This window comes from Magnolia sinica, chromosome 2 (assembly GCF_029962835.1).
Source record: "Magnolia sinica isolate HGM2019 chromosome 2, MsV1, whole genome shotgun sequence".
Taxonomy (NCBI): domain Eukaryota; kingdom Viridiplantae; phylum Streptophyta; class Magnoliopsida; order Magnoliales; family Magnoliaceae; genus Magnolia; species Magnolia sinica.
In genome coordinates, this window is record NC_080574.1 from 129,812,829 (window position 1) to 129,884,917 (window position 72,089).

Genomic DNA, 72,089 nt, shown 5'->3' on the forward strand with positions numbered 1-72,089 from the left:
AAGACACCACCATAACCAACGAACTTACAACCAATTGCATTTATAACTCCTAGAGAGATTAGATCATTCTTCAAGTCCGGAACGTGTCTCACATTTGTTAGAGTACCCTCTACTGAATCAAACATCCTGATGTGAACTTGAGTGAACTAATTCCAATAATCTTACATGCATGATCATTGCCCATAAGAATTAGCTCACCATTATACTTGATATATTTGGTAAACCAACTCCGATGAGGACAAATATGCTACAATGCCTACACATCCAAGATCCATTATTGATAGAAATTAATTATGGTCTTAGTTATTGATAATACATAACAACCATCTGAGCCTTAACTAAATTCATTTGAATTAGCTTCATTCGGCGAATCATCTGACTTTTCATCCATTTGGGCATTAAAAAACTGATAGTCCTTTTTTAAATGTCCAATTCTTTAATAATTCCAACACTTCAATTTTCCTTTACCTCTTGACTTGGACTTAGATTAGGTTTTCCATTCTCTCACTCAGACAATCTTCCTCGAGTAAACAATGCATCCATAGAGGTACATTCACCGCCGCTTTGTTGTCACAATTGCTTTGACTGAAGGGCTTCTATAACGGTATCGATGTCCAAAATATCTCTACTATGACAAAGAGTATCAAACAGATACTCAAACGACTTTGGGAGAGATGTTAAAAAAATAAATAAATAAATATTAGAAATTTATCTTCCTCCTCGATATTCACATCAACATTCTTTAATTTGTAAACCAATTTATTAAATGTGTTAATATGTTCAGATAGATTCGACCATTTTGCCATTTTTAGAGTATAAAATTAACTCTTCAGAAATAGACGATTGGTGAGAGATTTCATCATGTAAATACTCTCCAACTTTTCCTATAAGCCTACAATAGTCGTCTGATTTATGACATTGTAAAGGACTTCATCGGCCAAACGTAATTGAATTGTACTAATTGTCCTTTGATCAAGTTCATCTAAATATTCTTCCTTCACAGATTTCGGGCGATGCATTTTCCTAAGGAGTGCATACTACAACCCTTAGTGAAGTAGGAGGGCTTTTATTTTCAATCTCTGTATTTCAAAGTTGTTTTTACCTATGAGTTTATTTGTCTTGAACTTCATACTCAATCCCATTGACCCCATATCTCAAATCAAAACCAATCTCTCTTTGATACCACATGTTCTAAAATCGGCCCTGCCAAAGCACCTTAATCTGTATTGAAATAAATAAGAGAAAATGAAAATCCAAGCAACCACACAGAGAACACACACTACAAGAAAATTGGCGTTTACCGGCTGTCAAAACCGCCAACAAAGGCCCAGAAATCAACCATCAAATCCTTTGCCCGCGGTTAGCTAACAGCCGGTAAAGCCTCGGTCGGTAAAGGCTTTACCAGTGGTCAGGGCCTTTACTGACGGTTGTGCTGGACGCCGCTAAATCGTCACTTTTTTGCTACACTACCAGAAAATTGGTCAAAAGCTACAGATTAAATCCGTAGCTATAGAGCAGCCACCGACAATCCATAGCCATAGAGAAAATCTTTCTTAAAGAAAAAAAAGAAAAAAAAAAAAGAAAGAAAGAAAATGTGACCCACATGTATCCTAATTGTCTAAGCAGCTAACATACCTTGGTTAATGTCAATGATCTCCTTGTTGCCAATGATTGCCATTATTTCCAAGGGACTGGTTTCTTCTGTCGATCTTTGGTGAGCTGTGTATCTGTAAAAGGCATTAGCACCAGTATTTCAGAGTCCTTCAGCAGGTTCAGGCCCTCAATGATATTGAGGTTCACCACCTGTGAGCAGAGGTTCTCTATTTTGTCTACTAGAAGCTCAATCTTCTCACCATAGTCTAGAACCTGCACAAAGGGAGATTACAATGGGTTTATGTTGTTCGGCACATCACAAGATTTAAATAATTTGGGGGCTTCGAAAGACAGGGCTGCATGGAGGACACTAATCTTGGCATTTGGGTGGCCCAAGGAAAAAGATTTTCCTAACTGCACATTGAAATATTACAGGCAACCATCTACACATTGAATGTTATACATACACTAACTGCACATTGAAATATTACCATCTCTAAAGAGTTACATTCCAACAGAGAAGCACAAAGATAGAAGCAGAATTGCCAAATCAGGTAACCATACTTGACATACTTGACCTGACCAATTCCAACCAGAGGGTCAGCCCAAGCCCAATCTAGCTTAAAGAGGACCTAACTGTAATTTTATATTCATGAAGTAGCACACATTAGCAGTTAAAATTAGCTCACACTCCAAATCACCATTCATTGTGTTTCAGACCGCCAAACAATGATTGTTGATTTGTCGAGAAGTTGTCCCATGCGGTCCCACTTTGCAATGTGGTGAAAACAAGCTGGCTGGTTCCAGAATGTGATGAGACCTGTTCAGAGTCAGTTCATAGAACACAAGAGATACAAATATTCTTATAGAATTCTATAAATAAAAAGTATCTACTACATAGCTTGTAATGATACACATATGATAAATTACAACTTTTAGCTGTTCAGAAATCCAGATTGTCCAAATTGCTGACCTAATTGTAGATGAAGCTATACATCACTGTCAGATCTTGTGGGTTTGGTGGTATCATAGGTCCCCACAAAATAAAAGAAAACTAAGGGAAAAGCGATATAGCTTTTGATTACTTGCTGTCACCAACAAAGTCAGTGAAAACCACATCATCTTCAATTAAAAAACAATCAGTCGGTGGCCAAGTATCAAGTTATGAGCTTACCAAGCAATATCAAGAGCAAATCTCAGAGCTTTAGAAGGCTATAGATGTCCTTTCTTTTGAAGGCAATTCGCCAAATATCCCTGAAATCCACCGAAGTACAAGAATCCATATGGTTTAATGACATACATAAATGTTACCTAGACAATGCAGTCTTCAAAATAATATTTTAAGTGATGCCATATGTATTATCAACATCGATGTAAACAAGTAAAATGTATGGGGAAACTACAATAGAATGGAATTATGGGACAACTCAAAGAAATAAAAAAATTTAGACACTAAAGAACACTACCAAGCGAACACACTTCTTGCTGTAATTAACGCAAGAAGATAGCCAAGGCATGTTGATAAAGCCTTTTATTCAAAATCTGCACAAAAAGCAAACAAATCACGAGCACAAATATTTCTAAAACAAATATGAATTGTTATAAATAGAGTTCTAGTAATAAAGCCTCTATTCTCTAAGTTGAAAGCAATCATCTGAAATTGAATAGAGAATAATTAAGAAAAAAAATAAAGATAAATAGATGTGCCTCTGATCATATTTTTTTTTGTAGTTATAACTCAAAACATTGGACAGTCGTTTTCAAGGCCATCTATTCTGCCTATTCCCGTGCAGCTAACCTGACAGTTGAATAGCTTGAGTTTCTAGCTAGATGATCTACACTGGTTCACATGTGATACACAGATAACATTTGCCAGGTTGGTATGTGGAGCCCCAAATAGAGGTGCATGTGAACCTGTGGAGGATACATGAGGGGTTAGCAAACCTCCAGTCTCAGGTATGCTGATGGAAATTGATTTCATCATGCATTGAGGACATAATGTTCTTACATGATTACTTGCTGATGACAGGAGATTCAACTTGGAATATAAAGATAATAGATACAAACATTGTCTGAGTCCTTGAAAAGCCCTCACGATGACAGTTATAAACAATAATGTAAAATTCAAAATCAAAGGGCACTTTCTACCAATTATCTTGAAACTAGCACTGATAGTTAACAACAGAATTAATCCAGTTCAATATCTGCACCATAAAATAAGAGTAACCCACCAAATTTGGCAAATGAATCATTGAAAGATAAATGATAAACAACAAGGAATTATTCCAACAAGAATGTTGTTAGTGAACTATAACTATTGATATGAATGTTGGACATTAGTATGAAACAACCAACAAGAATCCCTACACATTCTATTCAAATTTCAACCAATGGATGGTGGGTGAATTCAGTACACAATATTATTTGTATGGAAGTATCTCAATACTAACTCATGCAATGATGATGATGATACCAGTATCTCCAATGCTGTTGAGGTCCTTGCAAATACTTGAGAACTCAGCTGATGGCATCTTTACAATGGCATAATACTCTGCTTATGGAATTCCAAGATGCTTGTTGTCAATGTCCATGAGCTTCATCTCAAAATCAGCAATATTATCTTGACCTTTAAAAATGACAAAACCTAGATCAGTGATAAAATTCTGGGGAAAATGTAGAATTTCAATCATCCTTTTTTGGCAAGGCAGTAAAAAAGAGTTTACAAATAAACCAGAATGAAAATAGATTACATGAAAAATAAAAAAATCCAAAATGAACAGAAGGAATTTGCTAAATGACCGAATTTATCCATCCATTTCTTCTCTTCTCAACAATACAACAGTCGGCCTTTTTGTTTGTTTCAGCATCCCTCGGAAAAAAGAATACAAATTCCCTTAACCAAAACAACCCAAAATAAATATGTAAATGACAATTGTGCTGAGAGTAAACAAAATTTATTCTTGATAACCACCATAACCAGAACCAAACAAGGTTCTTCTCAAATCATAAATCAACACAAATTAACAAAAAGAGAGGTTAAAGAGTAATGCTCAAGGATCAAAGGGCCTTACCTATGAGCAATCAATGGTGAATCGGAATGCATTGCAAATACTGCATTGCATACATCCCTGAAAATTAATAGGACCTGCTTTTCCTCAAAATGCCCTCCTCCTCTGTTCTCTAGCAAATTAATACTGCTTAATTCGTTGAAGGACCCACTTCACGTGCAAGAAAAACACGAGAAATTAATTTTGAACAAAGAGCAAAGATAGCAGAAACTATCTAATTAATTTTGAAAAAGATAAACTTCCAGCATACCTCATTTGCCACAGGAGATGTCTAATCCTTTGTCAAATATAAATGCAAGAAGCACGTGCTTAAACTCTTCATATGATTCCTTAATAAAAAAAAAAAAAAAGAAGTCAGATTTTTTAAACCATGGAGCTACAAATTGGGATCACCTAATGAGTGACTTAGATCTTGCACAATCCCGTCTTTCTTCGCAAATTGTCACATATTGTTTCAGAGCTGTGCAGAAGGTGGGCCACACCATGAAGATTCCAAGGATTAGAATGGATGTTAGTTCACTCAACAGGTGGGTTGCCCATTCAATATAAATGGATAGCCCGTGATCTGACTCAATGTAATGGTGAACCCACCTAACAGATGGATAGGCGAATTTTCATGCCAGGTAATTGTCATGGTTTGGTCTCCATTTTCCATAGCTAGACATCTGATGCATGTGCTAAAATGATAGGGCTCCAAGTGAAAAGTTCACAAATGAGAATAATTACCCCATGTTTACTCTCTTTATAAACTACATGAGTTCTATGTACTTGGTTCCAAACTTGAAAACAAGCTAAGTAACTAAATTTCTATATAAATTGTATGAAGTTGTGATATGGACATAAATGTAAACCAACCTAAGCTTATCATGGATTAAACATAATTAAAGGAAAATTATCTTTTAAACCAATAAAGTTACGTCTTATGTGTAGTTTATCTGAATTTGTAATTGGAAAACATATATTAGTTAAAACAACCTTTTCAAAGACTAAATATTATTAAGGAAAAACTTAGCTTTCAAATATCTTATCAAACCCAAGTTGAAGACAAACAGGATTTCAACAAGTCCACACATGATAAGTGAGAGATATGTGCATGCCTAAATATAGACCAGGAGAACCCACCGATGCACGATAGATAGCCCTTTGAAGGCAGTTCTACCAAGTTCGCCACGAATTATCATTATCACATTGCAAAATCAATGCATTAACAAGTTCGATGACCTACACATGAAGTATAAAGCAAATTGAAAGAAGAACCATGCCATCCAGGCAACAATTTTCAACCACGTGAACTAGACCTTGATGTTTGATTGCCCAACATCATAAACTGCTAACACATTTTCCACATTGTCAGCATGCTCCGGAGGAACCTGATATACTTGTTTTCCACGTAGGTTGGAGAAGAGAGAGGTGACAGATTTAACAGTTTTTATAACTATTTTCTGGTGCACTCATTTACAGCTTAAAATTTGGAATTTTGAAAGGACAGCCAGATACAAAATGCTAGATATGAGCAAAATAAAAGAGTACTATCTAAGAACCTGAGACACTGTTTGTAAGTTTAGGAAGTAGGGCTTTCTAGTATACAAAGAAATGGCCCGACCAGACAAAAGTATCTACGCTGCCATACAGCTTCCCTATTTCCCACACCCTATAGAATAGTGGAAGATGGTTAGAGAACTCAAACCAACAATATATTTCTTTGAAAGGAAATGTGAAAAACAGACCTTCCATGCAAGAGCAAACAACAATCCCTCAAAATTAGCTTGATTCCAAGGTTTAGGAAAATCCGAGTTCTCACTGTCATCATTCTGAAAGATCTTTACAACTTGCAAGTCTTGTTGATGGGTAGAGAGGATATTTTGATCGAATCTATATGATAATGTTAAACATACAAGATTAGAGCCAGAGATTAAGATGTTGTCACCAAATAACAGTTTATGCAGAAAAGACCAGTGAAGCTGGCAATAAAATCAAACCAGAAGATGATAATCGAAACACCAAATTCAAAATTCAAAAAAATAAAAATAAATATGGTCCCTACTGGTACACAATAAAGACAGTAGCTAATTCATGGTTTGAAGACCACCAACAATTAAAAATCAACCAAACTGATGCAAAACCAAATGAAATAACCACAAGGAATACTTCCTATTTTCTAACATAGATTATCAAATCAATAAACAGTGTCAAAGGAAAATTCATTCAAAGTAAAGTGTTTTCTGGAATATTACCTATCAACAGTTTTCCCAATTTCACCACCCAGTGAATATACCTTATGTACCAGTTGAGATTTTGCAGGTCCTCCCACTGCAGGATTGCAAGGCTGGAATTTGATAGTTGTTGAGAGTTCTTATCTGAATCGAAGATAATATGAAGATGCCACTCAATCTACAACCAAAAATGTCGAAAATCATTCAGAAGATATCATTCAATTTAAACCCAATCACTTTCATCGGGAGAAAACCTCATCCTAAAACCCTAATTTCCAGCAGAAGTATGGGAAAAGAGCGTGAATTAGACCAAAAGCCCTAAACCTAGGAGGGGGAGAGAAAGGGAAGGGAAGGGAATAGAATCCAAAGCCCTAAACCGTAGAGGGGTTTAGATCTGTACCTGTTTGCAGTGAGTAAAAGGACCAGATATGGCCGGACCTGGTGCTCTGATCGTGCAGGATGGACAAGCAGTACAACAACTGCAGTCTTCGGTTTGTGCTGGAGGATGGAAGAGAGAGAGAGAGAGAGAGAGAGAGAGAGAGAGAGAGAGAGAGAGTGTGTGTGTGTGTGTGTGTGTGTGTGTCGGCGATGGGTTTGAGAGTGGAGAGGGAGAGACAAAGAGAAAGAGGTAGAGAGAGATTGAACAGAGATGGAGACGGAGAGGTGCAGAGAGAGAGAGAGAGAGAGAGAGAGAGAGAGAGAGAGAGCTTGAGGGAGTGGAGAGGGAGAGGGAGAGGCAGAGAGAGATCGAGTGGCGGAAATGAAATTAGGGTTGCGGAATTTTTTTTAATAGGGCCCTTTTCTAGCGGCCATTGGAACTGGCTGTGGGCAAAGGTTAGCTCCATCAGTCGGCTATGCCTGTTTTTCTTGTAGTAACATGAGTTCTATGTGGAAAACTGTTGCGGGAAAAAAAAATCATGGAACAAAACGATGGTTAATCTACTATTTAGAGAAAATTACAGGGATGGAGAGAACTTACAACAAAAAACTATAGCTCTCTCTCAGAGACTCTTAAAAAAATACCAAGCCTTAATCATATTAACGAGTATTTATACTCCCATAAGCAAAAGGACTAAATTATCCTTGTTGCAAAAGAAGAAGAATAATAATAATATTCAAGGCACCCAGTCAACACATACAACCATGCATGTGTTCATTTAAAGAAAAAAAAAAACTCGAAATAGAATTTTTGTTAATAAATAATGTTTTGGCTATATAAAAATGTCGATGATATTACCATTGATACACTAATGATAGAAGCGACACTTGAAATTATATAATTGAAAATATTGACAATATCGATACATTGACAACAAAAGAGACACCGAAATTTTACATGGTAAAAAATATTGGAGGATATATGATTGAAGGTCCATCAGCTTACTCCAAATCCAATTATGGGATACAATCATAGGTACACTGGATGTATCTACTTATTGTCTATTCATTTTGTTGAAGTTGTCGATTGGGTCAGGCTGGTAATAATGCCCCCAGCCATTAGAAACTATATGAGTAGGTTCAACCCAAGCTCAGCCCACCACTTAAACAAGTGGCATTTGTGGTTCAGGAATCATGCTAATCACATGATCTTTGGATGAGGTTAATTTATTACAACCGTGCATTGTTTACAAGCCACGTATAAGATCACGTGTCTAGAATAACCAAACCAAAGTACTACTTTAGAATCATAAGCAATATGCAATAGGATCTATTGAATATTGAATAGTAGTTATACGATGATGGTTGGACTTATTTTGTTCCTCCACTCAATCTTGGCTGTCCATTTTCACACTATTGATCATTGTTATGAATCATTAGAAGCTGCTTTCCTTGCCATCACCCCAACTCGTGGTGTGATTTTTGCACCATGGCTTGCTCCTAATTGTATGGATAAACCATACAAATGAACAGTTCGGATAGACAATAGGATATGTCGTGCGTCACTTAAAAGTCACACACAATGTTTGCTTGTTTGCTAATGTTGTGTTGAAAACTCGGGTGCATTCACACCTAGCAGATGTGGCAGTAGGCTTGTCCCACCATGTGGTTAGATGGCTTGAATATGAGGTTGACCTACTTAGCAGGTGAACCACAATGCACGAAGAAATTAAGTAATGGGAAGGAGATGGGGTACGTGTACATGTGACCCATTTGATTAAGTAATGAGAAGGGAGATGGGGTACCTAGGCATGTGATTCCATATGATGAGTGGAACAGTAGGATTGTACTGGACCTGGAGAGAGAGAGAGAGAGAGAGAGAGAGAGAGAGAGAGAGAGAGAAATCCACTCCGTCCATCATCTGAGCCAGTTCTTGTTAAGATGTGATCCAAAAAATAAGGTCTTTCGAAAGCTCAATTGAGCCACACCATAGAAAAATGTGGGGATGGGATGCCTACCGTTAAAACTCTATCGGGGCTCACTAAATCTTTGGATCAGGCAGATACTGTTTTTTTCTTCGTTCTAGTGAGACTGACCTTATGAACAGGTTAGATGGGATATAAACATCGCCATGGGACCAAGAAGTTTCTAACGGTGGGCGTCCCCATCGCACTCTTCATTGTGTTGAATCCCATTTGAATTTTGAGTTCAAATCCTATCGTGAGCTGGCACAAGCGATGGATGGAATGAATGTCACACACACATCACCGTGGGACCCATAGAGATTAAAAGCTGAAAAGGAAGAGATTTTGGTAGTAACATGAGATGTCATAAATCGCGTCCAAGCACTCCTCGGATTAAAGGTTGTTCGATGATCATATAGGTTTCAGTTGGGTTCCTTAAATTCAGTGTTATAGGGTGGGATCATGGCCACACAGTCCTCTGCAAGCTATCCCACCTGCACGGGAATCAAGCTCTTTTCTTTTCTTTTCTCTTCTTCTTCTTCTTTTTAAATTTTTTTGTAAAATTTTTTTAATTGGGATTTTTACCTGAAAATTCCTCTGAATATAACTGGAAAAATGCTTTAACGTTGGAAATTTATCAAAATAGTCCTCCAACAGTACGGACATAAGGTGAAAAGTCCAGCCTGCCGTAAAAGGAATTCCTGCGTAAATCCGAAAACCTAAGGAAGAAAAAAGAAAGTTACGTGGACCCACCATAATGTATTTCCCAATTTCACTCTAATCACCACCAGTTGTGTAATTCAATTTTAAGAGTAGCGATTAAAAATCATCTCCATCCGTGATTCAGGTGGATTACATGGTTGTTAAAGATGCACAGGGGATGCCCATGCACCCTCCAAACTGTTTTCATTGGTATGGCCCACTTAAATAATGATTTATTCTGATTTTTGGGCCTTGTGACTAAATATATGTATTGCATCTAATGGTTAAAGTGGATTCCACGTAATCATCACAGTGGGCCCTATAAAAATTAACGGTCAACATCTCTCTTTCAATTGTTTCCTTTGGTGTGGCCCATCTGATAATCATAGTAAATTTCACATTTGCAGCAGGGGTAGGCCCTGCCAAATATCATCAGGGGTGTTGGTACCCTGATGGGATTTTTGGATTTGGTAGCGTATCACATCGCACTTATGCCAGTCCCAGTACCGTGGGGTGTTGGAAAAGCTTTCTGGTTCGCACCATGATGTGTGTTTTATCGGTGCTGTACATCTATTTTTTCGAATTATTTTAAAGCATGAGCCCAAATCAAGCTAGATTAGAATCTCTGGTAAACCACACCATAGGAACCATTCCTTGTTTTACCTGATTTTGATTTCTTATGCAGGATACTCCTTACTCTTAACTTTACTTCAGGTGCCCATATGTGGTGATTGGTAACCTTGACCTAGAAGGTCCCACCAATGATGGGCCACTGCGAAAGCATGGTCCGGATTTTGGTACTAGGGCATGTTCATGGTGGGCTCAACCAAATGAATGGTTTGGATCTTGCACAAGTATGCCACGAAATTCTGCTAACCCTTGAAATCTACGTCCGAAATACAATGTTAGGATTAATCCTCCTACTTCTTGAAGTCCTATGTGGCTATGTCCATCTCCTCATTATTAAAAAGAGAAATTTAGGACTATGGACCCCACCTTTTATCCAGCTGTTTTTACGAAACAATACAAACTTTGTTTTGCGACTTGGACGTGCGCGGACGGGCAGCGAATTTGAGGACAAAAATACCCCTCCCTTTCGAAGACGAGCGCTAACGCTCCTCCAACCGAGAGTTGTATGAACGGCTCAAAAGAGATCAAAGTTACGTGGCCCCACAACTATGTATTTATTATATCCACAACGTTCATCCATATTTCGAGATCATTATGGAGCATTATCCAAAAAAAAAATCATATCCAAAGATCAACTGGACCATACCACAAAGAGCAGCGGGAAAACTGATTTTCACCGTTAAAAATTCTGTAGGGCCCACCACTTGATAGTAAAATCTGTCTTATTTTACGTCAGGAACCTGTAGCTACAGATTATAACCGTAGCTGTAACCGTAGCTTCCTGCTTCTTGGACATGTATCCAAGGTCTTCGATATATCGAAAAAGGTCCCGAACTGTCCAACAAGTTTGCCTCAAATTTCCTGCAGTTTTTCCGATGGCTACGGATTATAACTGTAGTCATAACTAGTCTGTTCAAATTTGCACTTTTTTTTTTTAATTTTTATATGGCGAACTTTATTTTACCTGCATTTTTCTCTAATACATATTTATATAAATATGTATATATAAGCATATAAATTTTTTTTTTCTCTCTTTTAATTCATTTCTTTGTCTATTTATTCAACAAGCATATGTCCTAAACTAAAATGATTTACTTAACATACCACATGATTTTGGGGTAGGAGAAGCTAATTTAGCCAACAAACCTAGTTATTTTCCAAGATTCGATTAGGTCGATGGTCGAAAATCCATTTCATTCACTTCATGATCAATTTCAATCACTTCGCGATCAAACTGGAAATTGAGCGAGACAAAAATAAAATTGAACGGGGCAAACATGAAATTGAGTGGGGCAAACAAAAAAAATGAGTGAGGCAAACATGAAATTGAGTGGGGCAAACTAGAAATTCAGCGAGGCAAACATTAATTTCAGTGGGGCAAACATGAAATTCAGCGGGGCAAACACGAAATTCAGCGGGACAAACTTGAAATTGACCACCATAACCAAAGATCAACTAGACCACACTACAAAGGGCAGCGGAAAAATTGATTTTCATCATTAAAAATTTTGTAGGGCCCACCATAACAGAAATTGAGAGGGGCAAATATGAAATTGAGTGGGGCAAACTAAAAATTGAGCGAGGCAAACATGAAATTGAACGGGGCAAACTAGAAATTGAGCGGGGCAAATGGAAAAATTGAGCGGGGCAAACTGAAAATTGGGCGGGGCAAACATGAAATTGAGCGGGGCAAGCATGAAATTGATTGCGAAGTAAATGAAATGAATGAAATTGACTGCGAAGTGAATGAAATGAATTTTCGACCATCGACCTGATGGAATCTTGAAAAATAACCGGGATAGTTGGCTAAAGTAGCTTCTCCTAACCCAAAATCATATAGGGTACGTCAAGTAACTAATTTTGGTTTAAAAGATATTCTTGCTAAATGAATAAAGAAAGAAATGAAAAAAAGAGAGAAAAATTTTATATGCTTATATATACATATTTATATAAATATGTATTAGAGAATATTATAGGTAAAATAAAGTTCTCCATGTAAAAAAATAAAAATAAAAAAATAAAATAAAAAACTAAAAATAGAATTTGCATAAATTGGCACAGACTACAGTTATGGCTACGGTTATAATCCGTAGCTATAGGTTATTCGATATATCGAAAGTCTTTCGATATTATCAAAAAAGTCCAGAATTGTCCAACGAGTTTGTCTAAAAAATTATAATTTTCGATACATTATGGCTACGGATTATACTTTTTTTCTCTTTTGTTTTTATTTTTATTTTTTCTTTTGGTTTTTATGTTACTTAGAAGGTGTTTGATAAAACACCTGTAAAACCATTGTAGTTCAGGTGTTTATGAAAATGCCTCATAGTAAGGGCTGCATCACTCTGGGTGAGGCTGGGGTGCACCTAATATACTCTTGAAAATTGGGTGGCTTTTCACTTATATAACAAGACGTAGCAAATCGTTTGCATTCTCTCTGCTTGTGTAATCGTTTGCATTCAGCGGGGCAAACTGCCATTATTAGCAAGGAATGAATGTTTAATTGACCTATAAGTGAGAGAATAGAACTTTACAGATATCATTTTCCGATAGTCAATGGAAGAACCAATTTTATGAACTAAACATCTCTCTTACGTTGAAAAGTTATCAGATGTGAGACAAACAAATTGTTTCCTTTTAGTGTTCAAATTGAAGGGAAAAAGTGAAATAGCATGGAGCTATAAGAAATCAAAGTAATAATAAAGAAACCTGAATTAACAAAGAGGAGATGGAGACCCTTAGGGCCATCTGTAAGGTCTTGACCTCGGCACAGGTTGTCGCAGCTACTTCCGGCTCCGCAGCTTAGGCCTAAATCTACTTCATTTTTTGAAGCATGCCTTAAAATGAGTCATCAATTTCATTTTAACAGGGTAAACATGAGCCATCAATTTGAAGCATGCCCCGTTCAATTTCATTTTTGCCCCGCTCAATTTCATTTTTGCCCCGCTCAATTTCATGTTTGCTCTGCTCAATTTCTAGTTTGCCCCGCTCAATTTTTAGTTTGTCCCGCTCAATTTTATGTTTGCCCCGCTCAATTTCTCGTTAGCCCCGTTCAATTTCATGTTTGCCCCGCTGAAATTCATGTTTGCCCCACTCAATTTCATGTTTGCCCCGTTCAATTTTCAGTTTGCCCCACTCAATTTCATGTTTGCCCCACTCAATTTCTCGTTGGCCCTGTTCAATTTCATGTTTGGCCCGCTCAATTTCATGTTTGCCCCGCTGAAATTCATGTTTGCCCCGCTCAATTTCTAGTTTGCCCCGCTCAATTTCATGTTTGACTTGCTGAATTTCTAGTTTGCCCCGCTCAATTTCTATTTGACCGTGAAATGAAGGGAATTGACCGTGAAATGCACGGAATTGATCGTGAAGTGAAGGGAATTGACCATGAAATGCATGGAATTGACCGTGAAGTGAAGGGGAATCGCTGGTATTGATCGTGAAATGCATGGAATTGATCACGAAGTAAATGAAATGAATGAAATTGATCGTGAAGTGAATGAAATGGATTTTCGACCATCGACTTGATGGAATCTTGAAAAATAACTAGGTTGGTTGACTAAAGTAGCTTCTCCTATCCCAAAATCATATAGGGTACGTTAAGTAACTAATTTTGGCTTAGAAGATATTCTTGTTAAATGAATAAAGAAAGAAATGAAAAAAAGAGAGAATTTTTTTTTTTTTCCATATGCTTATATATACATATTTATATAAATATGTATTAGAGAATATTGTAGGTAGAATAAAGTTCTCCATGTACAAAAAAATAAAATTAAAAATTAAAAAAATTTTAAAAAAATTGTATAGATTGGTACAGACTACAGTTATAACTACGGTTGTAATCCGTAGCTATAGGTAAAAATCACCTTCGATATATCTCGAAGGTCTTTCGATATTATCGAAAACGTTCATAACTGTCCAGCAAGTTAGCCTTAAAAATCTTGCAATATTCGATACACTATAGCTACGGATTATAACCATAGCCATAACCGTAGTAGACTGTTGTTTTTTTTTTTTTTTTTTTGCTATGTTGCTTTTATGGGTCCCATCATGAGGTCTGTATTATATCCAAACCGTCCATATATTTGGAGAGATCATATTAATTCTTAAGACAAAAAATAAGATAGATCTAATTATCAAGTGGACCACACTATAAAAGGTAGTGGGGAATTGAATGTCTACGTCTACCATTAAAACCCTTTTAGGGGTTACAGAAGTTTTGGATCATTATGAAATTTGTTTTTCCTCTTCATCCAGGTCTTTGTGACCCTATGAAGGAACTTAGATGGGGAGGATTTCTCACAAACATCATAGTGGGCCCCCTAAAAGTTTTTAATGGTCGACGCTCATTCAATACTATTTCCCGTAATGTGGTACATTTGAGATGTGGATATACCTCTTTTTGGTCTCATACCATAAAATGATCTGGAAAAATATATAGACGGCATGGATGAGAAGCATACATCATGATGGGGCCCACAGACCACTGACCCTCCGCCATTGGCTGGTGGCAGGCGGAGTACCCAATCCGTTTCCGTGAAAGGAGGGGTATTTTCGTCCTCAAATTCGCTGTCCGTACGAGCAGGTCTAAGTTGCAAAACAAAGTTTGTATTCTTTCGTAAAAACAGCTGGATAAAAGGTGGGTCCACGGTCCTAAATTTCTCTATTAAAAAAGGAGGTATCATACGATGCTCAGCGGTATCCTTCTGTGGTATGTCTTTCTATTTCAGTCCATACAAATGGAGCCCATGTTCTATTGTTGCAAACCGTTGATCTTATGGCCCTAACTACTGGATGGTTGCTGCACCAAAAATTTCCCAGGTGTAAAAATCATAACCCTTCAATAGGTATCCCAATATATAGATGGTTGACCACACTCGACTCAAAATAAGTCTAAATATTCTACCACTATGATTTACCAATCTAGTAGATTTATGATAGGACCATCGAGGGTGAGGCCCATCATATGCTTGGTATGGATCAGTGATCCAATGACCCTATTTGTACAAGCTGAAAACCTGATTGTAATGTACAAATTCATCCAAGCATCTCATCGTACTTTTGTTCCAAAAAAAAAAAAAAAAAAAACGCATATTCCTATTGAGATGCTTACGTAAATCTAATTATACTAGAATATCAAATGTCAACACGGTTACTTACCTTTCAATATCTCCAATTAAATACTACCAGGAGGTTTATTATAGGATGCATTGCACGTGGAGCGGTTCAATATATGGTGATATTTCAACGATCCTAACCGTTTATATGATGGACCTCAACATTTATGGGGATACGAAAGGAAAAAAGTCTCATTTTTGAATACTAACAAACCTTTGATGATGTAACTCCTTCCCTTTGAAAATCAAACGATTCTCTATAGCATTGAAAGTTTAGGATATTCCAATCTACGATATTTTCAAGGCATCCTGCCACTGCTTTGTATGTATCTCTTCAAATCAATGAGTTGGATAGCTAACATAAGTCTGGATCCTGAGTGTATAGCCTTGGCATATCTTACAACAATATGTACTAGAGTTGGACGCCAAGTCGAACCGAGTTGAGCTTGGCCTAGCTTGGCTCGGTTTGGTGATCAGCAGCCACCCCAGTTTGGCTCGGCGTGGTGAATGAGCTCGATAGACCAGGTTGACTCGGCTCGGTTAGCACCTCGGGTTAGATCGAGTTGAGTTCACGTTTGAACTTTCGAACCAAGTTTGAATTCGAGTTCGAGTTTTCGAGTTGAGTTTGAGTTCTAGGTCGAGCTTTTAAGTTTAAGGTTATATATATAACATAACATTCAATCAATAATACGGTAAAATTGAAAATTAAAAACAACTTACAATAACATTAGATATATTTCTTTTTTGTTGTGATTTACTACAGGAGAGGAAATTCGTTTGTCAAGCTCGAACTGCTATCCAATTCTTCATATAAATATTCGTTCACTTCTCCTGAATCAAAAGGTTGTGAGAGTTTTTCATCGTGCTCTTGTATAGTTTGAATCAGATTGTTTAAATTTTCTTTGTGAGTAGATCTATATGTATTTTGCTAATACATTGTAAAATACTATAAGATTAGAGAAAAACTTGAATGGTTTGTTACTCTTATTTTTTTTGTTTGTGCAGCTTGATCCTGCTTTGGTATCTTATTGTCTTGGAAGACATCATTAATGTTTAAAAGCCTCTTTCATACTACGTTTCAAGGTAAGTTATAATTTTTCTTCTTCCGATACTGATAATTTAACTTTTTTCTCTGCCTTGAAAAGTTTGGAGTAGGGAGAGTGTAAGGTTTTTTATTCGAATTAATAAACGCCTGAAAAAGAAGTTGGATCTCTTTTGAGACTTTAGGACACGGTTTTGCATCTCCACCCCCGACACGATAAGTATAACTTGAGCCAATTAGTTTTATTAACAAACTTGGTCCCCACACAAATGATATAAAATCTTCAATTTTCTAGACTTTGGAATGTGGACTAAGGAACCGTAATTCCAAACATCGGTCGATGATTCATTTGACAACATATCTATATTATATGTGTTGGAAAAATTAGCACTTTGACAATAATAAAATATGAAAAATAAAAGAAAAATGAAATATAATAAATAAAAGCAATAATGAAATATAAATTATAATATAAACAAAAACATAAACAAAAATGAAATAAAAGCCATTGCTTCATTACACTTATAACCCTCCCTCTCTCCCCCAACATTACATCCAAATACATATAACATATTACATCAGTTTCAAGCTTCAACAAAATAATAATAATTTTTAACATAACATCTTTTATGTTGTTGTTATTGCATGTGCAGTCTGTCTTGAGACTCGCTCTCCTCTTCATCTTCAATATCAAAACTATTACCTCCTCAAATCGGACGTAATTAATCTCGTGTACGAATTAACTCTTCAACAGTTTTTTTTTGTGAAAGAGAGCTTTGATACTTGCTCACGACCTTACTTCCCGTACTAAAAGTGAATTCTGATGTCATTATTGAAATTAGAATAAACAATATATTCCGTATCATCGTTAATAGTGTAAGGTATTTTATTTCACATCTTCCACCACTCCAAAACATCGAAGTCTGAGTCTTAATACCTTACGGTTGGATCTTTAAAATACATATTTAGCTTTGATTCATTTGTGTCATTATTTGTATTTTCCCGTGCTAATAAAAACATATTAATCATCGAGTATATTGTCATCGCTTGTAAAAACATTAGGAAGTCTAACTTTTTTACCATATGATGTGGTTGTGTGTAAAGTAAAATTCTTCGATTGTATCACAAACCTTGAAAGTTTCAGTTATCGCCATTTAATTAGAATAAATCTTTATAAAAATGAAATTAACATGGTTCATCTTCATTGGAGTTTTTTGTCGTTACCTAGAGACTATGGACTATGGCTATCCAACAACCAAATGTCGAAGAACTGTCGAAGCTTCGTGTGGTCTCAGGAAGTGAAACAAAGAAAAGAAAAGGAAGAAGACAAGGAAAATGAAATGACTAAATTAATGACCTCATGCGGCAAGGGCCTTACGTTTTGAACTCATCCACATCTAATGTGTGGCCCACTGAGTTTTCTTAAGGTAAATCTAACCCGCCCATAAGTAAGAGGTTTTAATTTCATGTCATCGGCTTAAGTTTAATTAAGGAGAAAACTCATCACATATAGATCACACTAAAGGAAACATTTTAGAATTAATACATAATGTTAGTGTAATTATGGACCTTAGACATCTTCAAACATAGAAGAGAAAAATACCCTTTTGCAAGTTAATGACTATCTGATTAAAATAAATATATCAAATCAGCCAAGGGTGGGTTGAATTTCAGTTTTGGATAGGGCCGTCTCTTTTTTTTTTAAAAAATTTCACTTTTCAATGCAAGAGCCCAATGTAGAAGGCACAACTATAGTAGAAAAGTACTTTTGTCATTCAAAAAGTAAATTCATTCCTTATTTTTTTAATTATTACATACTCCTACAATAACCACGTCACATCACGGGCCATGTGGACAAATAACCCATTATTAGGTGGGCCATGCTATAGGAAAAAGTGGTGATTGACCATTAATGAGCCACAAAAGCTTTGGATGAAGCTGATATTTACTTATTTTTCCCCTTCATCTATGCTTACGTTATCTTATCAACAAATTGGATGGCAAATAAACACCATCGAAACATAAAAGTGCACCTTGAGAAGTTTTTAATGGTAGGGTACTTAATCACCAGTGTTTTCCTATGGTATGGTCCACATCATGATCAGACCTGCTTCCATTTTTTGGATAATGCCCTAAATGATATGGAAAAACAGATGAATGGCGTAGATATGGAATACATCCATTAAGGTGGGCCGCAATTTCTTAGGTGAGGCTCGGAACTCACCTAATCCGCTCCCCGCAAATGGTGAGCCGTTTGCTGGTGGATATCCATTTTTACCCAATGGCAATCGAGGGATTGAAAATTTTGGTGTAAGATTAACCTACCATATCCTTATCTACTTTTATAAAATCGAACGCGGATTGCGTGCTACCCCCTCAGCTTTGATTTAATTGTCGGAGCTATGGACGGGCGGGGTAGTACGACAAATAATTGTCGGAGCGAGGGACGTGGATTGCGTACTACCCCACCCTGAAAATCTATGAGGTCTCAGTTTGATAGTTCTCAGGACCACCGAATTAATTGTCGTCTTATGCCCGCTATTTTAGTGGAAATACACCCCCAATGCGTCGCACGCATAAGACATCTCACTTATCCAAAGTGTGGGCCCCACTATGACAATAAACCTGTCTTAAAAATCAATCCATTCATTAGGTGGGCCACACCTATCCATTGAATTGACGGTGTGATCTGCCCGAAGAATATATGGACCATCCTTATTTTCGCATTAGATGATCTTAATATTGGGGCCATTGTTTATATCAATGGCTTGGATCATCGAACCACGGGCCCACTCGGACAAATGAAAAACCGGAACGTACAACGTTTCAACCCCAGCATATAAATATCGGTGGTAGGAGAAAGAATCAAGATAAAGAAGAGAGAAAGAGAGAGAGAGAGAGAGAGAGAGAGAGAGAGAGGACATGGGCTCCCATGTAGTATTCCTTCAAGTGCTTTTGATAGCTCTCAGTGCAACTCCATTCATAGATGGTTGGGGTAAGGAGGGCCATTCCATGGTCTGCAAGATAGCACAGGTGATTTTCTTCCATCTCGTTAGCTTTTTCATTATAAACTAGTGACTACCATAATCTTGACCGTCCAAATTGTTGGGGCCACTGTGTATTGATCAAAGCCCAAAATTCGCACTTATCAGAGTCAACTTTAATCGTTTATTTTGATGGGTAGGACATATCAATGGGCCCCATAAGTTGGATGGTCCAGATTGACGTACATATATGCTGCGATCATGCGGTTGATTAATCATCATTAGAAAAATTGTGAGGTAATGGTGCATGTGTATCATTATCTATGCAGCAACGACTGACGGTGGATGCATCGGCAGCGGTTCTCGATCTTCTTCCAGAGGCCGCAGGAGGCGAACTTTCAGAGGTGTGTTCATGGGCAGACGAGGTCCGGTTCCGGTACCGATGGTCAAGTCCGTTGCACTACATAAATACGCCAGGGGTCTGCACCTTTCAGTATAAGAGTACGTTTGATTTCTTCTGTTATTTAGATTTCTCCACCAGATAGCTTTTCTTTAACAGGAAGCTGCAACAAGAGAGTGAACTAGCCCACTCATCGGGTGGCTCCCAAATTGAATATTACCTAGATTTTTTTTTTTTTTAATTTTTTAATTTTTTATAAATTTTAAAGCAAGAGGATGCAACAAGAGAGTGAACTGGCCCACTCATCAGGTGGGTCTAGTGTAAAATTCAGGTCAGTCTGGCCAAGTGGCCATCAGGTGGGCTACACATGTATGTGGAATATCGAATGTTGGTGTGTCACAGAGGGACATCAGATGGGTCACATCTTGACCATTTCATTCTTAAAAAATCCATGAGGTCCGATCGTCAGGTGGGGCGGGCCCATACGTAGAATCTAGCCTGTGATTCATATCAACAAATCCTGATGTCTGATGTTTTAGACATGTGGTTTATTTCTTTTGGACCGTCATTTTTTTGCTGTTGGGATAAACCCTGCATCTTTTCTATTCAATAAAACCCCTGCATTTACTGTATATGTAAATAACCACCCAACATTTTGTGTAGTTTTGCACAGATGAAAACCATGGTTCGGTTCCGTCAGTTTGTGACGTTTAAGATATAGTTGTTAGCTTGTGTAAATGACTGTTTTGCCCCTACACACCTTGTACATAATATTTATGTCATTAGATAGATGCAATGTGGAGCCCATGTGGCATTTATGTATTGTAATTTTCTAGCCATTTGTTTGTTTATGATATGATACTGAGGGACGCAGTTTGGTTAGTGATGCCACCATTCCTCTATGGGTTCCACCATGATATGTGCTTTATCCATGCAATCCATTCATTTTTGCATATCATTTAAGGGCTTGATCTCAAAATGAGGTATATCCAAAACTCAATGGACTATGCCATAAGAAAACAATAGTGATTGATTGTAAGTTTTTTCCTTTTGTTTGATTTGCAATGGAATTATGAAAGTCCTCTCTTGTACAAGGCACAAAGTTATCCTCTTTCGGAGGAAGAATCCACTCTCTGATTATCGTCTTATCATTATAAACTTCTGCAAGTTACAAAGTAAGCGACCGATCATCTGAGAATCTAGTCATAAACTTCATCTTGGACATATGTGCTTATTTCGACACTTGGGGTCAAAGTTGATCGGTTTGAATCGAATTACAGTATTTAGGGGTGCACACAGGTCGGTTCGGTCCGATTCTGGGGTAAAACCATAACCGAATCGTTCCTAAAGTTCTGGGATTTTCGAAACCGGAACCAGACCGTTGGCACACTAGAACCGGACTGTGAAAACCGGTTCGATTCCAGATCGGTTCCACGATTCTAGGTTTTTAGAAAATTCAACAAAAGAAAAAAAGGTGAAAAAAAAAATCCAGACCTTAGGTTCCATGTTATTTAGGTAGCACAAATGATGGGTGGTTGAGCTAATGACTTCTGGGTCTGACCAGATGGTTGGGATTGCAACGGTTGCAGTGATATTTCTGGTTGTGGCTGCTGCAAGAGGGGTAGATGATGCCTTAGCTGATCAAATAGTGCTAACGAATGCAATGGATTCTGCAAATGCTGAGGAGTGGACTATGAAGAGGGCAACTGTAAATTGCACAACATGCTCGAGTGAATGTGATTTTGAGGCACATCAGCAGAAGAACCTTGAGCAATTTTAATGTGTGGTACTTGGTTTAGCTATCCTGCAAGTTGAGAAGATCTTTCACCTGGTTGAGGTAACGACTGAGCTGGTGGGTGATTGTGGTCACCTAAACCTTGGGAATGTTGATGCCGATGGAGTGTTGATGATGAAGGTGAGAGGGAACGTCGTCTTGTGATGACCAGAGAGAGAGCCGCACATGAGTTGCAAGGTGACAGACGGAGAGAGAGAGGGAGACGGTGAGAGAATGAGAAAGAGATAGGGTTTTTTTTTGTTTTAATCTTTTAAGTTGGGATCAACGGTTCGGATCCAAGGTTCAGATCCACGATTCTGGGCCATGGTTTAACGGATCGGTTCCACAGTTCGGGTCCATGGTTCGGTTAACGGTTCAGTTCGATTCTACATGCCCCTAAACCGGAACCGAACTATATCCAACAGTTCTTGCAATTTTGGAACCGGAACCGGTGCTGTCTAGAACCGGACCAAACCGAACCGATCCAACGGTTCTGGTCCGATTCCACGGTTCTACCGGTTAAATGTGCACCCCTAATCAATATCGATTTTGGCACGCCCGTACAATAGAAAACAAACCAAGTGACTAACATGGACCATCTCATATATTCCAAGCAAACTTTGCTGATAAAACACCACCCCCATTTGCTATCCAAACATCTCGATGACACCATGGTCCATCTGCATTGGGGCTGCACTCAGCTCTGGCCCAATTCAGACAACAGATAGGATTTACAGCAGAAGCGCAGCCACTGAAGAAGACAGATATCTAAATTGAGAGCAAAAAGGATTGATTTGAGAGAGCCACGCACAGGCCAGCTGAAGATGCTGAGACATGATTGTTTAGTTATTTTGCCAATTCAACAAAATTTTAAGTGGTAGCTAGGCTCCCACCTTTATCCCAAAAGAAAATAAAATCACAAAAAGCCTATTGGTAGTGTTTTTGGTACAAATATGTAAAAGCAGGGGGTTATTTATAAATATAGTGAGTATCAAGGATTTATATGACAAAACGGGAGCGGTTTTTAAGTGGGCCATTCTCATTACCGTTCCACCTTTTATACGAATAGTAATTCTAACTTTCCCAAGTCCAGAAAGAGCAGCAACGAGGACGGCTACGATTTACCCTGGAAGAAAAAGTTAGGGCTGAGGACTTGTTTGGTTGGTGCGTTGGAAAACTCATGTCATTCATTACACTTTATCATTGAACAGAGCCCGTTGTCAAGTCATAATAATCGTTCAGGTCAGCCCTGCCTCACCCCAGACATACATAGCTTACCGTGGGGTTACCATGGGCCTACGTTTATGTCTATGTCATGTATCCATGTCATCAATCTGTTTTTCGGATCATTTCAGGGCATTATCCCAAAAATAAGCAGATCCAATTATCAAGTGGACCGAGAAAACAAATATCAGCCTGATCCAACTTTTGTGGCCCATTAATGGCCAATCATCATTGTTTTGTTTTTTTTTTTAAAAAAGAACCGGCTAAAATCTAGCCTGTGATTCATATCAACAAAAGAACATTATAGGGACTGTTATTTGGGTTGCCCAAGGAGCATCGAAAAAATAACTCGGGCAACCTATCATAAAGAAAACTATACATGATCCACCTCGCGGATGGTTCCTAGCACGACTTTATCTAAAACTACCATCCCCCGAATTACATGAGTGAGGTCCCGCATGGCATTGTAGAGCCGATTACCTTGAAGCTTGCTGCCCTCCCGAGCTAGGGCATCACCTAGACCGTTCCCCTCTCTCTTGATATGGGTAAAACGAAAAGAGCCCCTCGTGTCGAGGCTAGAGATGTAGGCCGTCCAGTCCACCCATTTCCATCCCACCTGAGAGACTCGGTTAAGCAAATTCACCACCAACTTGGAGTCCGATTTGACTATGACCTTCCATAAACCCATGTTAACGCAGATGGACAGGCCCTCATAAACCGTTGTGAATTCCGCACTGCTGTTAGTGCCTAGCCCGTATCCATTTGAAAAGGCGAAAACCAGATTTTCGTCAGCCCTCCTACAGATTCCGCCGCCTCCAGACATCCCAGGATTATGCATTTCTGACCTGTCAACATTGAGCTTGACCCAGTCACTCTCTAGTCTGCCCCATTTCACCACTTCGACACGCTTGGCTGGCATGGGGGCCGTAGGGATACCGAGGGTACTGAGTTGAAGGTGGGCCAACCAAGAGGAAGAGTTGGCTTGAGGGGCCCCTTTGTATACCTTACCCAGCCACCAATTAATGTGAGATATGACAGCCCCAACATAGAGAGTCTTATTGTCAAATTTGACAGAATTTCTCACCTTCCAAATTTCCCAAAGCAGGAAAATAGGGGTTAAACCACGGACCTGGAATAAGGTGGTGCCACGGGACAACGCTCCCCACCATTGAGCCCGTCTATCAAAAGACGAGCTGTGGGTGGCCAGGTTGATGCCGAAAACAATGCTGAAATGACGCCACATGATAGTAGCAAGATGTCCCGAAATGAATAGATGTTCCAGCGTTTCTGTGTTTGGATGCCAATCGTCATTGTTTCTTATGGTATAGTTCACCCAATAATTGGATCCACTTCATTTTTTTTTGCATAATGCCTACATTAATGATATGGAAAAATGGATGAACGGCATAGATACATATTACGTACATCAAGATGGGCCCCACGGTAACTCCACAGTAAGGGCTGCACCATCTTGGGAGAGGCTAGGGTCTCACGTAATCTGCTCGTCTTAAAGAGGTATAGTTCTGCATGTACCACCTGTTAGAAATGTAAGAGTTTCTTGTACACAACGGAGGATAGAAGAAAACAATAATGAAACGATCAGATCTATCGGGTTCAAGGCTTGACTTGAATAGTCAATTTCTCAAGACAGATTTGCTGTCCTTTTTCTAAAATTTCCAGCAAGTGCAAACGAAGGAAATCTGTAAATTGTCTTCAGGATACAATGAACTCTCAATCCGATTTTTAACACGAAAATTTGCACATTTAAGTGTTGAACAGATCTCTAGTTTTAACACCGATATGCTTTAAGACGTTCAGAAAAAACTCAGGAAGAGATAGATTGAGAGTAATTGCACAGAAGATGATATAATCTTAAGGATTAAGAGTATGTTCTTCTAGATTATAGTATCCAAGATTTATATCAATTGCAAGGTTATGGATTTCTTCCTGATGAGATACTAAATAGTCTTTTCAAGAAATCCATACTCATTTACATCAAATAATTGCCTTTCCATGAAAGGACATGACTCTTTGTCCTATGTCAATTATTTCTGTACCCATTCAGACAGGAGCAGTTATCCATCAGGAAAGATTGTATCCACATAAGCGACACGTGGCATAGGTGACACATTTACAATCATGTTACAATTACTCTTAATTAAAAAAAAAGGTAATAAAACATCAGGGTAGACCCTGGTTCAATACCAATTGAACTATGACACAAAAAAGTTTGAACCGTGTGCCAAAAATACTAAGGCTCTTATTGCTCCTTGCGACGATGCGCACATGCAAAATGCTAAGTGCGCCTAATAAAGCGCCCAAGAAGCCATATAGCCCACGCTATGCGCGCGCGTGCGCGGACGATGCTTCGTACCGTCCTTGAGGAGATTTAAACCCTGGTTGCATAAGTAAAAAACTCCTTATCTTACCGACTGGCTATACACACTATTTATGGAAAGTTTAAATAATTAATATATTTATTTACTTTCTAAAAATAACTTATATTTTTGATTTTTATTTTTATTCTAAAAAACACAACACCACCATGATGTATGTATTATGTCCATACCATCTATCTATCTTACAATATTAATATTTTATGAGATGAGTAAAAAAATTTAAGACAAATCCAAAGCAGAAATGAACCATACCATAAAAAGCAGTGAGGACTGAATGCCTTCCATTGATAACTTCTTAGGATTTATAGAAGTGTTGGATGAAACTGATATTTGTGTTTTCCCTTCATTGTGTGCGACCTTATGAACAAGTTGGATGGCAAATAAACATTACGGTGGGCCCTAGGAAGGTTTCAATGGTGGGTGTCATTGTCATTGCTTTCTATGTTGTGGTCCAATTGAGCTTTGGATCTTTCTCATTTTTGGAGTCATGCCCTAAAATAATTTTACAAAATGGATACTGAGTGTCGGTATAACACAAGGAAGAATTTACATCCATTTGTTTCTAACTAGGGGTGAGTATTTTACATGCATATCCATGGTCAGAAGTGGAGCTATGAGAGTGGTATGGCACATAGCAAATGCCGTGTTTTACTTCCAAAATTATTACACATTACGTTACAGCTGTAATCACTAATCCAAACAGGCCCTGGTAATGAGTGGGGGTAGGACTGAACCTGGAAGGAAAAGAATTTACTTGGGAATATCCTCCGTCAAGGACAACTCCTGTCGTATAAAGGGTTTAGATCATTTAAACAGGCATGACCTAATATCCACAGCTGCCTTGAAACTACTTGCATCTTCTCTTTAAAACGTTCATTTTATTTTTTACAATGGTGGCCTACTCGATGATTGGATTAATTGGACTATGGGCTGGGATGGACCATTCATCATAAGCCTCCATCCCGTTCCAGATACGCTGTCTACCTTTCAAGCCCGGGCCTGTCCTTAAGCCCAAGTTTAAAGGCCAGGCCCTGGGCTAGAGGGCAGGCCAGGCCTCATTACCACCCCTATATCCACATGCTTGCATATATATACACTAACATATATACATGATCCTATATTTATTGGGTTTCATTTTGTTATGAAAACAAAGGGGATTGCCACAATTCCAAAGGAGTGGATGATATGTGCGTGGTTGGAGCAATCAACAACTACACTTCACAATTAGAGTCCTATGGAGACTCATCAGTTCAGTGTAAGAAACTCTACCACTAAAACCGTGGGGGTCGTCGGACCTTTTGCATCAGATAACTTGACAGAGAGCTTAATGTTCCTGGCCCATTTTGTGGGAGACGTACATCAACCTCTACATGTAGGATATGAGGCAGATGAAGGTGGTAACACCATACGCGTCAGATGGTACCGCAGGATGACCAATCTTCACCATGTATCTCTCTCTCTCTCTCTCTCTGAGTAAGGCTTTTCTGCCCCAAATAAATGGATCAGAAATGCAACAGGCCCCTTTCCATATCAGTAAATTAGATTTTTGCTCAAACCAACCGTGCGTTAGTACAACATTTTCTCCATGTGGGCCTACGTCATGGTAGCCTAAGATGTAGATTGTCTGTAGCCCTGGTAAGGCTAATGAAAAAGTGTTACCTGCGCTTGTTAAATGTAGTAAAAGTAAAGATTTCTTTGCCTAAAATGAAACAACGACATTTTCACTCTTCACATCTAACAAGCTCATATAATACTTTTTCATTAGACCACATCAGATTTGCAGGCTTCAAGTAATTCATGACAGGCGGCCAATGAATTTTTTTCCATTTTCATTTTCTGAATAGCCACATGATGGATGGACTTATACAAAAGGTATACAATTGACAGCCCTTAAATACCCCAATTTTACCTTTGGTGGCTATTAATTATGTGGCCTGGTTGCTATGTGACAAGGTGTGGGACGTGAGTATAATAGAGACGGCCATGAAGGATTTCTACAGTAATGATCTCAATCTCTTGACCGAAGCCATCCAACAGAATCTCACCGTGAGTTACCATTGTCCAAAACTATCATTTGTCCTCAACATTGTACGCGTCTTAAGAGAATTTTCGTTTGCAGGATGTATGGTCGGATCAAATCACTAAATGGGAGACTTGTAATAAAAAACGAGTTACTTGCGCAGATACGTAAGATTACACTAATCCTTCTCTACTCAAGTAACATCTCAATCTCTCCCTAGACCTGCCAAACATGCCAATGGGGAACATTTGCATAAAATCCAGCCTGTTCATCAAGTGGGCCATATCATCTTCTTCTTAAGATTCGAAAATTGGACAATCAACCTGTCCTTTAAATGTATTTTTCCATAATTATGTAGCCCACCTAATGACCCGACATGCCTGGATTTTGGACCATGGCTCATTTATCATATGGCCCACCAGATGAACGACTCGCATTGGCACACCATGATCAGTTGTGAAGTCTTACAGTTAAACGTAAATTAACATTTTGAAAAACAAAAAATTCACAGGTATGCATCAGAGAGCATTCGACTTGCATGTAATTATGCATATAAGGATGTCGAAAACGGAATGACATTAGACGGTAAGGAGCCAAAATACAAGAAAAATACAACTTCATGAGATTAGCTGATTTCATCATTTTTGTTATTGGGTGTTAAGCATTTTGAGATTATGGCTGATTACAGATGATTATTTCCTTTCGCGGCTTCCCGTTGTTCAAGAGAGGATTGCACAAGCTGCTGTGAGATTGGCTGCTCTCCTCAATCACATCTTCAATGCCAGCGTCAGCGAAAGAAATCCAACGGTAGCAGAGATATGAATGCTCCATGGGGTTCATCAAACGGCCATCAATTAATAACAGAAGGGACTTGGACGGCCAGAATTACTCAATTTGTGTCATTCTTGGGTTCGCCCATACAATCTGGGACCCGCTGTTGGACGACCACATATATTTAGCAGGTTTCGTTGCCCCACGTATTTTGTGCACTCCAAATTTCGAATGTCTTATTAGTTTATTCTGTCTTGATCATGGAGGATTTTACATCCAACATGCCTCCGGTGCCATTAGGGCCCAGTTTGGATACCACCAAAAGAGTTTGTTTTTTTTTTTTTTTAAAGTTAGTTTGGTATGCAATGTTGTAAAAGCAACTTATAATGTTCTAAAAGTTAGGTATCTTAATAAACCTTTTTTTTTTTTCCAGCTTTTAATTTACTTCTTTTCTACTTTTCTCTTTCCTGTCGTCATGCTAGGGGCTCTCCCTCAATATTGTCCATGTCAAAGAAAGCTCTCACTCTGTGTTCATGTCAAAGCTGGCCCACATGATGAAATTATTGGGGGACCGCATAAGCAAACACTGAATTCGAATCAAAGAAGCAAAAGATAAATCCAACAAAGCATGTATAGGAAAATAATTTTACATTGAAAATCTTTATGGAAAAAAACAACGGCATAAAGTGACAACAAAATCCACTATGAATAATGAATTACAAGAGATAAAATCACTTACTAATGCGAAACCCTTCAGAGCCTCCCTTTAAAACCTTCTTAGAAATGTTTAAACTCTCTTAATCATATTATAATCTCGCATTACACCCACATGTTGCACAGCACGCCAACAACGCAGTGAACTGAGATTCAATCTCCAGTCTCACCCACAAACGATAAATAAGAAGAAATGTAGACTAAAAACAGAATCAAAGCATTCCAAACAAACCACAAGACAAGATATATGTGGAAAAACCCCAACAAGGGTAAAAAACCACGGATACAAACTTCCACTATGAAGAAAAATGAAGATTACAAGGCAATATACTAACCTCTCCCTTGGAAGTACATAGAAAACTTTTTTCCCACACCTTAGAATTATTTCCTATACCCTAGAAAAGCCCTAGAAACCCCTATTTATAGTTTAGGTAACTTCCCTTTCGCACTATTGCGAAAACCAACTCAAAAATTCGCAGTCCGTGTAGAATCCGAAAACGAATCTGCGTAACCTCGACTGGTCGAGCAGACTGCTCGACCGGTCGAGCATGGGCCTCGACCGGTCGAGCACATCCCATGACTGGTTGAGCACATTGGAAATCCAAAATCCCAACTCGCTAGAAAACGAATCGAGTCAGTCTACGACTAGTCGAGCGGCCCCCAGATGTGGCTCCACATCTCAACAATCTCCCACTTGGAGACACATCACCATAAACCTTCGTCTTCTACAAGCGGAATCCAACACCTCCCCGTCTTCAAGCCTGAAGACCAATCAAAGCTGAACAGAGCTTCAGCTTCTCCCGTGTGACCGCCTTGGTCAGCATATCCGCAGGATTCTCACTTGTATGAATCTTCTCCAGAGCAATCGATCTATCTTCCAGTAACAAACGTATGAAATGATATCTGATGGCAATACACTTGGTCCTTGAATGAAAGGCTGAATTCTTAGCCAAGTGTATTGCACTCTGATTGTAATTGTACAACTTGCAATCTTCTTGCTTCTTACCCAACTCTTCCATGAAACCTTTCATCCATACCATCTCCTTGCACACTTCTGTCGCCGCAATATATTTTGCTTTTGTCGTACCGATAGATACTATCTTTTGTAACTAAGAGACCCAACTGACTGCGACACTACCTAGAGAAAAAATATAACCTGTAGTGCTTCTTCTGCTGTCGATATCTCCTGCCAAATCTGAATTCGCGTAGCCTTGCAGCTTGATTTTCAATCCTCCATAACACAACCCTACATCCTTAGTACCTACCAGGTATCTGAGGATCCACTTCACAACTTCCTAATGTTCTTTCCCGGGGTTGTTCATGAACCTGCTAACAACTCTCTCTGCTTGAGCAATGTTTGGCCTCATTCTCACCATAGTATACATGAGACTCCCAATAGCTGACGTGTATGAGACTTTAGCCATGTAATCCTGTTCCTCCTACATCTTTGTCCTTTGCTCCTTAGATAGCTTGAAGTGGTTGGCTAATAAAGTGCTAACCAGCTTAACATCTCCTATATTAAATCGATCAAGTACCTTGGCTATGTACTCTACCTGTGACAAAACTAGTTTCTTGTTTTCCATGTCACGCTTTATCCTCATGCTTAGGATTTGTTTTGCAGCTCCTAAATCCTTTATGGCAAATTCTCTAGACAGTTGTCTTTTGAGATATGAGATGTCCTTCATACTTGAACCGACCACAAGCATATCATCAACGTACAGAAGAAAGATAATGTACGACATATCAAACTTCTTCAAATAGCAACAGTAGTCTGCATGACATCTCTTAAAACTGTTTCCCGACATGAAACTGTCGAACTTCTTATACCACTGCCTCGGGGCCTGCTTTAGGTCATATAAACTCTTCTTCAGTTTGCACACCTTGTTCTCCTTTCTTGGTAGCACGTATCCTGTTGGCTGATGCATATATATCTCTTTTTCAAGGTCCCCATGAAGAAAGACTGTCTTAACATCTAGGTGCTCTAGATGTAAGTCATTTATAGCCATTATACTCAAGACCATGTGAATCGTAGATATTTTCACTATCGGTGAAAATATTTCAGTGAAATCGATACCTACCTTTTTTTGAAACCTTTTCACAACCAGTCTAGCCTTGTACCCTTTCGAACCATCGTGCTCCTCCTTCAGTCTATAAACCCACTTGTTATGAAGAGCTTTCTTTCTCTTAGGTAGAGTGACTAGCTCCCATGTACGATTAGACTCAAGAGAGTCCATCTCATCATCCATGGCCTGCTCCCATTTTACCCGCGTATCCGACTGTAATGCCTCTTCAAAACACTTTGGTTTACCATTATCTTTCAGCAGTAGATAATATAATGAGGATGAGTATCAGACCATAGGTCTCCTCTCCCGAGTAGACCTCCTCACAACCGGTATATGTAGTTCTGCCTCATAATGCTCCTGTGCATGATCATCCTGTGGCGCTGTAACACCCGTGTCTGGTAACTCTTTCAACTCTACAAATTCTTTCTCCTCGGCTTTATTTTCCTGTACACTGTCCTTATGCATCACTTTTTCATTGAAGATTACGTCCTTGCTTCTGATGATTTTTCTGTTTTCTGCATTCCCAAACCTGTAGCCAAAATCATGCTACCCGTAACCTATAAACGTGCACCTCTTGGACTTCGCATCCAAATTGTTTCTGTTCTCTGCATCAATGTGAATATATGAAGTGCAACCGAACACTCTGAGATGTGCAAGGTTCGCTTCTTTCCCAGTCTACGTTTCTTCTGGTAGCCCACCATCCAATGGTGCTAAGGGACTTCTATTGATGAGATATGCGGCAGTATTCACAGCATCTGCCTAAAAGGTCTTGGGCAACATGCTCTTGGCGCGCTTAAGGATGGTCCTGTTAATGGGCTCAACCACACCATTCTGTTGTGGTGTCCTTGGAATCGTTTTCTGATGTTTGATTTTATTTGCTGCATAATACTCCTCAAATTTCTTATCACAGTTCTCTCCCCCATTATCAGATCTGAGATATTTTACTGTTTTACCTGTCTCATTTTCTACCATAACTTTCTACTTCTTAAATACATCAAATACATTAGATTTATGCTTTAAGAAATAGACCCACAGTTTTCTACTAGCATCATCAATAAAAGAAACAAAATAACGTGAGCCACCAAGAGATGATACCTGTGCCAGTCCCCATACATCAGTGTGCACAAGATCCAACAGATGCGCCTTTGGGGCGCGTCCTGTCTTCTTGAAACTTACCCTCATCTGCTTGTCATACACGCAGTCCTCATAGAATTCCAAGTCAAGAGACTTCAGCCCTGGTAACTTCCCTTTTAACAATAGCACTTTCATCCCTTTCTCACTCATATGTCCCAACTTCTGATGTCATAACTGCCCATTCACTCCAGTTAATGCGACTATGAATGAACTATACGATCCTAAAGTCACATATAAAGTACATTCCTTCTTACTTCGAGATATCACCAGGGCACCTTTTGTGATCTTCCAAGAATCACTGGTGAACGTCGTCACATAACCAGTATCGGTCAACTGCCCCACTAAGATCAAGTTCCGTTTCAAACTCGGTACATCTGACATCCTTAAATTTCAAAGTCATTTTACCTTTTTGATTTATATGAACGTCTCCCTTTCCAACAATACTGCACGGCTCATCATCACCTAGGTAGACTCTCCCGAAGTCACTTGATATATAATTACGCAGAACTTCTTTACATGAAGTGGCATGAAACGAAGCACTCGAGTCTATAACCTACGACTCATTCCTTGTATCAAGAGACAAGATCAATGCCTCTGTGTTACTCTCCTCAGATAGATTCATTGAATCCTTCCCGCCTTGAGAACTTCCTTTTTATTTTTTGAGCGCCCTGCAATCACGTTTCATGTGCCCCTTCTTACCGCAATACCAACACCCGTCTTTATCTTTTAGTCCCTTGGACTTCTTCCTCGATTTAGAACGTCCGTGTTTATTGCCTCCTTTATTCAGCGATCTTCCTCTTCCTTCAACGTTTAGAGCATTCCTTGAATCCCCCGAAACTCCTGATGCCTTTCTTTTAAATTCTTCGCTGAGAATTAGACCGACCACATCATTAAATTTCAGCTTTGTCAACCCTAAAGAATTGCTCACAGCAATTACCAAACTATTCCAACTGTCTGGCAGACTGGATAAGATCAATAACGCCCTAACCTCATTCTAAAAAACAATGTTAACGAATTCCAACTGGCTCATGACTATATTGAACTAGTTTAGATGTTTAGCCACACTCCCACTATCTGACATCTTCATGTTGAATAACTGTTTCATAAGATGAACCTTGTTGGATGCTGAGGGTTTTTCATACATGGTGGTTAGGGCTTCTATTAATTCTTTTGTAGTTTTCATCTTGGATATATTAAAGGCGACGCTCTTAGACAAAGAGAGTCGGATCATTTCTAAAGCCTTTCAATCCAATAAATATCATTCATCATCTGTCATCCTTTCTGGTTTCTTCTCTTTTCCTCCTAGAGGAATATAGAGGTCCTTCTGATACAGATAATCCTCCATCTGCATCTTTCAGAAGGCAAAGTTTGAACCATCAAACTTCTCAATTCTAGTCTTCCCTTCTTCCGTCATCGCTCCCAATAGAACTAAACTAATAGCTTTGATACCAGTTATTGCGCGGCATGCCAACAACGCAGTGAACCGAGATCCAATCTCCGGTCTCACCCACAAACGATAAACAAGAAGAAATATAGACTAGAAACAGAATCAAATCATTCCAAACAAACCATAAGACAAGATATACGTGAAAAAACCCCAACAAGGGTAAAAAACCACAGATGCAAACTTCCACTATGAAGAAAAATGAAGATTACAAGGCAATATACTAACCTCTCCCTTGGAAATACATAGAAAACCCTTTGCCCACACCTTAGAATTATTTTCCATACCCTAGAAAAGCCCTAGGGACCCCTATTTATAGTTTAAGCAACTTTCTTTTCGCACCCTTGTGAAAACCGACTAAAAAATCTGCAATCCGTGCAGAATCTGGAAACGAATCTGCGTAACCTCGACCGGTTGAGCAGACTACTCGATCGGTCAAGCGGACCCCTCGAGTGGTCGAGCATGGGCCTCGACCAGTTGAGTACCGCGGAATCAAAAACCTATGCTTGCTGGACTTTGAGTCGAGCCAGTCCTCGACTGGTTAAGTGGCCCACTCGACCGATCGAGCAGGGCACTCGACTGGTCAAGCGGCCCCCAGATGTGGCTCCACATCTCAACACCACATATATAGTGTTATACTCAGAATAGAAAACAAATAGCGCAATTATACAAAACTACGTGCTCTATCAATCGAGCAACCCCCGATTAATCTACAGTCATATGTTTGATCACTCGAACATGCTCAAAAGGGTCCAAAGAGTTTATAAGTATTATCCGAAAATAGTCGATCACTCGAACCTCCTAGGTTGATCAACCAAACATGTCCAGATATCCAAAGACCAATATGTATAATCCGAGTTTTACTTGATCGATCTAACAGGCTATTCAATAGCTTGAGACCCTTGTTTCATGTACAAATTGAAGACATCAAGGCAACAATCTTCACCATGTTGATCCATACATTGGGATTCGAGTTTGAATATGATACATGTCAATGAAATGATCAAATGTTAAGTATAAAACTAAGAAGTTTATCGAAAAAATATTTTTGAACTATAGAATGTGAAGATGAGAGGCCTTCTTGTTAAAAAACGATTATAATATGCACACCTTGGTGTAGGAAATCATCCAACAACTATTAAAGAGTGGGAAGAAATGGATGAGAGAGCAAAAACTATGATTTAATTATATGCATGTGTTAAGGGCCAAATATTGCATATTAGACCCCAGTTATTACTTGGATCTACAAGCATAATTCCGTTTAATGGCTGCTTTAATCATGTTTGTGATGCAGGGCATATTTACGAGCCTGGACTGGGAAAGGGTACTAAAAGCATGGATTTAATGGTCTGAAGTCACCAAGGCAAGCGACGGATCCCAGGAGACCAAAATCGACAGATTTGCATGCCAGGGATCCAAGAAAATCAAGAAACTGAACTGCAAACGGGCCTGAAAGTCAGCTAGGATGCAAGATCACAGGGTTCCCACCATCCGTTCAGCTCGAAACTTCATACATGGCCTGAGGACCATAAATTAACCGTACATGTCGAATTTCATCCGTTCGATCCTTGTGGAAATGGCCCAACGAACAGATCAGGCCCTAAAACTCTGATTTTGGGCCCACCTGCTATCTGGATATGCTTCAGAATTGGTCTAGATGGTTTAAATGATATGACAGAATGGATGGATGGAATGGATTTCATGAATATATCAAAGTAGACCCTATGCTGCAGTGCGTGTACACCATGTACTTGAAGACTCGCCGTGCATCGAACAGATAGAGTCGGTCAGCAGGCGCTGACCCGACGTCCGTGTTCAAAAGGGAAACAGACACGCTGATTCGCATAGGGCCTTGCGAGCAACATCAGGTGGGCCAATATCAGCGTGCGTTCTTATGATCCACACCGTTCAATGTGATCAGGAGGTCAAACCGACCGCGCACTGATCTACGGTCCAATTTTCGCAAGGCAGTGCATGTACAGGGAGTTCAAACGCCGGTCGGATGGCTGAAGAACTGAGTCAGTGGGCCGCAGTATCGGAAGCAAAAATCATCTCTTTCTGCACCGAAATTCGACTGCAAACCCAATGGACGGCATGGATTTCCCAAACCACCAGTAAAGAGGGCCCCACCACGCATCAGCGCGTGCTCTGCTTGCGAACGTTCGTGAAAACCGGACGCCGCCTGGCTTTCTCGAGCCGTTATGCGTCCATGATGGTGGTCGGATGCATGATCCAGACCGTCCAATCCTGTGCAGGGTCTAATATAACCACGCCCAAGTGGTCAGATCGTCAAAATGGTTGGCCAAACCGCACCAAACGCTGGTCGAACGCAAGCACTTCTTGCGTAAAATCAGAGCAGCAGCAGGATTTTCTTTTCTACTTCCTGCTCGTGAAACTTCCGCATGGGTGCGAAAATCCTTCTCCGACGACAGTTCTATAAAGAGAAAGAGAAAGTGAAAGGCCAGGGAATCATTGAAGGAAGGAGGGGAGCTTGGCTTGGTTGGAACGAGAAGACAGGAAGAGGAAAGGGAATTTTTTCCTTATTTTCTTTTTCTTATTTTTCTTTGCTGTTATTTTTTCTTTCCTTATGACTCCTAAGGATTTTAGCCTAATCATGGTCAGCTAACCCTCTTAGCTAGGGCTAAGAGGTGAAGCTTGTAGCGAGATGGGAAATTTTATTTCATGCTTTTAATTTATATTCATGAACTGATTTTGATTTTAGTTGATTATTAAAGGAATGTTTTTCTTAGTCTTTAATAGTCTGTTGTGACTGAAATTACAATGGGTCTGCAATGGCTTTGAATATTTCTTTTTCCCTTTTGATGTTTATAACGTCAGGAAGCCCTGTTGTTCACCATCGTCTCATGGGCATGGTCGGATGACGATACCCCTTCCTAACCTTCAGGCATTGTTGATTGATTGGTAATTAGTTTAATTCTATTGTTTGCCTTGTCTCCTGGGCATGGTTTGGTGATGGAATCCATTCTAATTCATATACCTTTCATCTCATGAAAACTAGATCAAATAAGTTCAGTTTAATTTCCATGATTCTTGATGCAGGCATAAGATCTCCCTGATCTCTACAAGTGGATCCTCTGAATCCCTAGTCTCCTTCCTCTGAATTCCTTAAGTTTTAAATTAATCTCTCACCATTATTCATCACTTTATAGTGGATTTAGATTTCATCTTAGGCTAGTCTTATTTCTACCTAGTCGTACAGGTATCAGTCCCTTGGGATTCGACCTCAGTCTTACTGAGTTTATTACTACATCACAACCCTATACTTGGGGAGTGAACAAGTTTTTGGCGCCGTTGCCGGGGATTGACGGTTGCGATTCTCTGAAATTAATTAGATTTAGAATTAGTTTAATATTAGAATTTGACTAACCTTAGTTTTAGGTTTTTAATTGATTTCTAGAACTAACTTGTTTCCATGTTTTGTAAGATCCTGACATAAGTTCCTAAATTGGTAATTCCTTCATAATTTCTCTACTTTTTTCACTTTTAAAATTAGGGTTTAAATTCTAGAAATTCTCTAATTCTAGTATTTTCTTATTTGTAGGAAATAGTTTATTTTTGGAAATTTTCCTCTTTTGTTTTTAGAAACTAGGTTAGTTATTTCCCTTTTTAGGAATTAACTTCTATTTTTATTTTTTAGTAACTTTCTAATTTTAACTCTTTTAGAATCTAATTTTGTTTCCTAATTTATTTTTAGAATTTTTGTTTTGAAACTAACCTTCCTATTTTGTAGACCTTTAAGATAGAAATTTCTAATTCGGTAAGCTCCTTCCCTACTTTCTATTTCTCAGTTCTCTTTTAGTAATTTACTTTCTAGTTTAGGACTTTCCTAATTTATTTTAGAAATTTTCACTTTCTTTTAGGAATTCCTTCTTTTAGAAATCAGTTTACTGCTATCTTTCTTTTAAAGGATTGTTCTTCTCTTTTTAGAATCTAACTTATTTTGTTTTATTTTGCAGGTTTTAACTTAGGGACTCCAATTGGGTAATTTCTTTCCAACTCTCTCTTCCTTTCTAGATTTTCTTTCCGTTTCTTAGGATTAGGTTTTGAATTTAATTGAGGGCTGTGAGTGTTTCATGCCCAAGTGGGCCCGTGACAACACTCGACGTCTCTTGACTGAAGGAGGATTGGTTGAGGGGTTGACTATCCATTGCAGGACTAGACACCACTCGAAATCCCCGGAGTTAATTGAAGTTATGGCTGAAGACCAACCTCCTCTACTTCCACCCAGGGTGGAGGATACCCAAGATGAGAACGAGGTGCATCAGGCACCCCCGCCTCGTACTTTACGAGATTATCTACAACCGGCGGGAGTGAGTACGCCCTCATGCATGATTTTTCCTGAAAACACGGGACAAATGGACATCAAGCCAGGAGTTATCCAACTCCTTCCCAAATTCCATGGACTTAAATCAGAAAGTCCATATTTACATTTGAAAGAGTTCGATGAGATTATAGCTACATTATGTTTTCCTAATGTATCTGAGGATACAATCAAGCTGAAACTCTTTCCTTTTTCCTTAAAAGAGAAGGCCAAGACGTGGTTACATTCACTGCATCCTAGATCCATTGGCACATGGAACGACATGCAGAGGCAATTCATAAAAAAATTCTTCCCACATCATAAAACGATTACCCTCAGAAAAACAATCATGAACTTTGCCCAAAAGGAAGATGAAACATTCTTCCAATGTTGGGAAAGGTTCAAAGATTTGGTCAGTTCATGCCCACAACACGGATTTGAAACGTGGCGCATTACAAATTTTTTCTATGATGGACTGACATCTTCCATGCGCCAAATGGTCGAAACAATGTGTAATGGAGAGTTCATTAATAAAGATGTTGACGAGGTATGGGATTACCTCGATAGTCTTGCTGAAAAAACACAATCATGAGACTATTACCCAAAGTCGAACACCACGTCTAAGCCGACTCAATTAAAAGAGAAAGGTGGATTATATCTCTTGAAAGAAGAGGATGATCTCAAGTGTAAAGTGACTACACTCATAAGGAGAGTTGAGGCCATGGAAGGAAAGAAGGATAAGGTTAATGAAATTGTTTGCGGCATCTGTGATTGCAACATTCATACAACTGAAAATTGTCCTACAATACCTGCCTTTCGAGGAGTGTTGAATGAACAAGCTAATGCCGTAAACAACTATCAAAGACCTTTTACTGGACCTAACTCCAATACGTACAATCCTGGTTGGAAAAATCATCCAAACTTTAGTTGGAGGAATGGACAAACGGCTACCCCTCAAGGTTTCTTCAATCAAAATCCAAATCAAGTGAAACCTCAAGAAGAACCGGTTCAAAATTCCATACAAGAGCTGGCTCAGGCAATGCCGGGAATTACAGATTTTATGCAAAAGATAGATTCTCGTATGACGGTTATAGAAAAGGGGATGCTTCCTGCACAACCTCTCCCCAATCCTAAACCACAGTACGAGATTAATGATCCCAGCTCTTCAAATCAGATGGGGCACGCTAAATCCATCACCACTCTTAGGAGTGGAAAGATCATTGATAAAACTCTTCCGGTTAGGCCCGAAAAGCCTCAAGAACCAGAAGAGGACAACAACGATGGATCCAGTGATGCCCCACAAAAATTAGAACCGGAACTTCTAGAGAAGCCAGTTGCTCCGTTTCCCCAACGGTTGGTTTCACCAAAACCTCTCTCTAACTCTCAGGATATCCTAGAGGTGTTGAAACAAGTGAAAGTCAACATTCCTCTACTTGATGTCGTGAAACAGATTCCTTCATATGCCAAATTTCTGAAAGACTTATACACGACCAAAAGATGGCAAAGTATTCAAAAGAAAATTTTCTTGACTGAGAAAGTGAGTGCCATCCTAAAGCAAGACGTGCCACAGAAATTCAAAGATCCCGGTAGCCCAACCATATCATGTGTAATCGGGAACCATCGAATTGATCACACACTTCTTGACTTAGGAGCGAGCGTCAATCCGATTCCCTACTCGGTATACAAACAGTTAGGTTTGGGTGAATTAAAACCCACCCTAACCACACTACAACTTGTTGATCGCTCTGTTCGTGTACCAAGAGGGATAATTGAGGATGTGTTGGTCCAAGTTGATAGATTTTACTACCCTGTAGATTTTATCATCCTGGACACCGAACCCATTAATAACATAAGCACTCAAATTCCTGTCATTCTTGGCTGCCCATTCCTTACAACTTCAAATGTAATTATCAATTGCAGGAATGGTGTCATGACTATGTCTTTTAGGAATATGACATTGGAGTTAAACATTTTTTTCAATAACGGCAGAAACTTAGAGGAGGATGACGATTTCCACGACATTAACATGATTGATTCTTTCGTGGAAGATACGACACCTCTAACCTTATCCTCTGACCATCTAGAGACGTGTCTGGCCCACTCCCATGATTTTGATGATAACATGATTAGGGAGACGTGCGCCTTGCTTGATACTGCACCGGTACTTGAAGTTAACCGGTGGAGGCCACAATTTGAAGAATTGCCACAAACCGATGTAGTGCCTCTACCGTCTAACCTCAAGTTGCCGAAGCTTGACCTAAAACCTTTACCCTCTGATTTGAAATATGCCTATTTAGGTCAAGATGAGACATACCCAGTAGTGATCTCTGCCCACCTAGAGAAAGAACAAGAGAGTATGCTCATATCTACTCTTTTTGAGCATAAAGGAGCCCTGGGATAGACGATAGCGGACCTTAAGGGAATCGATCCCTCGATTTGTACTCACCGCATATATCTTGAGGATAATGCAAAAACCGCTCGGCAACCACAACGTAGACTAAATCCAAACATGAAGGAAGTGGTTAAGGCCGAGGTTCTTAAACTATTGGACATGGGTATCATATACCTTATATCTGATAGTCAATGGGTGAGTCCAACTCAAGTGGTACCTAAAAAGTCCGGAATCACCATCGTAGCCAATGCTAATAATGAACTCATGCCAACTAGAGTCACTACTGGTTGGAGAATGTGCATTGACTACAAGAAGTTGAATACCATCACGAGGAAAGACTACTTTCCTTTACCATTCATTAATTAGATCCTAAAAAGGTTAGCTGGTCATTCCTATTACAGTTTCCTTGACGGGTATTCGGGCTACAACCAGATAGAGATAGCTCCTGAAGACCAGGAAAAGACCACATTTACATGTCCCTACGGCACCTTTGCCTACCGAAGGATGCCATTCGGATTATGTAATGCCCCTGCCACCTTTCAGCAAAGTATGCTTAGTATCTTTTCTGATATGGTGGGGCAATATCTAGAGGTCTTCATGGACGATTTCTCTGTTACGGTCCATCTTTCAGCAAGTGCTTGGAAAGTCTTAAATGTGTGCTGAAAAGATGTGAAGAAAAGAACTTGGTACTTAATTGGGAGAAGTGTCATTTCATGGTTCAGAAGGGAATTGTCCTTGGGCATATCATCTCGTCCAAGGGAATCGAGGTAGATAAGGTAAAAATCGATCTTATCTCTAACCTACCTCTACCCAAGAACATCAGAGACGTGCGAGCCTTCTTAGGACACGCAAGATTTTACAGGCGATTCATAAAGGACTTTAGTCTCTTCTCTCGTCCTTTATGTAATCTTCTTCAAAAGGATGCTCCGTACGAGTGGACTGAGCAATGCCAAGAAGCTTTCACCAAGCTTAAGGGCACGTTAACCACTGCACCTATCATGCAGCCACCCGACTGGAGCCTTCCTTTAGAGCTCATGTGCGACGCTTCTGATTATGTTCTTGGAGCGGTTCTAGGCTAGAGAAAGGATAAGAGACCCTCCGTCATCCATTACGCGAGTAGGACTTTGAATCCGGCCCAAGTGAACTACTCAACTACGGAAAAAGAACTCTTAGCCGTAGTGTTCGCCTTGGACAAATTTAGGTCCTACCTGATCGAATTCAAGATCATTATTTATACAGATCATGCGAAACTGAAGTATCTTCTTTCTAAGAATGATTCTAAGCCCCGCCTGATACGATGGATCCTTCTACTCCAAGAATTTGATTTGAAAATTAAAGATAAAAAGGGAGTAGAAAATGTTGTGGCCGATCACCTTTCTCGCCTTAATACCTTTGATTCCCTTGAGACGACCCATATCAACGACATGTTCCCTGATGAACAACTGTTCAGAGTCTCCCATTCACCTTGGTTTACTGATATTGCTAATTATCTTGCTACAGGTGCCATACCGACACAGTGGACTGCGCAAGATAAGAAGAAATTCTTCACCGAGGTGCGCAACTTTTTCTGAGATGATCTTTATTTATTTAAATATTGCCCAGACCAAATCCTAAGGAGATGTGTACCAGACGAAGAACATCAGAGCGTCATCTCCTTCTGTCACTCACAGGCCTGTGGTGGTCACTTTTCTGCTAAAAAGACCACGGCCAAGATTCTGCAGTGTGGCTTTTACTGGCCCACTATGTTTAGGGACACCCATGAGTTTTGCAAAGCTTGTGAGCGTTGTTAGAAATTGGGAGCATTGTCCCATCGAAATATGATGCCCTTGAATCCCATTCTTATCATCGAAGCATTTGACTGCTGGGGCATTGATTTCATGGGACCATTCCCCCAATCATTTAGAAATTTATACATTTTGCTCGCCGTAGATTATGTCACTAAATGGGTCGAAGCAATCCCGTGTCGAAATAATGACCATCGCACTGTCATTAAATTCCTAAAAGAAAACATCCTTTCTCGATTTGAAACGCCTCGAGCCATCATTAGTGATGGGGGCTCACACTTTTGTAATAAACCATTTGAGAGCTTAATGAAGAAATACGGAATTTCTCATAAGGTGAGCACCCCGTACCACCCACAGACAAGTGGGCAAGTTGAGATTTCTAATAGAAAAATTAAACACATTTTGGAGAAAATGGTTAACCCTGATCGTAAGGATTGGTCAATCCGATTGACGGATGCCTTATGGGCATACCGTACTGCCTTTAAAACCCCTATTGGAATGTCCCCCTTTAGACCTGTCTATGGGAAAGCTTGTCACTTGCCTGTGGAGCTGGAACATAAAGCGTACTGGGCGATCAAAAATCTTAATTTCAATCTGGACAACGCTGGCTCGCTACGCAAACTTCAATTGAATGAACTTGAGGAAATCCGGAATGATGCGTACGATAATTCGAGAATTTACAAGGACAAGATGAAAGCATTTCATGACCAACACATTTTGCGAAAATCATTCACGCCTGGTCAGAAGGTCCTTTTGTACAATTCTCGATTACATCTCTTTCCGGGTAAGCTTCGATCTCGTTGGACCGGCCCTTACATTGTTGTTACTGTTTTTCCTCATGGGGCCGTTGAAATTAGAGATCCCGACAATGGCAAGGAGTTTAAAGTCAATGGACATCGATTGAAACCATTTGTCGAGAAATTTGATTCAGAGGACATGTCCATGCCTCTGACTGATCCTGTTTACCAGGATTGATCTCCTAGTCTGATGGAGGTATAGGTAGGTTTATCGCTTTCATAGGACTAGAGTTGTTACTTCATTTGTCTGGCTGAAGACGGTAAACTTAGCGCTCCTAGGAGGCAACCCAGCCCGTCATTTCATTTTATTTTTATCATTAGTTAGTTCAATGTTTGTGGGTAACATTACTGCAAACCCTCACGAGACTACAACTCGTCCACTAGGGGTAACCTAGGGGTTTAAAGGCTTGTTGCATACGCTAAATGCAATCGAGAGCACCTACGAAAGTAGTATAGGTAGGATTTTATTTTTATTTTTGTGTTGCCTTCTCTCTCGTGCTGACCGACGCCCATGCTGCGATCTCTTGGAAAGTGTCTCTCAATTCATCATCCAGGTACTATCTTCCAATCACTTCATATTTACTTTTCGTTGTCCCAAGTGCATTGCATGCTCATATCATTTACATTAAGGACAATGTAGATTTTAGGTTGGGGGTGGGAGATTAGGTTTCCTAATCAGTGTTTTCTTAGTCTTGATCAGAAATTGTGAAAATTTTTAAATTTTTTTTGAATTTCGTATGAATTCGAAGCGATTTTGACGGCTATCTTGGATTTAGAACTACAAGATAAGTGATGTTGGAATCTATGACTCTTAGATTCAACTATTTGTTAGATTTCACAGTTAAGTTAGAATTATTAATCCATGATTAGAAGTTTTAAACATTGATTGAATCATAATTTTACATGTCACATCTCGCTTACACATTAAGGTTTCATTCGATATTGAAGGATTAATTTGGTGATCAATAAGCTTGAAAGGAACTAACCTGAGAAATTGAAATGATTGGGGAATGGTCTACACCATAGGTTTGCTCCCTATAGGTGTAGATTTAATTCCCTATGAATGATATGAGAAAAAGTTGGGTGTACAGTCTTTACCATAGGTTTGCTCCCTATAGGTGAGGATTCAATTCCCCTTCTTGGCGTTACTATTAAATAAAAAAAATCAAATATTAAAAGAATAAAAAGATAATGTGTAAGCCAAGTTGGGTTATCATGAATTCTCTTATTGGTTACCAATAATATCCTTAAATAGAGAAGTGAATCTTAATGTTGACAAGTCGAGATTAAACTATACATCCATGGAATTCAATGTTTGGAATTGTTTTAATTAAGGGATTAATATTTGAACTTGATTATGAAGTTTACTGTGAGCTTGATTTCAGGAGAAAGTAATGCCAACAATCATGAATCGTAGACTTCTATTTCTGGATTATTTTCAAAAATCACTCGAGTTTATAAAATGTGTTCTGCAATTTTCAACTTATCTTCCGCATACTTTGCTTGGGACTAGCAAAATGCTGGTTGGGGGTTGTGTTAAGGGCCAAATATTGCATATTAGACCCCAGTTATTACTTGGATCTAGAAGCATAATTCCATTTAATGGCTGATTTAATCATGTTTGTGATGCAGGGCATATTTACGAGCCTGGACTGGGAAAGGGTACTAAAAGCATGGATTTAACAGTCTGAAGTCACCAAGGAAAGCGACGGATCCCAGGAGACCAAAATCGACAGATTTGCACGCCAGGGATCCAAGAAAATCAAGAAACTGAACTGCAAACGGGCCTGAAAGTCAGCTAGGATGCAAGATCACAGGGTTCCCACCATCCGCTCAGCTCGAAACTTCATACATGGCCTGAGGACCATAAATTAACCGTACATGTCGAATTTCATCCGTTCGATCCTTGTGGAAATGGCCCAACGAACAGATCAGGCCCTAAAACTCTGATTTTGGGCCCACCTGCTATCTGGATATGCTTCAGAATTGGTCTGGATGGTTTAAATGATATGACAGAATGGATGGATGGAATGGATTTCATGAATATATCAAAGTAGACCCTATGCTGCAGTGCGTGTACACCATGTACTTAAAGACTTGCTGTGCATCGAACAGACAGAGTCGGTCAGCAGGCGCTGACCCGACGTCTGTGTTCAAAAGGGAAACAGACACGCTAATTTGCATAGGGCCTTGCGAGCAACATCAGGTGGGCCAATATCAGCGTGCGTTCTTATGATCCGGAGGTCAAAACCCCCCCTATGTCCGATTCTCGCAAAAATGCATGTACAGGGAGTCCAAAAGCCGGTCGGACGGTGGAAGAAGGAATCGGGGCCCAATCAAGCAAAATCATCTCTTTCGCACCGGTTTTCGAGGAAACCAATGGATGTCTGGATTTCCCAAACCACCGAAAGAGGGCCCCACCACCGCATGGTGCTTTCGCTTTAAACGTTCGTGAAAAATGGCCGGTTTTTTCGGGCATCGTCCATGGATGGTGGTCGGGAGCATTGGATCCGATCCGGTCCCAACCCTGGCCTGGTTAATATTAAAAAAGCCCAAAGGGATGAAAAGGGGAAAACCGACAAAGTGGTCGAAGAAACTTCTTTGTAAAATTTCGAGAAGGAAGGGGATTTTCCTTTTCTTTCTTTCTGCTCTTCTTCCCCTTTTTTTAAAGAGAGGTCGAAAAAAGGGGGGGGAAAAAAAGGTTTTTTTTAAAAAAAAAAATTTTTTCCTGTTTTGGGGTTTAAAATTTGGAAACGAAAAGGGTTTGGGGGGGGGAAAAAAAAAAACCCCAAAAAAAGGGCCCGGAAAAGGGGGGAAATCATAAAAACCCTTTTACAAAAAGGGATCCCCCCGCCAGGCCCCCCCTTTGGGGGCCCCGGGGGTTTTGGGGGAAAAGGGGGAGGGGAAAAAAAGGGGCCCAAAAAAAAAAAAACCTTTTGGGGAAAAATCGGAAAAAGGGTAAAACCCCCCCCAAAAAGGGAAAAAAATTTTTCCCAAAAGGTTTAAAACCCGGGGGGAAAAAAGAAAAGGGGGGAAAACCCCAAAATTTCATCTTTTTGGGGCCCAAAAACCAAACCCCCCCCAAAATTTCCCCCCTTTAAAGGGGGAAGGAAGGCCTTTTTTAAAATTAAACCCAAAGGAAATTTTTTTTTTCCAAACCTTCCCTTTTTGGAAACCCTTTTTTTTTGGGGGGGGGGGGGAAAAAAGGGAAAAAAGGGGAAAGGGGGGGGGGGGGGGAGGGGGGGTTTTTGTTTTTTTTTTTTTTTTTTCTTTTTATTTTTTTTTTCCTTATTCATATATCATTTGTCTTTTCTAGGTTAACCCTCTTAGCTAGGGCTAAGAGGTGAAGCCTGTAGCGAGATGGAAAATTTTATTTCATGCTTTTAATTTATATTCATGAACTGATTTTGATTTTGGTTGATTATTAAAGGAATATTTTTCTTAGTTTTTAATAGTCTGTTGTGACTGAAATTACAATGGGTCTGCAATGGCTTTGAATATTTCTTTTTCCCTTTTGATGTTTATAACGTCAGGAAGCCCTGTTGTTCACCATCGTCTCATGGGCATGGTCGGATGACGATAACCCTTCCTAACCTTCAGGCATTGTTGATTGGTTGGTAATTAGTTTAATTCTATTGTTTGCCTTGTCTCCTGGGCATGGTTTGGTGATGGAATCCATTCTAATTCATATACCTTTCATCTCATGACAACTAGATCAAATAAGTTCAGTTTAATTTCCATGATTCTTGATGCAGGCATAAGATCTCCCTGATCTCTACAAGTGGATCTTTTAAATCCCTAGTCTCCTTCCTCTGAATTCCTTAAGTTTTAAATTAATCTCTCACTATTATTCATCACTTTATAGTGGATTTAGATTTCATCTTAGGCTAGTCCTATTTCTAGTTAGTTTCAGGTAACGTACAGGTATCAGTACCTTGGGATTCGACCTCGGTCTTACTGAGTTTATTACTACATCACAACCCTATACTTGGGGAGTGAACAGCATGTTCGACGAAGTCTTTTATAATGTCCCTAATCAAAAGACCAACACAAGTCCTTAGAATAAGTTAGAAGACTTGTACATGACGAAATCTCTATCGAATCGTTTGTATTTGAAGAAGCAATTGTATAATTTAAATATGGCGGAGGGATATGATATTAATGAACACATTAGCAATGAGTGGATTTTGAATTCGGAGGCTTCATGCTACATGACTTTTTAGCAGAATTGGTTCAACAATGACAACGAGTGTGATGGTAGCCAGGTGTTTATGAGCAATGACTTTTCCTGTAAGGTAGTTGGAATCAGATCGGTGCGCATTAAGATATTTGATGGAATAGGGCGTATCCTAACAGATGTGAGACATCTTCATAAGCTGATGAAAATTTAATATCTATTGGGGCACTCATTGCACTTAGGTGTAAGGTCATCTGATTTAATCGTGTCATGAATGTTTCAAAGGGGACACTCATAGTGATGAAAGCGCAGTGAAGTTGTAACATTTACAAGTTGATCAGGAATACTGTATCAGGTAGAATTGTATCGTGTGTAGTAGAATCTACGTTGGCACGTTTGTGGCATGCACATCTAAGCCACATGAGCAAGTGCGGTATGAAGATACTTTTTATCATTGTTTGATTCCTGCTTTTAAAATTGTTGATTTTAATATATGCAAGCATTATATATATGGTAAATAATTATTAATGCTTGTATATATTAAAATTATTATTTTTAATTATTGATTTTAAAATTATTTTTTAATTATAAAAAATATGTAAGTAAGGGTGTTATGGATTATATGCATTTTGATGTATGGGGCCGTCGCCCGTGGTTTCTAGAGGAGGTTTGTCTTTTCTTTTTTTCTTTTTTTGTCATATTCATCTACAATTTCTCTAAAAAAAATATGGGTTTAATTTATGAAGTCTAAATCTAATGTTTTCACCACCTTTAAGATGTGGAAGACGATGGTAGAAAAATAATCAATGCGAAAACATTGACAATAGCCCGAAGTATTGAGGACAAACAATAGTAGAGAATTCACTTCAAAGGAATTTAATCAGTTTTGTAAAGATGAGGAGATCGCACGACATAATACAGTTAAACACACACCAGGGCAAAATGTTATGGTGGAACGAATGAATCAGACTATCTTAAAAAATTGCTCGAAGTATGTTGAGCAATGCTGAGTTAGGCAAGGAGATATAGACTAAAGCCGTTAACACAGCATGCTATTTAGTAAATCAGTCTCCGTCTACATTGATAAATTGTAAAATTTTAGAAGAAGTGTGAAGTGGTAATGTCACGCCCCAAACTCGGAAACCGGGCTCACAAAATTCCCGATCGCCGAATCTGGCGCCGACAGCCTCCGTAGAACCCCATTCTCGGCTCCCAGCGCCCATTCGCCAGGTTCCGATCCTGGGATGCTACAAGGAGGATTTTTAACTTCAGTTTGATTCGTAATAAGCATAACCGAAGGCATAACCCACAAACAACGACCAAAAACTCCATCACATTTCCACTATAATAAAAAACTTTACAGGTACAATGAGCATAAGGGAAATACAATGAAGATAGACCAAAACTCCAAAAGAAGATCAGCCACGCGTCCAAGCCTCAGCGCTGCTGCGATCCAACGTCACCTGCACGCAACGGTCGTGCATAAGCTTATAGAAAGCTTAGAGGGTGGTGAAAGTGTATGCTCAAGGTGATAATATAGTTATGCAGTATCAGAGTAATGCGGAACATGCTGATGAATGCTAAGAATCCCATTAGCCGTACCAAGGCCATGCGGTGCAAAGAATGATGTCGGCCATACCAAGGCCATGCAAAATGCAAGTCAAGCATACAAATCCTCATCTAAGTCCACATGTCAATACGGCTCAAATCTGGAATATCACCGGGGTCTAGTACGCTCCAAGCCAGATTGCCGCCCCATCGCGCGCAATAAGGTGAGTGGAAAAGACCTCACTATCCGCCTGCCAATATCGGTCTCGGCTCGTCAATAGCGGACCCATTCCTCGAGCTGGTCAGACTCAGCCTAGCATTGCCCCCTACTCACGGGCGGGTAAGGCCGCACCCCCCTTCCAACCGACCACGACACAGTGGAAAGCGCAACCGTCTGGTAATCGGCACCCAGCGCTCATGCACCCACTCGGTCTAGACGTTGGAGCAACCTCCTGGTACCATAAGGGTTTAGGGACTTTCACCCAGGGATATCTATCGCACCCCATGTAGAACAGTATTTCCGGTATCCAATCCTGCCAACCACGATACGTCTGTGGAGGCTACCCCGATGTCGCTAGGGCGTACAGAACTATACCACTCAATGCGAATGCATGAATCACACTATTCAATCATGCGGCAATTCTGCGCGTATCGTGCGCTCATGTAGGCAACACCGCCTATCTAAACAATATGCCCGAAGGCTATGCTATGATCAGTCATTTCTCATATCAAGCATACGTATGATGCATATGATCATGAATCATGGAATTAAATATGTCATATGGGGTGGATGATGCTCATAATGAAGACGGGCCTAGACGGCCTACATATTACACATATGGGCCTATCAGTGGGCCCAAGGGAAAGTCATAATGCGGACATTTAACCACACTACACTTACAATGTGGACGTCAAACCAACATTGTTCCCAAGGCACGACTGCCACAAATATCATTTCATAAGTTATTTTGGGATCACCCATTGCAATGGACCTTAGGTACATCCATTGGGCCCTTAAATACATCAAATTAGCCAAGTCATATGGGCCTTACATTCACTAAGTGGGCCACACCAATGGGCCTTATGTACATTGCAATGGCTATAACCCGGGGGCTTCAGAACATATCAAATAGGCCTAAGCTTATGGGCCTTACACGTGTCAAATGGGCCTCGACAGTTGGGCTCCATATGTACATCAAATGGGTCTACTCACCTGGGCCTTATATGTATCAAATGGGCCTCACCAATTGGGCCCCATGTGCACACCAAATGGGCCTCAACTCATTGGCCCCATTACATCAAATGGGCCTCGACCATGGGCCCCTGATACATTAAATGGGCCTCGACCCATGGGCCTTATATATACATCAAAGTGGGCCTCAACCATGGGTCACAAGTACTGAGGTGGGCCTTACCTATATATCAGGTGGGCCTCAATCACGGGCCCCAACATTAGTACAACTATATACATATAATATAGTATATAATATATATATAGTATATAATATATATATACATAATACATATAATATTATATGAAATATAATATTATATATATATATATATATATATATATATATATATATATATATACACACACACACACGCACACAACACAGTGGGCCCACACACTCATCACAGTGGGCCCACACACCATCACAGTGGCCTACGTCCACCGTCCAGGTGGACGGTGGGAATGAAACACATACATCAATGTGGGCTCCATGTGGGGCCCACCATAACGTTTACATTCCATCCAATCCGTTGATATTGACCCGCGGGCCCAAAAGAATTGGGAGAACGAATTTCGGCCGGATCCAAAACTTCTGTGGCCCAGAGCAGTGGTTTCAATGGCAGACGCTCAACCTCACTGTTCCCTTTCGTGTGGGCCACCTAAGTTTCGGATTAAGCTGATATTTTGAGCGGGCCTACATCAGGGAGGGGCCCACCTCATGAACGGGTTGGATGACATGTAAACATCAAGGTGGGGCCCACGGCTACAGCCGTGGGTGGCTGTACAAGCGTCCGTCCGCCTGGACGCTGGCGCAGGCAGCGCCTGCTGCCGCCTTTTTTTTTTTGATTTTTGTTTTTTGATGGATTTTGCAGGTGGGGTCCATATCCAGCGAATCCACTCCGTCCAGTGTTCTTCCATGGCTCACCACGAGCAATTCAAGTCCAATATTGGACATATTACAATGTATAAATAATCGGGAAAAGTTTCAATGGTGAAAACTACCATTTGCTATGGTATGGCCCGCCTGAAGGTCTGATGGATCCCACCTTCGGGCTCAACGCCTAAAATCATCTTGGGAAAGGAATGAACGGCATGGATTTAATACATACATCAAGGTGGGGCCTACATGAGTGGACCACTCCACGGTTTAAAAAATATATATATATATATATTTGTGTTCCCTTCCAGTAACGTCCAGCGTCCAGGGACGCTGGACTTTGCATGTACTTAGGAGGTGGGCCCTGCTTAGGTGGGCCACCAGGGAATGGATGGCAGGGTACTTACACATAGAAAGTGGGCCCCACTTTTAAATGATTTGGATAAAATACCTACCTCATGGTGGGGTCCATTCAAGTGGGCCACATAACCTCAGTATTACAAAAAAAATAAATAAATAAGATAAAAGGGAGAGAGATAGAGAGTGAGACCGTGTGATGGAGGGACCCCGGCACTATGGGCCCTCCCTTGCACTAAATCATACATCAAGTGGGTCCCATTTTATGTGGCCCATTAAAATTAAATCCAACGGTGGAGATCCCTTCTCCACCAAATTAAACGGTCTAGATGACCCTAAATATTCAAGAAGATAAACATCATGATGGGGTCCATGGAGGATGGCCCCGTCATGGAATGATCATGATGATCCAAGTGGGCCATCGGCCACACCTTAGGGTCCAAAGCGAGATCCAAACCATTGATCGGTTGGCCTCACTTGGCCCATCTTAAAAACATCAAAAACTATCCTATCCAAACACCCACCACTTGATCTTCTTGCTCCCTTGGCTTCCTTAGCTCCTTGTACTACCCTTTGATGGAGGAAGATGGGAAATGGATGGTTGAGATGAGAGATGAAGGGGTGGGAAAGGTGGACCTCACATATGAAGTTTTCTCACCATGGGGGACTCATGGTGCTCTCTCTTGGATTTGGATTTTTTTGAAAAAAAATGAATAAGAGAGATAGTTGTAAAGGGAGGGAGAGAGAGAGAAAGAGATGGGTGATGGAGTGATGGGGGATGGTTTGGGTTGAAAATTGTGAAAAGGTGTATGGTTGTTGTTGAAATTTGGAAAAGAGGAGTGGTGAGGTGGAAAGAATGGTGGACTTTTGAAAAAGGTGGGGATGGGTTGATGTACTTAGGGTATGGGATGCTTTAATGGTTGATTGATGGGACTAATAGTAGAGATTCCCTCGAAATCCGTAACGCGCGGTGTTTCTTCGGAATAAACGCTGATCGGCATCTTCTAGCCTGGGTATCGGTTCGGTGCGCAAGTCACGGCGTTGGAACCGCGGCGACGACGCGGTCGCTATGATATAACTTTCAGACCAAGCCGACGTCGGTGCGCGGGACCTGGCTTAGGATCGTGCGCAAATACCGAATACGGTGCGAAGGTTGCCGGAATTTGACCGGAAGGACCGCGGAAGCTAACGGAACAGTACGGATTAGGACACGGGTCTTACAGGTAATGATATAAATTATGAAGGGCTGTAAGTATTTTATTGTGATGCTTACTCCCATATAGTCAGTTAAGAGAGATAAGTTGGACTATAGGGCAAAGAAGTGCACTTTTGCGGGCTCTGGTGATGGTGTGAAGGAATATAGGTTGTATGACGAGTCACACCAAGATTCGTGATTAGCCATGATGTCTGGTTTGATGAGGATTCCTTATTTCGCAAGGATGAATATGAAGAAATGAGAAAATCAATAGTTATTGATGTCAAAGTTGAAAAAAGGTGAGATACATGACGAAGTCGAGCCACAAGAAAATATATAAGAGCAGGCAAAGCAGACACCTATTAGGAGAAATTTATCGGAAGATTGCAAATTCATGATGCATTTTAATTGGGAACCATAATTTGAATTACTTATATGCCATGTATGCAATTTCTTATTTAAGAACATGCGTATCATCCATCCCTCCCTACAGGAGTATTAAAGTTCTTTGCTTCGACAATACCACCAGCTTTTGGCAGATGATTCTCACATGATGCAATGAGTAGTTTGTTGATATTTGGTTTTTGAAAAATCAAATATATTTGAAATTTTTATTTTTCTACCAAATCAATTCAAAATTTTTAAATGAAAAAAGTACAGTTTTCTTCTTTAGTCCCATATCGGAAATGAGAAAATAAGTTTTGAGGTTTATATGTAAGGTGTAAAGCATTCTTAATTGGAGTCTTGGAGGTTGAGATGCTCAGGTACACACTGAAACGCATGCACGCGTGTGCTCAAGTTTTATTGGCTATATAGAGAACAGTCGGATTATGCTTGGGTTTTAAAGGGCAGGGAAATGGCTATAAGATCATTTTAGGGCAAAAATTTAAAAATAAAATATGTCCAAATATCGAGTGTACCACACCAAAAATAATAACAGGTACAATGATTTTCACCAGTAAAACATTCTCAGAGCCCACCATAATGTTTATTTTCCATCAAATCTGTTCATAAAGTCACGAAGAGACATAGATGAAGAGTAAAAACAAATATCATATAGATTCAAAACTTCCGTGATCCCAAAAGGGTTTCAATGATAGACGTTCAATACCCCTCTCCCTGCTTTGTTAAGTGTGGTCCACTTGATCTTTGGATCTGTCTTGGTTTTCTTCTCAAGCTTTAGACTAGCTCGCCAAATGGACGGATGGTTTAGATATAACACATACCTCACAATGGGACCCACAGAACTTGGCGACGTCAACACACTAGCCAGGTCGGTGATGTGTGGTACACCAGCCAATCCGCTTGACTATTAGCAGCCACAATCAGCTGACATAACTTGCTTGCACGTGATTAAAATTTCCTCGGAGGCCCACTTAATAACTTGGCACACGTGTGAGAATCTCAGGTCGTTCACGTGTCTAATCCATTTCGAACCTACACTGACCAGGAACATTGGCTGCTCCATTCAACGGGTGGAGAATATATCTGTGGATATATAGACCGCTGAACATGACCATCTGATTTTGCGGGATATGCATTGTCCACCTGATGGAATAGATTTTTGGGCCATGGCATTGAGATTGTTGTATCACATGATGAATGGCTCCGATCTATCATGTTGGTGCCACGTTGGCTGGTAGGGCTGAGGACTATATATATATATATATATATATATATATATATATATATATATATATATATATATATATATATATATATACTATGCGCTCGACCTCACTATTAGCTCCTGTGAGGTCGAGCTGTGTGGGCCCCACCATGATGCTTGTCGACCATCAACACCGTGCATTTGATGGGTACCCTCTAAATTATGGGATATCCCAAAAATCAGCCGTATACAGAACTTAGGTGGGCCATACCATCTAAAATCATGTGAAACACCATTAAAACATATAAAAGTACTTGGTGGGGCCAAAAAACTGATTATGAATACTGCTGAAACTTGGTCTGAACCCTCATGCAAGTGGGACACACATAATGGATGGGCTGGATTTGCAAACCACATCTCAGTGGGCCCAAAAAACTGATTATGAATGTTTTAATGGTGCATGGCCCCTCCCCACTTTTGTATGCGGTGTGGCCCACACAAGTCACGGATTGACTTGATTTTTGAGACCTAGGCCCAGATGGAATGGTGCATCTGACTGATGGGTTAGATGTTCGAAACGCATCACGGTGGGGCCCACACAGCTCGACTTCATGGGACGGACTCGTGAGGTCGAGTGCATAGTACCTTTTCCTTATATGTGTGTGTGTGTGTACGCGCGCACGTGTGTGGGGGAAATGGTTCCGTGCAGTTGAGCTCATGGGAACTTCTCATGAGGTCGAGTTGTGTGGGCCCCACCATGATGTGTATTGAACATCTGCACCATTCCATGGTGGGCCTCGGGCTTAAAAGTCAAGTCAATCCATGACTTGTGTGGGCCACACCACATACAAAAGTTGATAGGGGTTACCCTCCTATTAAAACATTCATAGTCATTTTTTGAACCCACCGAGATGTGGTTCACAAATCCAGCCCATCCATTATGTTTGTGTCACTTGGGTATACGGCTGATTTTTGAGATATCTCATAATTTAAAGGGGACCCATCAAATGCATGGTGTTGATATTCGACACATATCATGGTGTGGCCCACATAGCTCGACCTCATGGGAAGTTTCCATGAGTTCGATTATATATATATATATATATATATATATATATATATATATATATATATATATATATATATATATATATATATATATATATCTTAGACAACATTGGCTACCACGCTTAAAGCACTCTTCCTTCAACATCTTGCATCTGACATATAATCAAAGAAATAAGGATTGACATGCGATCTTATCCTTCTGTTTTTATAATGCGCGATATGGATAGGAGGTGGTATACGTTGGCAGTCGGATTATATCAAAATGTTTGGTGCGGGACAAGTCAAGGATTTTTCATGGGTGGCCTAAAATATCTTGTAAAATATTCCTTGGAAAGTCATCACCATGTGATGGCCAATGCCAACCATCCGTCTTTTGATTTTTTTTATTTTTTTATTTTTACAAAAATATATTATTTTAAGAGTTAATTTTGAATGTAAAAATGTAAAAATGTATGTTTGTTTTCCAACATCACATACAGTAATTTTTGAATTTCTTCAATTAATATTTCATTCTTCTCAATCTTCTTTCTTTTTTCCTTTTTAAACGAATTTCATTAGGTATTCTTGTAATTTTTTACTTATCCATATGGAGTCTACTTTTAATGTCCACCATCACATGTGGGCTAACCTTTGATATAGGTCGATCATTATATGGGGATATAATGACCCTATTTTCAATGCAAGCCATCCATCTTGTGGGGCCCATCTTTAATTTGGACAATCCAACTTAGGCCCACCTTTGATATGGGCTATCCATCATGGGGGCCTACCTTAGATGTGGTCGTTCATTATATTGGACATTGACTGTGGATTGTCCATCATGTAGGGATCAACTTCAAACTGTCCATCATGTGGGGCATACCTTGGATATGGGTCATTCATCATTAGGGGCTGACCTTTGATATGGACTGTCCATTATGTGAGGCCCACCCTGATGTGAAGCATCCATCATATGAGGCCCACCTTCAATTTCCGCTACCCATCATGTGGAGCCCACCTTTGACGTGGACCATCCATCATATGGACCCCACCTTTAAAGTAGGTCATCTATCATATGGATCCTACCTCTAAAGTAGGTCATCCATCATGAGGAGCTCACCTTGGATGTGGCCATTCATCGTTAGTGATCAACCTTTGATGTAGACCATCTATTTTGTGAGACCGTCTTGATGTGGGTTCCATCAAATGGGACTGACCGTCAATGTTAATTATCCATCATGTGGGCCCACCTCAATGTCTATTGCCATTATGTGGTGCCCACCTTGGATGTGTATTGTCCATCGTTTGGGCCCCACCTTAGATGCGGACCATTCATTATTAGGGGTCAATGTTTGATGTGGACTCCGTTATATGTGGCCTATCTTAATGTGGGTCATGAACTAGAGCCCACTTTTAATGTCCATTGCTTATCATGTGGAGATCACCTTTGATGTAGATTGCTTATTTTCTGTAATAAGTAAAAGAAAATAAAATTAAGTAGCTTATTTTATGTAATAAGGAAAAAAAAAAGAAGAAGATGGCTACCTATGAAGGTGTAGCCAAACAAACCCCTAAGGCTTTGTAAACATACAGCAATTTAGACTTACATCAATAATATCAGATTTATCTTCTTTCCTTGTAAATTTAAGGGCCATGCTTAAGAAGAAGCCAATAATCTATTCTCTTTCTCTATTTACTACTATATTATTTAGTATCAAAATAAGGTCTTTTCTCTGGTCAATGGCTTCCAATAGTAGGCTTACAACCACAATCCTAATAACAATGTTTCGTGGAATTAAGCAATGGCTAGGGTTGAGCTTGTGGCATTTCAGTACTAGTCAATGCAAGAGGTGCAAGTAGTGACTATTTAATTAACTAAAGTCATGGTTCACAAAAATAAAAAATAAAATTGTTATGACAATAAACAACCCATGAATGTCGAAGAGTCTCGCCATCGGTCAGTTTGTGGTCAAGAAACTATGCCTAATCGTAGGCCACAAACGGACGAAGGTGAGGCTAACCAATAAGTTAGATACTTTATAGCTAATCCGAAGATGAAAAAATAGATTTTAGACCTATGGAGATGGAGTGCATCTTAAGGAGGAGGAAGAAGAGTGGACCGATATAGATGGAGTGCCTCTTGACGATTCGATTGCTTGATGGATCCATGGGTAGATTAACTACTCTAAATGTGTATCAACATGTGCCATTAGATTAGGAGGAATCCAACATCAAATTGTATAATGAATAAAGAGATGGATTAACCATCGTTTTTAAAAAGGTTGTAGTGGAGTTAAAACATTAGTTAATGAATGGCATGATAGAAAAGATTGATAGATCAAAGGTTAACAACAACTCAATGGCTAAGAAGGTGGACTCTTTCATGGTCATCACAATGAAGGTCAACACCCTTTGCCTTCTCCACAACAACTAATATATATATATATATATATATATATATATATATGCATAGAATTACAATAAATGGAGGGTGAGATTTCGTTTTATAAAATTTTATTATAAATATAAATTTCCAATCTGACATATTGGCCTTCACCATTAGTTGTTGGCAAAGACAAAGAAGACACACTTTGAAGCAAGCCATTATGATACAGCTAGCAAGTCATCTCTCTCTCTCTCTCTCTCTCTCTCTCTCTCTCTCTCTACACTTTTATCCACTTATTCCTCTCTTTTGAAAATATTCTCTCTCCACATGTCATTGCTCTCTTTTTTCACAGGGTTTTGATAAGGTAGATGCTTTCCATTAGACATTGTGCCACCTATCATATACTTAATAATTAACACGAGTACATATTTATTCATTAGATTATATTATTTTCGATATCTTAAGTTTATATGTATGAATGTGATCATTTTATGATAATATATGTACATAAATGTTCATATTGGCATGCAATCACAATGAGATATGGCTAATATTCATTAATTAAGGGCTTGGTCCGACTTTCACATAATGTAGACCAATGTGCAAGTATGTTCAATAGGAGTAATGCATGTATATGGGAGATGTACCGCATCCTAATTTTTGAGATGATCGGATGATGTGTAAATTGAGACATAGGTGTTGTGTAACCTATTACCTACAAGTAATGGATTAGTTCCAGTATAATCATTCTACAAGTATGCTAGTATCATTGGTTACTTTTTTGTCCTTATTAGTTTACGTTTATGTGGTAAGGTCATGATAAAGTGATGTTAATTTGGTGTGCATTCTTAAGGCTATATGCACAAATTCAAACGGGTCATTTTGCATGTTGAGAAAGTGGTAAAATCAAGATTAAGCCATGGAGATGGGTTAAAGAAAGATCATACATGATTACATAGTGGTGATGATACATAAGATTAAAAGCATGCTAGACAATTAGATTTTATTGCAAACTATTTTTGAATATATATATATATATATATATATATATATATATATATATATATATATATATATATATATATATATATATCATCACATTTTGTTTTCAGCTGGTTTTAATCGATCAAGTTTGCAAAGATAAAATTCATTTGATATAGAAAATAAATAAGTATATATCACTATTGAAGCAATAGTTTCTGTACATGTGTACATATATGTGCTCAATTGATGGTGATCAAATCAACTGTATAGAGCAAACTCTTTGATATTAAAATAAATTGTTTCTAGTCCACTTGAGATTTTGGTCTTATGTCATGCCCTAAGGAGGATATATTATAGTCTCAAAGGTCGCACATTGGATTTACCTACTTTGAGGAAGTATATTAAAATTTCTTATTAAGATGGGCATGATAATTTTGTTTACCTCATTACTACCATAATATAAGGGATACTGGACTATGTCTCTAATTGAAATTTCTCTTCGACAAAAGTTTGTAAATAGAGTGCATATCAATTTTGTTAAAGGCATAGAAAAATTCAGTGTCATCATTTCTAATTGGTCCATGTCATCGCCAATGACATTGACTTGCAAAATATGCTGATTTTCTATCTCCCGAATAGATTGCATATTGCACAAGTTGTGCACTAGGCACAACTAGGGCTATACACAAGCTAAGCTAGCTCGAAAAGCTCTCTCGGCTGGGCTCGATCTAGCTTGACTTGACTCGGTTTGAACGATGACTCGAGGTGAGCCAAGCTTCATATGACCTAGCTCGTTTTAAAAATGAGTCGAGTTCGAACATATTGAAGTTTGACTCGGCTCGACTCAAACACACACACACACACACACACACACACACACACACATATATATATATATATATATATATAATATTATTATTATTATATTTAAAAATTAAAACTTAAACCCTACCCTACCCGTCCGTCCCTTTCTTACAATTTCCCTTCCTTATCCAACCCGCCACTCTCTCTCTCTCTCTCTCTCTCTCTCTCTCTCTCTCTCTCTCTCTCTCTCAGCACCAATAGCACGGTACCTTTATGGCTCTATCTAATATTATATATTATTAATTGAATATTTGATTTGGGGGTTGGGTCAGGTGACTAAGTTGAGTTGGGTGCAGGTTGGGTCGGGTTGCTAGGTTGAGTCAGGTTGCTAGGTTGGGTTGGGTTGGAAGCAGACTTGACTCGACTCGAGGTAAGCTCGCCTTGACTCGATCCACTAGCTCGCCTTGAGCTCGACTCGAAAGGTTTGACAAACAAGCCAAGCTCGAGGCCTAGCTCGAGCTCGAGCTTGAACTCAAGGAGAGCAAGGACGAGTCAAGCCAAGCTTGGCCCACCTCGACTTGACTTGGCTCGATGTACAACCCTATGCACAACCCGTTTTTTCTTATGTGGAACTTCTCTATACCGCAACATGATTTATGTTTTAGATCCACACTGCCCATTAATTTTTCCATATTATTCTAGAGCATGAACCCAAAAATAAGGCACATCTAAATCTTAAGTGGACCACACCATAAAAGGTAGCAGGGATTAAACAACTAACGTCAAAACCTTCCTAAGGTCCTCTTTGAGGTTTATTTGCTATCTATCGTCTTCGTAAGGTCATGTAGACTTGGATGAAGGGAAAACACAAACATCAACTTGATCAAAGCCTTTTGTGGCCCCAAGAAGTTTTCAACAATAAGCATCCAATTCCCATTGTTTCCTACAGTGTGGCCCATTTGAGCATTGGATATGCCTATGATTTATTTCTTAGATCTACGCCGTTCACCCATTTTTTAGATCATTCTAGGAAATGAGCTTGAAAACAAGGTAGATCCAAAGCTCAAGTGGACCACGCCATAGGAAACGGTAGGAATTGAGGCGAGGATCCACATTCTTGTAAATATTGGTAATGGTTTTGGTTTGAGACACTTCTCTCCCTTCTTAATTTCAAGCCCTAGGCATAGAAAATTCTTCCATTTTTATTTTTTATTTTTTACAGACACCCACACACTCATGCCTAGGATACTGGAACCCTTGACCAGGTGTTGAAACTCCTTAAGAGTCTGCCACCCGGGCAAGAGTAAGGATCCAGACTGCGTACAACAATGCATTGAAGAATGTCCCAATTACACATTCAAGGTAATTTCGTTCTTAAATATTTTTAAAACTACGGTTTCTTTTCCAACTTTCCACTTACACTCATGACCACATGGTGAAGTAGGGGGCTTAATGATAATCTGAACTGTCCACCGGGTGAATGCCACATGTTCACTGAAGATCCTAAACATCACTACAATCCAAGACTTAGGTGGGCCACACCATAGGAATGTCGTAAAATCATGCCCGAATACTCTAACTTCACATTGAACATGAGCAATTCTTCTACGTGGCCATCATACAAAGAAATGTCGAGGTTCTCCTCGTCAACTCTACTGATTCCCGAGTTGACTCATTGTGGTTTCAAACATGCTTCAGAGACAAATGGCAAATATAATGGCAACCTGCAGCCTGAGCCCAATGACTGCATGCGCGCACCTGCTGGCTATAGACCTTAGCCCAAATATCAAACGCAGGATGGGTGATTGTAATCAACAAATGGACGGTAGGCATTGCAACTAGGCTGGGCCATGCTTGGCTGAAGCAAGTTGAAATCCATCCCAGGATAGACCCATCCTAGTTCATGAGGGAAGGAATGGAGTTTGGTCCCCATTGGGTCCTTACTCTTGCCCGGGTGGTAGACTCCCAGGAGTTTCAACTCCCGGTCAAGGGTTCGAGTGCCCATAGGTGGTGAAATTCCACCGGCGTGAGTGTGTGGGGGTGTGTGACTGTGTGCGTGTGTTAAAAATAATAATAAAAAAAAACAAAGGAGTTTGATCCCCATTCGTATAGTTGGAACTGTTCTCCGGCACGCTATGTTCGGCGTGGCCAACCAGGTAGGATTTCCTGCGACACCGTGTACCCCAAAGTTCCTGCAGTTAGAAGCTAGATGTGGCCCACCGTGATGTTTGTGAGAAATCTACCTCGTTCATCTGTTTTGCACGACACGAAAAAGTGGATAGGAAAATGCACAACTTTGAAACGTCCTTGGGATCCACCATGATGTTTACATGCCATCCAAACCGTTCATAAGGTAATTCCTACTGAACTGAAACCATAAAGATTTAGCCTGATCCAACTGTAGCCCCACCAATGTTTCAACGGTGGATGTTCAATCCTCATTGTTTTCTGTGCCCCACTTGAGTTTTGGATCTGCCTCAATATTTGGCTCATGTCTTAACCTGATTGAAAAAAGCGGATGAACGGAGTGGATTTCTCACAAACGGCACGGTTGGCCCATCTTACTTCTGACCGCAGTAATTTCCTGGTGTCGCAAGCAATCCGCTTCCGATGCTGGACATTGGGAAACATCGGAAGCGGATTGACTACTGCCAATAGCCCTGGGGCTGGTGGTCGGTGTTCTGTAAGCCCACCATGATGTATGCGCTTCATCCATGCCGTTCATCCATTTTTACATACCATTTTAGGCCAAAAATGAGAAATTTGCGACTGTACGACCCATTTATGGCCTATTTAGGAAACTACGCCCACCTCATTTTCCTTTGCAAGAGTACGCCCCAGCTGTACGGAAGGCTTGCCAAAGATCGAAAATGCCCCTGCTTGTTCCTTCAAGCGGATATGTGGTGCTCGAAGACGAGCGCTGACACTCCTCGAACTCCGAGTTGTACGAACGGTTCAAAAGATATCAGAGTTACATGGGCCCCACATTTACGTATTTATTATATCCACAACGTTCATCCATAGTTCGAGAACATTTCGGAGCATTATTAAAAAAAAAAATATCCTATCCAAAGATCAACTGGACCACACCACAAAGAGCAATGGGAAAATTGATTTTAAGGGTTAAAAATTTTGTAGGGCCCACCATAACATTTATTTTCCATCCAATATATTCATAATGTCACAGAGACCTGGATGAAGAGGAAAAACAAATTTTGTAATGATCCAAAACTTCTGGGACCCCTGAAAGGGTTTCAATGGTAGACGTCCAATCTTCCACTGCCTTTTACAGTGTGGTCCACTTGATAGCTAAATCTATCTTATTTTTCTTCCCAAGCGTTAATACGAGTTCGCCAAATAGATGGACGGTTTGGATATAACACATACCTCATAAAAGGACCCACAAAGGCGGTGGGGATTACAACTGGGAAAAAAAGGCTGCTATTTATGGCTACGGATTATAACCGTAGCGATAACCGCAGCCAATGCTTTTTCAATATGTCCTCTACTATATATCGAAGGTCTTTTGATATGTACTTCGATATATCGAATGTCTTTCGATTAATCGGAAAAGGTCCAAAACTGTCCAGCAACTTTGCATAAAACAATCCTGCAATTTTCGATTAATCGAAGTGTATTCGATATGTATCGAAGATTTAGCTACAGATTATAGCTGTAGCCATAACTGTAGTCCGTAAAAGTCTATGCAAATTTTTTTATTCTTTTATTTTTTATTCTTTAGTTTTTATTTTTTACATGGAGAACTTTATTCTACCTACAATTTTCTCTAATACATATTTATATAAATATGTATATATAAGCATATAAAAAAAATTCTCTCTTTTTTTCATTTATTTCTCTATTCATTCAACAAGAATATCTTATAAACCAAAATTAGTTACTTGATGTACCCTATATGATTTTGGGGTAGGAGAAGATACTTTAGCCAACTAACCTAGTTATTTTCCAAGATTCCATCAGGTCGATAGTTGAAAATCCATTTCATTCACTTTGCGGTCAATTTCAATCAGTTCGTGGTCATTTTCATGCATTTCACCGTCAATTCCCTCCACTTCACGGACAATTCCATGCATTTCACGGTCATCCCAAACTATTTCGTGTTGATTCACGGTCGTTTCAAGGCATTTCGCGGTCAATTCCCTTCACTTTACGAACATTTGCATGCATTTCGCGCTCAAATCGCTTCAAACCATGATCATTCCCATGCACTTCACGGTCATCCCAAACAATTCCGTGTTGATTCACGGTCGTTTCGAGGCATTTCGCGGTCAATTCCCTTCACTTCACGGAATTGTTTGGGATGACCGTGAAGTGCATGGGAATGATCATGAATCGATGCGATTTGAGCACGAAATGCATGCAAATGACCGTAAAGTGAAGGGAATTGACCGCGAAATGCCTCGAAACGACCGTGAATCAACACGAAATTGTTTGGGACGACCGTGAAATGCATGGGAATGATCATGGCTTGAAGCGATTTGAGCGCGAAATGCATACAACTGACTGTGAAGTGAAGGGAATTGACTGTGAAATGCCTCGAAATGACCGTGAATCAACATGGAATTGTTTGGGACGACCGTGAAATGCATGGGAATGATCATGGTTTGAAGTGATTGACCGTAAAATGCATGCAAATGATCGTCAAGTGAAGGGAATTGACCGCGAAATGCCTCGAAACGACCGTGAATCAACACGGAATTGTTTGGGATGACAGTGAAATGCATGGGAATGATCATGGTTTGAAGCGATTTGACTGCGAAATGCATGCAACTGACCGTGAAGTGAAGGGAATTGACCGCGAAATGCCTCGAAACGACCGTGAATCAACACGAAATTGTTTGGGATGACAGTGAAATGCATGGGAATGATCATGGTTTGAAGCGAATTGACCGCGAAATGCATGCAAATGACCGTGAAGTGAAGCGAATTGACCGCGAAATGCCTCGAAACGACCGTGAATCAACACGGAATTGTTTGGGATGACAGTGAAATGCATGGGAATGATCATGGTTTGAAGCGAATTGACCGCGAAATGCATGCAACTGACCGTGGAGTGAAGGGAATTGACCGCAAAATGCCTCGAAACGACCTTGAATCAACACGGAATTGTTTGGAATGACCGTGAAATGCATGGGAATGATCATGGTTTGCAGCGAATTGACCGCGAAATGCATGCAAATGACCGTGAAGTGAAGCGAATTGACCGCGAAATGCCTCGAAACGACCGTGAATCAACACGGAATTGTTTGGGATGACCGCGAAATGCATGGGACTGATCATGGTTTGAAGCGATTTGACTGCGAAATGCATGCAACTAACCGAGGAGTGAAGGGAATTGACCGCGAAATGCCTCGAAACGACCGTGAGTCAACACGGAATTGTTTGGGACGACCGTGAAGTGCATGGGAATGATCATGGTTTGAAGCGAATTGACCGCGAAATGCATGCAAATGACCGTGAAGTGAAGGGAATTGACAGCGAAATGCCTCGAAATGACCGTGAATCAACATGGAATTGTTTGGGATGACCGCGAAATGCATAGGAATGATCATGGTTTGAAGCGATTTGACCGCGAAATGCATGCAAATGACCGTGAAGTGAAGGGAATTGACTGCGAAATGCCTCGAAATGACCATGAATCAACACGGAATTGTTTGGGATGACCGCAAAATGCATGGGAATGATCTTGGTTTGAAGCGATTTGACCGCGAAATGCATGCAACTGACCGTGAAGTGAAGGGAATTGACCGCGAAATGCCTCGAAACGACCGTGAATCAACACGAAATTGTTTGGGATGACAGTGAAATGCATGGGAATGATCATGGTTTGAAGCGAATTGACCGCGAAATGCATGCAATTGACCGTGGAGTCAAGGGAATTGACCGCAAAATGCCTCGAAACGACCGTGAATCAACACGAAATTATTTGAAATGACCGTGAAATGCATGGGAATGATCATGGTTTGAAGCGAATTGACCGCGAAATGCATGCAAATGACCGTGAAGTGAAGGGAATTGACCGCGAAAAGCCTCGAAACGACCGTGAATCAACACGGAATTGTTCGGGATGACCGCGAAATGCATGGGAATGATCATGGTTTGAAGCGATTTGACTGCGAAATGCATGCAACTGACCGTGGAGTGAAGGGAATTGACCGCGAAATGCCTCGAAACGACCGTGAATCAACACGGAATTGTTTGGAATGACAGTGAAATGCATGGGAATGATCATGGTTTGAAGCGAATTGACCGCGAAATGCATGCAAATGACCGTGAAGTGAAGGGAATTGACCGCGAAATGCCTCGAAACGACCGTGAATCAACACGGAATTGTTTGGGATGACCGCGAAATGCATGGGACTGATCATGGTTTGAAGCGATTTGACTGCGAAATGCATGCAACTAATCGTGGAGTGAAGGGAATTGACCGCGAAATGCCTCGAAACGACCGTGAGTCAACACGGAATTGTTTGGGATGACCGTGAAGTGCATGGGAATGATCATGGTTTGAAGCGAATTGACCGTGAAATGCATGCAAATGACCGTGAAGTGAAGGGAATTGACAGCGAAATGCCTCGAAATGACCGTGAATCTACATGGAATTGTTTGGGATGACCGCGAAATGCATAGGAATGATCATGGTTTGAAGCGATTTGACCGCGAAATGCATAGGAATGATCATGGTTTAAAGCGATTTGACCGCGAAATGCCCCGAAACGACCGTGAATCAACACAGAATTGTTTGGGATGACCGCGAAATGCATAGGAATGATCATGGTTTGAAGCGATTTGACCGCGAAATGCATGCAAATGACCGTGAAGTGAAGGGAATTGACCGCGAAATGCCTCGAAATGACCGTGAATCAACACAGAATTCTTTGGGATGACCGCGAAATGCATGGGAATGATCATGGTTTGAAGCGATTTGACCGCGAAATGCATGCAACTGACCATGAAGTGAAGGGAATTGACCGCGAAATGCCTCGAAACGACCGTGAATCAACACAAAATTGTTTACCAGATGCAATATCACATCCTCTAGTCCATTATCATATCCTTCTTTGAGCACTTCGATCAATAGAGATTCTTTACCAGATGATGATGGATAATCATTCTCAATTGACCCATACAACAACATACCCTCGATTCCATCACCATCTCCTCTCCCTTCTTCTTTTAAATCGAGCTTCTCAATTAGTGAATGGTGGCCCATCTCCTCCACTTGAAACCCTTCCCCAGTCAATAAGATTCTAGTTGCTGGACCATTGAGGTACATTTTCGATATATCGATATTTACTCGATATATACTTACTTCGATATATCGAAATATCAGAGATATAATCGATAATTGCACTAAACAAGCAGTTCGACGCTGGACATTTTCTGACAATTTCTGATATATCGAAATCTAGTCGATATATCGATACCTCGATATATCGACATCTACTCGATTATATCGATAATACAATTTAAAAAGTATTTTGTCGCTGGACAGTGTGTGACTATTTTCGATCAATCGAATAATAGTCGATATATCGGTCGGTTGTAAGGATGACTTACTAATATTATATCGACTAGATTTCGATATAATCGACAACTTACTCTACGATTAATCGATTAGGTTTCGATTATATCAAAGAGTTTCGATATATCGTGTTCTATTCGATATATCGAAGTGTAATTTTTCTGTTTTTTTTTCTAATATGTTTTTTTTTTTTTTTTTTTACATATATTTTTTTTATTTTACTTTTTTAGGTTAGCTTGTTAGTACACACCCATGTCGGTACACACTCCATGTTTTCCAAGTTGTGTTCATAGTGTGCTTCTTCTAGTCTCTTAAGTTGCACGGTCATTTGCATGCATTTTGCGGTCAAATCGCTTCAAACCATGATCATTCCCATGCATTTCATGTCATCCCAAACAATTCCATGTTGATTCACGGTCGTTTCGACGCATTTCGCAGTCAATACCCTTCACTTCACGGTCATTTGCATGCATTTCGCGGTCAATTCGCTTTAAACCATGATCATTCCCATGCATTTTGTGGTCATCCCAAACAATTCCGTGTTGATTCACGGTCGTTTCGAGGCATTTCGCGGTCAATTCCCTTCACTTCACAGTCATTTGCATGCATTTCGCGGTCAAATTGCTTTAAACCATGATCATTTCCATGCATTTCGCGGTCATTCCAAACAATTTCGTGTTGATTCACGATCGTTTCGAGGCATTTCGCGGTCAATACCCTTCACTCCACGGTCATTTGCATGCATTTTGTGGTCAAATCGCTTCAAACCATGATCATTCCCATGCATTTCGCGGTCATCCCAAACAATTCCGTGTTGATTCACGGTCGTTTCGAGGCATTTCGCGGTCAATTCCCTTCACTCGACGGTCATTTGCATGCATTTCGCGGTCAAATCGCTCCAAACCATGATCATTCCCATGCACTTCACGGTCGTCCCAAACAATTCCGTGTTGATTCACGGTCGTTTCGAGGCATTTCGCGGTCAATTCCCTTCACTCCACGGTCAGTTGCATGCATTTCACGGTCAATTCGCTTCAAACCATGATCATTCCCATGCACTTTACGGTTGTCCCAAACAATTCCGTGTTGATTCACGGTCGTTTCGAGGCATTTCGAGGTCAATTCGCTTCACTTCACGGTCATTTGCATGCATTTCGCGGTCAATTCGCTTTAAACCATGATCATTCCCATGCATTTCACGGTCATTCCAAACAATTTCGTGTTGATTCACGGCCGTTTCGAGGCATTTCGCGGTTAATTCCCTTCACTCCACGGTCATTTGCATGCATTTCGCGGTCAAATCGCTTCAAACCATGATCATTCCCATGCATTTCATAGTCATCCCAAACAATTTCGTGTTGATTCACGGTCGTTTCGAGGCATTTTGCGGTCAATTCCCTTCACTTCACGGTCATTTGCATGCATTTCGCGATCAAATCGCTTCAAACCATGACCATTCCTATGCATTTCGCGGTCATCCCAAACAATTTCATGTTGATTCACGGTCGTTTCGAGGCATTTCGCAGTCAATTCCCTTCACTCCACGGTCAGTTGCATGCATTTCGCGGTCAATTTGCTTCAAACTATGATCATTCCTATGCATTTCACTGTCATCCCAAACAATTCCGTGTTGATTCACGGTCGTTTCGAGGCATTTCGCGGTCAATTCGCTTCACTTCACGGTCAGTTGCATGCATTTCGCGGTCAATTCGCTTCAAACCATAATCATTCACATGCACTTCACGATCGTCCCAAACAATTCCGTGTTGATTCAAGGTCGTTTCGAGGCATTTCGCGGTCAATTCGCTTCACTTCACGGTCATTTGCATGCATTTTGCGGTCAATTCACTTCAAACCTTGATCATTCCCATGCATTTCACGGTCATTCCAAACAATTCTGTGTTGATTCACGGTCGTTTCGAGGCATTTCGCGGTCAATTTCCTTCACTCCACGGTCAGTTGCATGCATTTCACGGTCAATTCGCTTCAAACCATGATCATTCTCATGCACTTCACGGTCGTCCCAAACAATTCCGTGTTGATTCACGGTCGTTTCGAGGCATTTCGCGGTCAATTCCCTTCACTTCACGGTCAGTTGCATGCATTTCGCGGTCAATTCGCTTCAAACCATGATCATTCCCATGCATTTCACGGTCATTCCAAACAATTCCGTGTTGATTCACAGTCGTTTCGAGGCATTTCGCGGTCAATTCCCTTCACTCCACGGTCAGTTGCATGCATTTCGCGGTCAAATCGCTTCAAACCATGATCATTCCCATGCATTTCACTGTCATCCCAAACAATTCCGTGTTGATTCACGGTCGTTTCGAGGCATTTCGCGGTCAATTCCCTTCACTTGACGATCATTTGCATGCATTTTACGGTCAATCACTTCAAACCATGATCATTCCCATGCATTTCACGGTCGTCCCAAACAATTCCATGTTGATTCACGGTCATTTCGAGGCATTTCACGGTCAATTCCCTTCACTTCACGGTCAGTTGCATGCATTTCGCGCTCAAATCGCTTCAAGCCATGATCATTCCCATGCATTTCACGGTCGTCCCAAACAATTTCGTGTTGATTCACGGTCATTTCGAGGCATTTCGCGGTCAATTCCCTTCACTTCACGGTCATTTACATGCATTTCGCGCTCAAATCGCATCAATTCATGATCATTCCCATGCACTTCACGGTCATCCCAAACAATTCCGTGAAGTGAAGGGAATTGACCGCGAAATGCCTCGAAACGACCGTGAATCAACACGGAATTGTTTGGGATGACCGTGAAGTGCATGGGAATGATCATGGTTTGAAGCGATTTGAGCGCGAAATGCATGCAAATGATCGTGAAGTGAAGGGAATTGATCGCGAAATGCCTTGAAACGACCGTGAATCAACACGGAATAGTTTGGGATGACCGTGAAATGCATGGAATTGTCCGTGAAGTGGAGGGAATTGACGGTGAAATGCATGAAAATGACCACGAACTGATTGAAATTGACCGCAAAGTGAATGAAATGGATTTTCGACCATCGACCTGATGGAATCTTGGAAAATAACTAGGTTAGTTGGCTAAAGTATCTTCTCCTACCCCAAAATCATATAGGGTACATCAAGTAACTAATTTTGGTTTATAAGATATTCTTGTTGAATGAATAGAGAAATAAATGAAAAAAAGAGAGAATTTTTTTTTATATGCTTATATATACATATTTATATAAATATGTATTAGAGAAAATTGTAGGTAGAACAAAGTTGTCCATGTAAAAAATAAAAACTAAAAAATAAAAAATAAAAAAATAAAAAAATTTGCATAGACTTTTACGGACTACAGTTATAGCTACAGCTATAATCTGTAGCTATATCTTCGATACATATCGAATACACTTCGATTAATCGAAAATTGCAGGATTGTTTTATGCAAAGTTGCTGGACAGTTTTGGACCTTTTCCGATTAATCGAAAGACATTCGATATATCGAAGTATATATCGAAAGACCTTCGATGTATAGTAGAGGACATATTGAAAAAGCATTGGCTGCGGTTATCGCTACGGTTATAATCCGTAGCCATAAATAGTAGCCTTTTTTTCCCTGTTATAATCCCCACCGCCTTTGTGGGTCCTTTTATGAGGTATGTGTTATATCCAAACCGTCCATCTATTTGGCGAACTCGTAATAACGCTTGAGAAGAAAAATAAGATAGATTTAGCTATCAAATGGACGACACTGTAAAAGGCAGTGGAAGATTGAACGTCTACCATTGAAACCCTTTCAGGGGTCCCAGAAGTTTTGGATCATTACAAAATTTGTTTTTCCTCTTCATCCAGGTCTCTGTGACATTATGAATATATTGGATGGAAAATAAATGTTATGGTGGGCCCTACAAAATTTTTAACCCTTAAAATCAATTTTCCCGTTGCTCTTTGTGCCGTGGTCCAGTTGATCTTTGGATAGGATTTTTTTTTTTTTGATAATGCTCCGAAATGATCTCGAACTATGGATGAACGTTGTGGATATAATAAATACGTAACTGTGGAGCCCATGTAACTCTGATATCTTTTGAATCGTTCGTACAACTCGGAGTTCGAGGAGTGTCAGTGCTCGTCTTCGAGCACCCCATATCCGCTTGAAGGAACAAGCAGGGGCATTTTCGACCTTTGGCAAGCCTTCCGTACAGCCGGGGCGTATTCTCGCAAAGGAAAATGAGGTGGGCGTAGTTTCCTAAATGGGCCATAAATGGGTCGTACAGTCACAAATTTCTCGGCCAAAAATTAGAGGGACATAAATCTCAGGTAGACCACACCGCAAGGAAACAATGGTGATTGGAAATCCACCATTAAAATCCTCTTAAGGCCTATTGTACTATTTGTTTGACATCAAATCTGTTGATTAGGTCATAAAGAACCAGATGAAGGGCAAAAACAAAATTCAGCTTGATCTAAAACTTTTATGGCACCCAGAAAGTTTTTAATGGTTGACATTCATTCAACACTGTTTCCTATAATGTGGTCCACTTGATATTGTGATATAATTCAGTTTTGGTCTCATACCATAAAATGATCTAGAAAAATAGATGAACGGCATGGATGAAACACATACATCATTGTGGGGGCCACAGAGCACCGACCATCAGCCATTGGCTGGTGGCGGGGGAGTAGCCAATCCGTTTCCCTGAACATGTGTTTCACGGGCTCGGACCCTGTAGTGACTCCAATACAGAGCTTGGTAGTGGTTGTCGCAGGAAAAAGGTTTGTTAGCCCTCCTAATGCTACCTTGATGTATGTGTTTTATCCACGCCGTATATCCATTTTTCCTGATCATTTTAGAACATGAATCCAAAGTGGGGTAGATCCAAATCTAAGGTGGGGTGTGTGTGTGTATGTTAAAAAAAGAAAAAAAAAAGAAAAAAAGAAAAAAAAAAAAGAGGTAGATCCAAATCTAAGGTGGACCACACCACAGGAAAACAGTGGTGGCTGAACACCCACCATTAAAAACTTCATAGGCACATTGTAATGTTTATTTTCCATCCAACTTATTGATTAGGTATAAAAAAAGTCAGATGAAGATAAAATACAAATATCAGCTTAATCCAAAACTTTTGTGGCATCCAAAAACTTTTTAATAGTACGCTTTTAATTACCATTGTATCTTATGATGCGGTCCACTGTGATTTGGATATGCCTCATTTTTAGACTCACCCGCTGAAATAATCTGAAAAATGGATGGACGGCGTGGATAAGACACATGAATAATGGTCAGACCCACATAGATTTTCAAGCACCGACCAGTACCGCGCTTGGTACTGGAGAGTCACTACCGAAGCCGAGTTCGTGTTTTACGTTTAAAGGGTCAGGGTGCAAGAAAGTTCAACACATGATGTTTTTTTTGGGGAGTG

The 72,089-nt window shown here is 39.9% G+C and overlaps 1 protein-coding gene, 2 long non-coding RNA genes and 1 other non-coding gene across 4 annotated transcripts; 1 reads left to right on the forward strand and 3 right to left on the reverse strand.

Moving 5' to 3' along the window:
- Positions 1–4,655: 4,655 nt before the first annotated feature.
- Positions 4,656–6,490, reverse strand: LOC131230541 (uncharacterized). Its single transcript, XR_009164039.1, has 4 exons — positions 5,960–6,490; positions 5,784–5,882; positions 4,912–4,990; positions 4,656–4,787 (listed from the first exon to the last, which is right to left on the reverse strand). It is a non-coding gene; the product is annotated as an uncharacterized LOC131230541 (long non-coding RNA).
- Positions 6,491–6,979: 489 nt separating this feature from the next.
- LOC131230535 (uncharacterized) lies at positions 6,980–7,429 on the reverse strand. Its single transcript, XR_009164038.1, has 2 exons — positions 7,275–7,429; positions 6,980–7,052 (listed from the first exon to the last, which is right to left on the reverse strand). It is a non-coding gene; the product is annotated as an uncharacterized LOC131230535 (long non-coding RNA).
- Positions 7,430–19,573: 12,144 nt separating this feature from the next.
- LOC131237640 (endonuclease 2-like) lies at positions 19,574–28,558 on the forward strand. The gene is made up of 8 exons (XM_058235528.1): positions 19,574–19,737; positions 20,018–20,189; positions 26,639–26,740; positions 26,793–26,932; positions 27,439–27,531; positions 27,605–27,672; positions 28,017–28,090; positions 28,194–28,558. Exons 1-8 carry the CDS (start codon positions 19,627–19,629, stop codon positions 28,325–28,327), a joined length of 894 nt encoding a protein of 297 aa, XP_058091511.1. The 5' UTR covers positions 19,574–19,626; the 3' UTR covers positions 28,328–28,558.
- A 9,725-nt stretch (positions 28,559–38,283) lies between these two features.
- On the reverse strand, positions 38,284–38,390 carry LOC131238140 (small nucleolar RNA R71). The gene has a single exon (XR_009167552.1). It is a non-coding gene; the product is annotated as a small nucleolar RNA R71 (small nucleolar RNA).
- Between the last annotated feature and the right edge of the window lie 33,699 nt (positions 38,391–72,089).

What these genes read in the sequence shown, in the direction of transcription:
- LOC131237640 (XM_058235528.1), top strand. Translation starts at nt 19,627, where the DNA reads ATGGGCTCCCATGTAGTATTCCTTCAAGTGCTTTTGATAGCTCTCAGT. An exon ending in CGAGTTACTTGCGCAGATAC is followed by an intron (nt 27,673 to 28,016) that starts GTAAGATTACAC and finishes AAAAATTCACAG; the next exon opens with GTATGCATCAGAGAGCATTC. An exon ending in AAACGGAATGACATTAGACG is followed by an intron (nt 28,091 to 28,193) that starts GTAAGGAGCCAA and finishes GGCTGATTACAG; the next exon opens with ATGATTATTTCCTTTCGCGG.